The 72,089-nt window shown below is 38.8% G+C and overlaps 3 protein-coding genes across 11 annotated transcripts; 1 reads left to right on the top strand and 2 right to left on the bottom strand.

Annotated features, from left to right (window-relative positions):
* Positions 1-12,112: 12,112 nt before the first annotated feature.
* Positions 12,113-13,744, bottom strand: LOC110889083 (putative mannan endo-1,4-beta-mannosidase 9). Its single transcript, XM_022136613.1, has 5 exons — positions 13,481-13,744; positions 13,212-13,409; positions 13,009-13,131; positions 12,623-12,825; positions 12,113-12,482 (listed from the first exon to the last, which is right to left on the bottom strand). The coding sequence occupies exons 1-5, from the start codon at positions 13,742-13,744 to the stop codon at positions 12,113-12,115; spliced, it is 1,158 nt and encodes a 385-aa protein (XP_021992305.1).
* A 35,896-nt stretch (positions 13,745-49,640) lies between these two features.
* LOC110936290 lies at positions 49,641-51,779 on the top strand. 3 transcript variants are annotated; one of them, XM_022178655.2, is made up of 3 exons: positions 49,641-49,837; positions 51,050-51,198; positions 51,277-51,779. In XM_022178655.2, the coding sequence occupies exons 2-3, from the start codon at positions 51,059-51,061 to the stop codon at positions 51,602-51,604; spliced, it is 468 nt and encodes a 155-aa protein (XP_022034347.1). In that variant the 5' UTR covers positions 49,641-49,837; positions 51,050-51,058; the 3' UTR covers positions 51,605-51,779. The 3 variants fall into 3 exon arrangements, with proteins under 3 accessions (XP_022034347.1, XP_022034340.1, XP_022034330.1); XM_022178648.2 differs by having other exon boundaries at positions 49,641-50,096; XM_022178638.2 differs by having other exon boundaries at positions 49,641-50,329.
* A 2,158-nt stretch (positions 51,780-53,937) lies between these two features.
* Positions 53,938-57,114, bottom strand: LOC110866480. 7 transcript variants are annotated; one of them, XR_002551395.2, is made up of 7 exons: positions 56,922-57,114; positions 56,747-56,837; positions 56,581-56,627; positions 55,708-55,926; positions 54,732-54,811; positions 54,441-54,575; positions 53,938-54,339 (listed from the first exon to the last, which is right to left on the bottom strand). XR_002551395.2 is itself a non-coding variant. In XM_035977952.1 (3 exons), the coding sequence occupies exons 1-3, from the start codon at positions 55,835-55,837 to the stop codon at positions 54,197-54,199; spliced, it is 342 nt and encodes a 113-aa protein (XP_035833845.1). In that variant the 5' UTR covers positions 55,838-56,216; the 3' UTR covers positions 53,938-54,196. The 7 variants fall into 7 exon arrangements, 1 of the variants encoding a protein (XP_035833845.1); XR_002551397.2 differs by having other exon boundaries at positions 53,938-54,328; positions 54,667-54,811; positions 56,922-57,113; XR_002551396.2 differs by having other exon boundaries at positions 54,667-54,811; positions 56,581-56,617; positions 56,922-57,113.
* Between the last annotated feature and the right edge of the window lie 14,975 nt (positions 57,115-72,089).

The raw sequence follows: 72,089 nt of genomic DNA, 5'->3' as shown, positions 1-72,089 counted from the left end.
GTCAGTTCTTAGGAAATCGCCTAGTTACATGGCAGTGCAAGAAGCAGACGTGTGTCGCTACATCAACATGCGAAGCTGAATACATTGCTGCCTCAAGTTGTTGCTCCCAAGTTCTTTGGATTCAACAACAAATGCGGGACTACGGTTTTGAATTCCTAACTACTCCTATTTACGTTGATAATTCTGCTGCTTTAGATATCACTAGAAATCCTGTGCAGCATTCAAAGACCAAACACATCGAAATCAAATATCACTTCATACGTGATTGCTTTGAGAAAAGGCTAATCGATGTTGTTAAGGTCCACACCGATGACCAACGTGCCGACTTATTTACCAAAGCTTTTGACAAATCTAGATTTGATTTCTTATTATTGGTAAACGGCATTAAGGTCAAGCAAGAGTAAAACCAACATCGGAAAATCATTTTTGTAAATATCTTTATGTGTTTTTAAATTTATCTTAGTTTATTGATTTTAGGGGGAGTAAATCCAAAATCTGAAAATCCAAAAACATCGAAAAATTACAAAAACACAAAAACAATAGAAAAGCAAAAATGAGTTTCCTGGCGAGCAAAAGAGAAAATGATAGTACATCAGTGGTCTATCCAAACCTCTTTAAATCTTAAATGCAAAATGATAAGCAGCTCTATATAAGATGTATCGGTAGGCTCACAATCATTTTAAAGTGTGCAGGGTGATATAAATCTTAATCGACTGAAGACCAGGTGGGAACCATTCATTGGCATATGGTCTTAGTACCGAAATTTCTTTTGATAGATTGCCGAGGTTCTGAGATATTCGGTCTTTATGCTGCTTATCATCTGGGTATCATGGTTGTATCTTTTACCGAAAAATAACGGGGACGCAAGTCTAGATCTTCCATGATACTATACATACGTGTACATATTACATACTGCATTCGACCTCAATAAGTGATAAACAATCACATGTCCAAACAAATAAGTGATAAAATATCACATTTATCCGGGTGTCAAGTTCGTCTCTCTGCTGTACGGAAGTACTGACCTGTTCACGGACTTGCACCTGTGCCCTCATGCATACGAAAATCAAGTTCCTCATCAATAAGTGATTATATCACATAGGGCTTGTTTTCAAATCAAAATAAGTGAGTATCTCACAATTTATACGGTCAAACAGATGATAATCGGTATACTCACCGGTAAGATGAACCCTCGTGCATACCTTGATACGGGAATGTGTCGTGATGTGGATGAACACCGGTCGGTAAGTATAAATCATACATTAACGTATCCTCTAAACATGATTACATCTGATAAGTTGAGCTTAAGTGGACAACAATACCGATAATTGTTATATGATGCTTATCTTAATATTAACTAACTGAACAACAAGAGTGTTTTGGCATGACCGTACACTGATATGATTCTCTTACCCTCGAAACTCGCAAAAAGAATGTCTGTATATATTTATGTACTGCTTAACTTTTATTATTTCTTTTAAACAGTTTCGTCGTTTGGTGCATATCAGCACGACATTAGCGGTGATGTCGTTTGATAACACTCAAAGGATTTTAAATTGTTGTCTTTTACTTTCAAAAATACCAAAAAGATTTTAAGTGTGTTTTAATATAAATTTTATAAAAGCCAAAAAGATTTTATTTCTGCTTTATTCTCGATCGTACGATGTTGGAGCTCAAGTCTTCGTTACCTGAAACCTGACTGAAAACCGAACTGGCTAAATCTTCATAAACGGTCAAACATTTGCATGTTTGAAAGTTAAAAACTAAAATTGGCAAATTTATTAAACTTTCAAACTGTCGGACGGTGTTTGATTATGACATGGTCATTCGTGTGTCATTTGTTTATACTATATTCCAAGCAGTTGTTCTCATTACGCGTTTAGATTTCTTGCATGTGCAGATTCTAAAGGCTGGGAGAACATAGTCGATGACAAGCTCTGGAATGAAGACACGACGACAAGGCGCTCAAAAGATGAAGATGATCGAGTTGCCGCTGGCCATCATCAACACCACAAGGATCTCACTTCATAAAGATAAAGTCTTTTCACGAGCATAACTCAAGGGGGAGCTTATGTTAAGGGGGAGTTTGTCAACACACTTCCTACATGATACGGGTAGTTTGTTGATACACTCTCTGCTTTCAAGACGTGAAGACTTTGAAGATCCTCCGACATTGAAGACTTGAAAGGACATCAGAGTTTTGGTAACTCGAAGACCAAAGACCGTCGAAGTTCGAGACGAGTCTACAACTATAGAAGATAAAGACAAAGCTACAGCCAAGGGGGAGTTTGTTGGTGCACTTGTGTCTGTACTTTGTCTGTATTCGGTCTGTATGTAACGATGTCCTGATTTGTGTTGTAAGTTGACCAAGTCAACCATCCTCCGGTTTGACTTGGACAACAGATTGTATGTTGAAAGGTGTTCTGATCGAAGGATAGCTCCTCGAAGGATGCTGTTGATCCTTCGAGGTGCACGAAAGATATGGTTCGATATGGTTCGACTAATTAGACCTCGAAGGATGATCCTTCGAGGTCAATACTGATCATTCGAACAACTTGTGATCGATAGATGATCCTTCGGACCATCTATCGGAACCTTCGGATCCTTCGATCTGGCATCATGGGCTGGGTATATATATACCCATGCAGTGTATGTGTGAGTTAGTTCTGCCATTTGCACATCCGAGAGATAGAAAGATTTGAGAGCATTCTGTCCAGAACTCACACACACACTTTGAAAGTTTATAGAACATTTCTGTAAACATTGAGCTTGTAACCGAACCCTCATTGCATTAATACAAGTTGTGTTAATCGGTGAACTTGTGTGTTTGTTTCTCTACTTGCTACTAACTCGGTTTGCTTGCTAGCTTGGATTCCGCACTCGCTAGTAGGTTTGTATAACAAGGTTTAGGTTCGTAATCCTCCGCGAAAAGGGACCTACAAAAATACAAGGTTTATTAGACGCCATGCCGCTATAAATAAGCACATACATCCAACAACATAACAAAGTCTTTAGACAAACAGTTTTTAGATGCATGGTGAACCTACTTTCAAATATATATTGATGGTAGTAACTTTAGTATTTTACAATCTCCATGAAGGCTTAAACTAATAAAAGATGAAAAGTTTTATAGTTATAGAGCTCGATGGAGTACCTTTAGCGGAAGCCGTTAACATCATCAGCGGATACGTCTTTGTCTTTCTAAGTACATTTATATAGAAAAGAATACACAAAAGGGTTCTTGAAAACGTATAAACAATGCAATAGTTTTTTGAATATATTGATGGAGACAAAGTACACTTCTACATGTGATCGGCCTGTCATAGGCTACGGTGTCCATGTGAATCAGGAAGTTGTGAAACAGATACTGACAACGAGGGACACCTAATGGGCTCTCTCATCTGGGCATGTTGCCATCGATCAGTTGTTGGGTTTGGGTCCAATATAGTATTTCATAGGTAATATAATCTGATGAGAAGAAGACTAAGTCAAAGATACTGATTTTCCCGGCGATGCTCAACATTCCATAACTAGTGTTCCGGCAGAGCATTAAAAAGTCTCGAACTTACTAAGAACGGGTCTTACATTCAAAACTTTACCAGAAAAACACCCAGTCATGGCTAACTTCCCAAAACCTCCATTCCCTCTCAAAGATAGCTCGTCTTCAGATAAGAATCAAGATAAAGGCACCATCCTAATACCACTACCACCCAAGATAAAGACACCATCCCAATACCACCCAGAATACCAAGGAACAAAGTATGCTGGTGGAAGGACCCGATAATAAGTATGAAAACATCACTGGTCCCAGGATCCTTCGATGGAGTACCTTTAGCGGAAGCCGATAACATCATCAGCGGATACGTCTTTGTCTTTCTAAGTACATTTATATAGAAAAGAATACGCAAAAGGGTTCTTGAAAACGTATAAACAATGCAATAGTTTTTTGAATATCTTGATGGAGACAAATGTTACAGATATCCATACTTATACATGTCTTGTATAATATAACCGCCCTTTTATTCTATCTAATAATAAACCTAAATATAATAATAAAACATAAAAAGTTTAGTTTATATATTTAACCAGTACCTCATATAAGAATTAAGAGGATTGTTGGATAACGGTTAAAACATGAAAAAATAAACACTTTTAGCTTGTTTTTGCAATGTCTTCTAACTATGCCTATTCTACCATGCTCATGATCACAATATCACCTACATACACCTTGAGGTTTCAGTCTATTTGGTCGTTGAAGAGATGATCCATGAATCGTTGATATGTGGCTCCGGCGTTCCTGAGGCCAAACAACATTTTGGTGCAACAAAATACCCCTTCATCTGTGATGAATGCGGGTTTTCCTCATCATCCAGGGACATTTGAATTTGGTGGAAGCCTTTATAGGCGTCTAGGAAGTACTTGAGTGGGTATTATGCCATCGAATATATCTTGACATCTCTTTCCGGGAGAGGATAATAGTCCTTAGGACAAGCCTTATTGAGGTCCTTATAATATACTTATATTATCCATCCCCCATCATTTTTCTTTACGATCACTCTTTCACAATCCCTACATTTAACAATTTCTTTGTTTCTTCACACGCAACTCTACTCGTCTCGGGACCCATGTTTTTTTTTGCTTTACAATAGGGATCTATATATGGTTGTTGAGTTTTTATTATGTCAAACTTCTCGGTATGCAACACATGTCGCTGTGTTAGTATGCAAAAACATCTATGATGTGGAGCAACATTTCTTTTAATGCGCTTTTGCATTTGTCACTTAGTTGTGATCCTACCTGGATTGCTTGCTCCTGGAATCTCACACTGAGAACCCATTCCTCCACGCCCTTTCTTTGGCCTTGTCTTTTATGTGTTTCTCCGAAACTGAAGCTACCATTTCATTAGACGATTTGACCCAGGTTAGTCCTCTTAAGGTCAAGAAAACAAGTGCCCTATGAGGAGTGGATGCTTGGGCTTTCAGCATGTGTAACACCTCGTAAAAACGTGTCCAATGATGTGTTGACACGTGTAATGTACCCTAATAAAGTCAAACGTTGACTATGAGGGACTATTTTCGTAAAAATCGAAAACCTTGATTATAGAAGGACTGAAAGTGTCAACATGCTTAATCTAAGCCTCTGAGTGACCTTATACGTTGTCCGTAATGTCAAATGAGCCATTTGTTGGACCAGAGGAGCCGTTTGTGTAATTATGTGAAAGTTTGCGCGTCGAAGGGTTAAAAGTGTCAACATGTTAATTCTTACCTCTGAGTTACCTTTTAACAAACCGAGAGCTTCATTATGTTTTATCATGTTCTCGGGAATGCCTAATATTGGCTATTAAAGGCTTTTATGCCAATAAGTGAAGTTACGCGCAAGTTTGCGAGTTAGAGGGGTTAAAAGCGTCAATATGTTTAATTATACCTCTGAATGACCTTTTAAAGAACCCGAAGCATTTTGATGTGCCATCATACTTTTGTGAATCCTTATTATGGGCTACATAGGGCTTTAATGCCATTAAATGATGGTGCGCACAAGTTTGTGCATTAAAAGGACCAAAAGCGTCAACAAGCGAAACTACGCTTTCGAGCGACCTTTAAGAGAACCAAAGACTCCGTATCGCTCGGTCACATTCTTGGGAATCCCTATATGGGCTATACAAGACTTTAATATCAATAAATGGCATTACGCGCAACTTTATGCGTTCAAGGGACTAAAAGCATCAAAACTGCGAAAGTATGCATAGTTGCGCATACCATGCGATCTGACCATACCCGTGCATCCATAAATGTTTGTAATCATTAAAATATTATATTTTTGTGATGGGAATGCAAAAATGCCATCCGTCGCGAAATCTGGATTGTTTTCGCGTCCGTTCGAACGTTCGTCGTAATTAAGCGATAAACGCGACCGTACGACCGAACGAACTGGCATCCATAATATTTTTGAGCATGGTTGAAGTTTAATATACTTTAGCTCCTTTATAGTGCTTAGAAATGGGGTTAGCGGGTGTTAGAAGTGCCAAAACTCAACTTTACGCGTTCAGGGGCCAAAACTGTCAACTGATGAAACTTATAGTACACTGGGCTGGTCATTACGGACCGTATACATATACCCTTACGGTCCGTATATGTATCTGAACAACAGGTTTTTGGACAGCTGCCCTTCTTCTTCCTTGCAGCTCACAAAAACCACTTAGGCACTTGTTTTTCGAAATCATGAGCTGGTTAATGGTATTAGACACCTGTCTCTACACCTGGAATGATCCTAGGACTTCTCTTAACACTTTTCTTAATCCTAATCATATCCACAAACTATAAATAGGATGAGAACCCAACCATTTCAATGCTCCTTTTCATTCATTCCTCCTCATCTCTCAACCTAGAGCTTTTAATCTAGTTGGAGCTTGTTTTCTTATAGAAAAGATAGCTAGTACCTATTGTAAGTGTCTTGGCTCCCTCCTTAGTTCAGTTTTATATTTTAAAAACCGAAAAGTCAAGATATCGTACATTAACTTTGACTTTCGGTTTAAACTCTAATGGTCTAACCACTGATCAAAATGAATGTGGGTATAAGACCATAGTTAGGTAGGTGATTAACCCTTAAAAGGGAACCTCCTAATTCCTTAGTTTGCTTAGTTAATTGTCGGGTCAAACCATTTAGGTAAAAAGTCAAACTTGGCACATTTGTGAATAATAATTAAAACCAATAATACAAAGGTTATAAATTATATTTAACACTTTAATAACTTGGTAATTATTATTTAAACATATCTAAACATGTTTAACCCGGCAATTCTAAGTTTAGGATCGGTTCGCAACTAAAAGTCGCATAGTTTGACTTCTACGTTGACTTTTGGTTATAAGCCGAATTAGACTAGTACGCTACTGATTTTAGGTTCCATTATGATCGTATTATAATGTAGCATAACCCTCTGGGATTATATTACATGATCATACTAGTAATCTGAGTCTTATGCAAGTTTCCGTTAATATGCCATACTTTGACTATTATGCCATTTTTAGTAAAAATAAGGTTTTAGACACCAATAAGCTTTCAGACAACTTAGGTACTGATATGTTAACATGTTTAACATATTTTTATGTTATGAAAGTGATCATAAACTGAGTTCGCGTATAATGTCGTGAATTGTGCTTTAAAATGACCAAAATGCTCTTTAGGCGCATAGATCGGTTTTAAGCATAATTCCTTGTACCAAACTCATTGCCTACTGATTTAACATCATAATTAGGATAATTTGGGATATCAACTCAGATTATAAACTGAGTTTATGCACAAGTTCTTGAATTATGTCTCCAAATGATGATAATACCCTTTTAGCACCTAAAATGGTTTTAAAGCATGATTATCATACGAAACCTTTTTACTACTGATATATCATATTAAATAACATACTTTGGTCATATAAAACTGACCGTAATATCAGTTTTCATAAAAGATCGCATACATCGTCATTTAACGACTTAAAAGTCGTTTCGGCGCGTAGTATGGTTTTAAACCATAACTACCAACCAAGACTTGCTACTTACTGATTTTATAAATCATTTTAGTTATTTTTACAGTAGGTATATGTTATGAATTCAGATTCCCAAATTAGCCTTCAAGCCTATGTGTGAAATTACCAAAATGCCCCTATGGAGCATAGTTTGGTTTTAAACTATGAAACACACATATGTTTGATATCATACTAATATTATATCATAAATAAAGTATTTTAAAAGAATGTTTATGATCATAACATCAGATTGTACCCAAGATCCTTTTATATGACCTAAAATGACCAAAACGCCCTTTCAGGGCATAGTTTAATTTTAAAACCTATACGGGCATACAAGTTGATATCCCAAGTTTAATTTTAAAACCTGTACGGGCATACAAGTTGATATCCCACTGATATTATAACTTGTTTATAGTGTATTGGTATATCGAAATTGTTCATGACTCATCTGGTTACCCGTTAACGCTTATACACGTACGGTGAGACTTATGTAACTAGTTTATGTAAGTTTGCCAAAACGGGTTTAACATAATCATTTTATCTTAAAAATCCAGAATGTGTTTACTTTACCCATATTATACAAGTATCCAAACTTGTCGGGTCTAAATCACATTCTATTATGGTCATCGCTTAATCTAGCGTATCGTACCGTTCTAGATATTTTAAGCTAGCCGGTCTAAGTCTACGACTTAAATAAGACCATTAGCATTCTATATTGGTTATATATTACCATCACTCCAGACTAGAGCCACCCGGTAAAAGCTACCTGCATTTAGATAGATTGGATACGACTGAGTTATTTTGCTGTGAATCAAGTATTAGCTCAGGTAAATACTTTTAACTTATTTTCCCTTATACGGGCTTGGGATACGGTCTTATAGTAATACCGCTTGGTCGGGTATGAGATCATTTAGTCGGATTGTGATTTGATAAATCTGCATAACCCGTTTTAATCTGTATTGTTTGATAACATAAACATTGGGGGTTAAAGACCGTGTCCTGGATATCCTCGGCTCATTTAAGTTATTAATGGCCACGACCCATGCACGGGGTGTAGGCATGCACCTGACGGATGCAAATGCTAAATATTAAATTACCCACAAGTTGGGGACAACTCCTCTGTGGGTTTTATAAGTGGTGAATCAGTTAATCATGACCGGCTTCTAAACCGACCCCATATGTATGACAAACATGTAAAACTGTATATAAGATTTTATTAAAGATTGTCCCAAGTTATAAATAGTTTGTGCCTTGTGCACTTAAATCAATTTTCATAAATATTTTTAAATCAGTCGTTTAATCGTATTTACAAGTGAAAACTGATGTATTTTCCAAAGACTAAGTGGCAGGTACTACTCGTAATAGGCTGGGGGATTGCTCGATGTCGAAATAGAGGATCTTGCAAATCCTTAAAGATGCCTTAAAGTCTGCTAAACTTCGTTTTATGCATTCTGTAAAGATCCACCTGTGGATTTGATATTACAGGCTCGTCTATAATAAATACTTTGATATTTTCAAACATTGAGTTTGTAATAATATTTTATATTCCAAGACTTCCGCTGTGCTATTCTGTGTATGTTTGACCATGATGATATCAACTACGTCACGATACTCCCACCGGGCCCACCGGTGATAAGTGGAATTAGCGGGGTGTGACAGCATGCCTATCCCAAGCCTTCCTATAATGGCATTGTACTAAGAAGGAGCCCTGATGACCAAGAACATTAATTCTATGGTCCCGTATCTCACCTTCTCCTATAGTGAAGGGGAGTTTTGTTTTTCCCATGGGGAGTGTGACACTGTTATTGAAACTGACCGGGGCATGGAGTCTTCTTCTAGTTTATCTCGTTTGTCCTTGTCAAACCTTACGAAACAATGATCATATATTACTTCTACTCGGCTTCCCCCGTCCATATGTATCCTTGCTACTTTGTGTCCAGTTATCTCTGTTGGATATTCAAGGGTATTTTCTAGACGGCATGGTCCTCCGGGCACGACATTAATATAGGGGCCCTCATGCAGCTCTGGTCTCCCAGTATCATGGCCTTAGCCGTTCGTCGTTGGAAATCTTCATCTCGTCTTCATATCATATCCGCAAAACATCTCTACTTATTATCTTGTTTTACATCTTTTCCTTTTTTTATCCCGCCTCTTTGATTTCTTTTATCAGATGAGACAATTTCCCTGCTTTTACTACTAATTCGATTTCTGTTTTTAAATACATACAGTTATCAGTTTTGTGTCCACACCCCTTGTGAATCTCGAAGTGTTCATCGGGGAAGGACTTGGGTCCCAGTTTTATAGGAGGGGGTTTTGGGAAAGAGTTCTTCACCTGTTCAGTTGCAAGTATTTCACTTGCAAGTATTTCACTTGCAAGTATTTCACTGGTGTCTTCGTGAGAAGGGTGAAGGTATCGTAGTAGGTTGCTGAGCCCCTCCCTATAGGTTTGTAAGGGGAGTAGGTTGGCTTTAGTTTATCAAATTGAAACTTTGGTTTGGAGTAAGGTGTACCTTTATCACGTAATCTTGATAATGCACCTGTTCTCCGGGAGCCAGAGTCCGGCTTGTTTGCTTTGCTACTCGTGTCTTTACCTATGTGTGTTTCTTATCGTTTATGAAGCTACTGCTCTTCATAACTTCTAGGACACCCTTTATATTCATGCTCTCCTTGATGAGTCTCCCATGTACTAATCCACCCTCTCATCTTTCTTTTGTCTTATATGCATTATCTCGTTCGGGTTTTTGATGACCTTTTTCTACTGGTTAAAATTCAGGAGGAATTTATCGCAAAGTTCCTCATAGCTATAGATACTTCCTGCTAGGAGTTTATCAAACCATAGTCTTGCTCCCTCAGTCCGGGTCTGGACAAACATGTGGCACCACATGGGCATGGACCACCTTCCCACCTGTCCTGCTCTCCTAAAAGCATGGAGATGATCTTCTACGTCTTTGGTATTGTCATATCTGTTGATGTTGGTGAGGGGTTTCAAATTAGGTGGTAGTTATGCTTCTGCTATGCATCTAGTTAACTTTGAGACTTCTACAAGATTCTTGGGCAATAAGGTTTGGCTAGGACATTGTTATCTCATCCTTCATCCTCCCTGTACTTTTCCTTGGATTTATCCTTCTTCACCACCCCCAACAACGTCGTTTTCTCGCTCGGAGTCATCTGGTTCAACATATTCATAAACATCATCAAAGGGTCCGGGTTGTCAACCTTCTTTCCTCCCCCTTCGTCTGGGAGGACGAGGCCCCTCCATGAGGGGAGTCGAAGATAAGTCTTGATCGTAGACTTCCGAGTCATTAGGTCTAACGTCTCTAGTTGTGTCGGAGTTCTTCCTGTGTGTGCTGAGACATACACTAGTGTAATGCCTGGCTCTCCTGATCGAAGGATCCTGGGACCAGTGATGTTTTCATACTTATTATCGGGTCCTTCCACCAGCATACTTTGTTCCTTGGTATTCTGGGTGGTATTGGGATGGTGCCTTTATCTTGGGTGGTAGTGGTATTAGGATGGTGCCTTTATCTTGATTCTTATCTGAAGACGAGCTATCTTTGAGAGGGAATGGAGGTTTTGGGAAGTTAGCCATGACTGGGTGTTTTTCTGGTAAAGTTTTGAATGTAAGACCCGTTCTTAGTAAGTTCGAGACTTTTTAATGCTCTGCCGGAACACTAGTTATGGAATGTTGAGCATCGCCGGGAAAATCAGTATCTTTGACTTAGTCTTCTTCTCATCAGATTATATTACCTATGAAATACTATATTGGACCCAAACCCAACAACTGATCGAAGGCAACATGCCCAGATGAGAGAGCCCATTAGGTGTCCCTCGTTGTCAGTATCTGTTTCACAACTTCCTGATTCACATGGACACCGTAGCCTATGACAGGCCGATCACATGTAGAAGTGTACTTTGTCTCCATCAAGATATTCAAAAAACTATTGCATTGTTTATACGTTTTCAAGAACCCTTTTGTGTATTCTTTTCTATATAAATGTACTTAGAAAGACAAAGACGTATCCGCTGATGATGTTATCGGCTTCCGCTAAAGGTACTCCATCGAGCTCTATAACTATAAAACTTTTCATCTTTTATTAGTTTAAGCCTTCATGGAGATTGTAAAATACTAAAGTTACTACCATCAATATATATTTGAAAGTAGGTTCACCATGCATCTAAAAACTGTTTGTCTAAAGACTTTGTTATGTTGTTGGATGTATGTGCTTATTTATAGCGGCATGGCGTCTAATAAACCTTGTATTTTAGTCGGAGCATGTCGAGTTTTCAGCTTGTTTGTTACACCAAAATATTCACTAGTTAGACGCAGATCACAACATTTTAGTTTTAAAATGATATTAATTCATTACTTATCAGGCATGAATCCAACCAACAGATCCATCCATGGTGGTTTAGGAGATGGTAGAGTACATGTACAATGAATAACAGTAATCAACTACTTTATTTTTATCATATAAGGCTCCTAGAGTCAACTTATTTTTTAATTTAAATCTTATTCTAAAGGTACGTAACCTCCAAAGGTGAGAACTAGTGTTGCCACCCAAAGATAACTTTTTATGTGTGGTAAACATAGAGCTAGATTTCCATCACGGAGTTTAGAGAGGAAATCTTTTGTGACTGTTGTGCAATTACAGCAGCAGTTGAGGGATTTTGCTCCAACACGACTTGGTACCCGTCACCCCAATTATCCATTCCCTCCGCCATGACCTGCCAAAAGGTTGTACCAGAACATGACCCGTCACTTCTTGCACTTTCGTAGGCCATGTTGAATATGTTTTGAAAGTAATCGTCCCTTGCTTTGACAGTGTAACCTGTTGACCATGAGGACTTGCCAAATTCCGCAATGAGTAACGGTTTTCTTAGGACGGCTTTACAGTCCTCAATATGGGCTTTAACCCATTTTTCTACAAATTCAGCTTGAGCTTCCGGGCTTCCTCCCGAAACCCTACGAAACAAAATATTGACGCAAAAGGTTAAATCAGGCAGTTTGTTTCTGTAAGGGGGCACTAGGTCTTGGAGTTGGCTAGTAGTGTACATTTCAAATTAATCAAGTATATGACAGATGCATATTTGTGTTATATATACCATTGATCAGGATAGATATGGATGGTAGCGAAATCCACATTGTTGAGGTTGTTGTTTGAAATGAAGTCGGTCCCAACTTCATAGCCTGGATTGTTTTGTTTCTTATCAGGCATGGACTCCCCATAAAATCCTTCAAGCCCAATTTCAAGAAGATGATTCTTGTCAATGGATTTGATGTCAGCTGCCATTTCTACTATCCATTCCTACAGGAAGAAGATCTTGTGTGTTATGAGTGACACACGTGAATTGAACCAAAAAATAACTCTATTGTCCAAGAGTTCATGATTGATGGCAGTGTTCATGCATATATATATATATATATATATATATATATATATATATATATATATATGTTAGTTAACAACGGTAATCAAGCTAGAGAGAACCTGGAGAGTCTTTCCCGAGAGATCAGACTGGCAACGGGGTTCATTCATGAGCTCCCATGCAAAGATGGTGGGATCGTCCTTATAGGCAACACCGGTGATTGAGTTGAGTCTCGTAAGAACGCTCTGTAAGTTGAACAAATTAATACACATATAAAAATATATAATAAAACTTGCAACATACATAGAAGAAATTAACCAACAACCTTCACATGATTCTTGTAATATCCTTTAACGACAGCGTTAGAAAAGAATTCATCATCGCTATTCAAGTACTGGCCTCCATGATCCCTAGCCCATTGAACGTACTGCTTTTTACCTCCAAAATCGTCCCAGTTATTGACTAAGCTTAGAATTAAGTAAAGCCCATGTCTTTTGGCTTCTGATATCACAAAATCCAATCCCTGAAATGATATATATAAGCTGGCCGCTTGTATGTTAATTAGTTTTTTAAAAAAATGTCAGAAAGATTAACCTTAAACATGTCCTCATTGTAAACACCAGGAGAGGTTTGTAGGGGTTTGCTGCCACCATCACTAAAAGCCCAGGTCCTAACGATGTTCATTCCTATTTTAGAAGCTTCTTGGAAGGCATCTGAGACCTTTGTTTTCGTAGATGGATCAGAAGCCATACACATTAACCAGTAGGCGTTAAAGCCGTTAAAGTACATCCGCTTTCCATTAACCTGGAAATGATGTTTCCTTGTCTCTGCAAAGCAGCTGCCATTGATTCCTGACATGGTTGATCGAGGAGGTATTCAGTAAAACTTGATCGATCGATATATGTTAACGAATTGATACTGGATCGAATGTTTATTCCGGTATTTATACTCGATCCCGAGTAGTGCCTCGTGATGGAAAAGCGGAAATGAGACCTCATCGTCTTGCTTGTGTAACTCAGGAACGCCCATGCATGGCTCCATACTTTTTCTTAAACTAACTAACTAACAGCTTTAACTGATCATCACAATTCAATCGTTGCAACTGGGTCGTTTGAAACGCCAAATCTGAGATTCATTTTCTATATATCTGTAACATGAGGTGAGCTACGCATGTTGCACAACAAGCTCCAATTTGCATATAACTGTGATGATGTCATGTATTTTGTTTCATGTAACAAGGACTTAGTTGTATGTATATGTGTTGGCGGATGACTTAAAAGTCAAAAGTATACCTTTGGTTTTGCCTTTTCCAATTGGTGGATTACATATGTAACGGCTCGACGGTTTCACAAACGACAAAGACGACGGTTGTACCCTTTCATTAGTTAGAGACGCATATAATATAAACGTACGCTGACAGATGTAATTATGTATACTTTTACTAATACTCTTCTCGTTTATTTAGAAATCATTAAATAGAAGGAATTAGAAACCGATAGTTCTTGGTTCACTAGAGTTACCTATTGATCGAGTTATTGAACATTATATGTATATATATAACTTATTGTACTGGAACCAATATTATTGAACAAGTTAGCTAGTATGATCAGACAAACACCAACTGTATGCAAGCACACACGGTATCATGAATAAAACTACAACCAAAGAAATCATTAACGGTGTTAAATCCTTAAACAAAGCCTAACTGATCAAGCCCCAACTAAACAATGGCTCAAAAAACACTAGATGTCAGTCGCGGCTAATAAATCCGGATTAGAACAAATAAAAAGAATAAAAATTTACAAGTGTACAAAAGAATCACGAAAATGAATAAATTGAATTAAAAGCAAGAAATATTAACAAATAAATCAACAAATAAACAATCACAAAAATATACACAAATATTAACAAGTATATACACCGATAACACAATGACTCGGGTCGTTCCTAAAACTCGCCATTCCCCGGCAACGGCGCCAAAAACTTGGTACGTGCGTGACTACACATATTTTTACAATGAAATTACACACGAATTGGTTTTAAATTTATAAAAGTGATTATTACTTTTACATGAAAACACACACGAAAGGGCAAGTGTACCCCGTCATATATGTAGTAAAGTATCGGTAAGAACCAAGTATCGATCCATGGAAATGGGCGGAGAAATAATACTAGACCTTTGCCACTAAATTACCGGTAAAAACATAAATGGTATTGGTTTTAATTAAACTAAAGTAAGCATAAATAAAAACTTATAAAACATAGTAGATTATATATAAATAGCCTTGCTTAATACACACCCACAGCATGTTAACTAAGTCAGTTTTGGCACTAGAAGCATTCGGTCAATTTTCCATTTCGAGACAATTAGTATCCCTTTCGGGAATCCTAACATGACAACCATTCGGAAAGTTAAAACGATAAACACACTTTAACCACCTAAAATTGTTCTTTAACGTGCAATTGATAAATGTCTATGAAAATCTCCTAAAAATAAGTTAGTCATCCGTTAGGAGTTTTCTAACCTCACTTAATCAAGGAAAGCAACACCGATAAACACAATGCAACCACCGAGACAAGCATAAACTAGATTAAATCACAACCGAGTTCATTTTACAAATCTTGCACATAAATTCACCAAGATAGCAATTTTGGCCGAAACTACTAACTAAGCTAACAAATCATGGCAAGAATTCATAACAACACCATCTAACCCGTTAGAGTCCTTCCGTGAAGGCAAGCTTTCTTGATTAACAATAATTACATTTTATTAAACCACTAACCCGTTAGAGTATCATGGTGCCCACATTTTAACCAAGTTAAACTAGTTAACCAAATTAAAAGTTTACTAATACATGATTAAATAAGCTTCATTTTGCAACTATCTTACCTAACCAAGCATCGATCATCCAACACAATTACTTATAATCAAGAAATCAATATCAATAACAAGGTTGCAAACTAATCATCAAAGATAATCATAGAAAACACTTCCAAATTTCATTACAAACATAGATTAACATACTAATGGTTATAATCAAGCAAGGGATTGTTGTGTTTTTGCCCAAAGGCTACAATAATACATAAATATTAATCTAAATGCTTGAAACATTAACAAAATTCTGGAAAGGGTAGAAATCCAAACCATAAACAAGCACAAGATTAAGAATCCGGATAGTAAACGAGCAAAACCGGGCAATGTGGCTTGAATCCGAGTGAAAGCAGAAGCCTTCGGAGCCTCAAAATCGCCTGCAGAGCTCTCCAAAATTCCAGAGTTACTAATAGAATGGTTCTGTTCTATTTTTATGCTTTTTCGGTGTCGCACGGTCGTTCTCCGATCGCACGACCGTGCACTTTAAGCAATTATTGGTGGTGGTCCACCATACTGCATGACATCAGCAGAGTTGATTGGTCTTCGGTCTCGCACGGGCGTGCCATGGGGTGCACGGGCGTGCATATCCGGGATCGGGGCTGGTCATCGAATCCGCATGGGGGTGCAACCATTCGCACGGGGGTGCAACCAGTCGCACGGGGGTGCGTTGCCGGGATTTCGTTGCACTCCTGATCGCACTGGGTGTGCAACGCCGAGCTGAGCCTTGTTGTCGCATCCGCACGGGGGTGCCACCAGTTGCACAGGGGTGCAACGCCAAGCTGAGCCTTATTGTCGCATCCGCACGGGGGTGCCACCAGTTGCACGGGGGTGCAACTTGCCCAGGTCAGAATTTTCCACAGAATGTTCGCAGTTCATTCGTTTCGCCCGGAAAATCCTCGTTTTCACTATCATCTTGTCTGGTATGTTGTTTTAGGCCTGTAAACAAAAGTATACATGATTAAGTATCCGCATGACGGTTTTACGGCCGAAAACGCATAAAATGGGGATAAAATGGGGGACTAAAATATGTGTAAATTAGCGAATATCAAATCTCCCCACACTTGAACCTTGCTTGTCCTCAAGCAAGCTAAACTAAAATGCAATAAAAGATAGAATCAAACAAGAGCGATAATTTACACACTATTTATTAAAAGAACTACAAACGGTTAGCCGGTTTTTCGAAAGACAACATCAAATGAATCAAACCCAAACAAGCATATGCAAATATATGGTGATAACCAAAAAGCCGTGACTCACTTTCAATTGACTTAACATGCTAATCTTCACACAACTCACAATGTTCACACACACTCGGTTTTCTTTGTGAAACATACATAAAATGTGTACGTGTAAACACTCAATGCCTTGTCAATGAAATGTGCAATATCATAAGCTTGTCATAAGATCTCGTCTCCACCAACTAACATGTGAAAAAGTGTAAATCAAGAGGTCTTTACGGGGTGTAACGTTAGGCTTGGGCGAAGGGTATGGAAAGGGATATTTAAAGTGGTGAAACGGTTAAAACTCGGTAGTTACATTTAACAAGCGCAATACAACAAAACTATACATACAAATGCCTTAAAAAGGCGACTTATGCGACAACGAGCTCATAAACAAGATTTCATCATTTTATTAATCAAAATTGCTCGAATTTTATCTACTTCACCCTATTTTAGGGCGTTTTATTTTCTGTTTTTTTTTTTTTTTTTTTTTTTTTTTTTTTTTTTTTTTTTTTTTTTTTTTGTTTTTTTTTTTTTGTTTTTTGCAAACTAATGGATTTATACAATGAATAATAAACTATAACAAGCGCTAGTTAAACGATTATTTTGACCGAGTTTCAAAACTAAAAGGTTTAAAACATAAAAAGGCTAAATTTGGCTAAGTGGGCGATTATGTTGGGTAAACAAATGTAAACGGGAAGGCTCGACATGGTTTATCCTAAAGGGTAATGTAAGGTGAACGGGGAGCACAACACAAAGAACAAGGTTTACAACAAAGGGGTAATCTAAGTGCCTCTATCACTTTTACACAAATCCACAAGTTCATGGTTTTAACAAGCATTCTAGTGACAAGTTCTAAATTACACATGACATCCGGCTCACTCCTACTCCGAAATGAACAAATACATGACAATATCAAGGCTCAAATATGCTCACGTAACGGAAGGAATGGGTAAAAGTGTGAAAACTATCATGCAAGTCTTTCTTTGTTTGTCACGCTTTACGGTTTTCTTTTTCAAAATTTATTTTGCTTGTCGAGTTTTTATCAAGTCCGAAGCTTTCTAAAACACAACCAACCGGTTTATTTACTAAAATATATACAGAACACGGATATTTTTGGATGATTTTTCTGGTTTTTTTTTTTTTAGAGGACAAACAAAGTTAACCCCCTCCCCACACTTGAACTTCGCATTGTCCCCAATGCGAAACCGAAATATAGAGAAAAAGGATAATAGTACTCCCTCAAGATGATATCTGATGAAACGAGACTTCCAAAGCTGTGTCTGTCATATGCTCCGGTCCAAGATATGTCGGATCTGCAAGTATGTCACATGTACACCAAAACAGAGCAGTAACAGAATAAACATAAAAACCATAATGTACATAAATAGAAATACTAGAAATCCCAACAAAGACAAGATATAAAGTAAAGTGTTTGAAAATAAAATACAATCCGGTGGTGTTTGAAATACTACGCAAAATGAACACCCGAAATATAAAGTACTGAAATAATAAAAACCATCAACGAACAACACCACCATCTCCTACTCGTCATCACCATCATCATCTCTTGTGAAGGACGCACCCGCATCACCTTAACCAGGTGGGTTCCACGGTGGGAACTGTGGGGGGTGCTGAAAGTAGTCGGGATATGCATGATGCATCTCCCTGAATAAATATGAAAATCCAGCACTCACTCCCTGGTACAAACTCTCCTGGTTATGCCTAAGCTGATCCTGAGTGGCCCTGAGCTGATCCTGACTAGCCCTGATCTGGTCCTGACTAGTCCTAATCTGGTCGATATAAGTCCCATGCTGCTCCTGCGTAACTCGCATCTGTTGGAACTGCTGGTAAAACGCTGGCCACTCCTGATGCTGGTGGTAATCATGGTGCTGTGGTGAATGTGGTGGTGTGTGTGGTTGGTGCTGCTCGTGCTTCATGCTCAGACGAACACACAGTTATGAAGATTCTGTCAAACTGATCTGGGTGTTTCGCACGGGCGTGCGAATGGACGCATGGTAATGCGTCACCGAGATCAGTGGTGGTGCGGTCTTGATTATCGGAACATGACGGGATTGCACGGACGTGCGACTAGTCGCATCACCGTGCATATCCGGCACCACAGTTAAAAAAAACATGAACGACCCGCATACGCACGACCGTTCCATGTACAAAACGATCGTGCCATTTTCTGCTGATTCTTAACCCCGAATCAGAACAGTCAAATCTTTTCGAAATTTTTCAAGTTTCTAGCGACAGGGGGTTAGGAAATCAGCCGGGTGTTCATGATTTGTGAAGTTCTTGCAAGGGCTAGGGTTTCGATTTGTTTATGAAGGGAACCCTAAAAAGCCTTGAAGAAATCGGAGAATCTAACCCTAGAAAGCGATAAAAACAGGAAATTGACAAGAAAAAAAAACAAAAACAAACCGTGCGAAAAATGGTGCGATTTTGGGGAAAAAATTGGCCAGGAACGAGAGTGCAGTACGGTTTCGCAAATGTGAGAAGTGGATGCAGATGAGGGCTTTTATATGGAACAATGACAAAATGCCCCTGACCATGCGCACGGTCATGCGGATTTTCGCACGGGCGTGCGGATCCGATGTAGACCCATTCTTGCACGTTGACCTCGGTAATGCACGGGGGTGCGACTCGAGGTGTTGGCCAGCCCGAAATTGCACGGGCGTGTGACCCATGGCACGGCCATGCCAAATCTGCAGATGTGTCTATTTGCTGCAGAAACCAGTTTCAGCACTCTTTTTAGCCGTTTTTCGCCATTTTTGCAATACGCTAACTGTTTTAACATTTGTCTAACATAGAACCTTCGCTTGGTACATATAAAAACTGTACAAACTAACGGAAACTACAAAACACTCCTAAATTACGCTAAAACTAGAAAAACACATAAAAAGACGATACTACCCCTAAAGCGCTTTTGACGCTCTTGCTACATTTTTGATCCGCGAGTCAGTAGCGTAGACTCATGCTAAGTTTTTGTCGGCGAGTCGATAGCAAGACTCATGCTAAATTTTTGTCGGCGACTCGATAGCAAGACTCATGCTAATTTTTTGTCGGCGAGTCGATAGCAAGACTCATGCTAAATTTTTGTCGGCGAGTCGATAGCAAGACTCATGCTAAATTTTTGTCGGCGAGTCGATAGCAAGACTCATGCTAAATTTTTGTCGGCGAGTCGATAACAAGACTCATGTTAAATTTTTGTCGGCGAGTCGATAGCAAGACTCATGTCCCCACACTTAAGCTGTATGCGGGGTGTGGAGCTCGATAACCTCCACCGCCGACTCGATCGGCCCTCCAACGTAAACCTTCAACCGATGCCCATTTACCTTGAAAATAACGCCGTCCGCGTTCTCTATTGCAACAGTCCCATAAGGAAATACCTCTTTTACTGTGTATGGTCCTGTCCAACGTGAATGAAGCTTTTTCGTAAACACGCTTCTTGCCGTCAGCCACGATGATGTGTCCTTCGTCGGCTGGGCCCTCTGTCTCAGCGGATACCACCTGCTCGTCCACAGCTGTTGCGAGTTGCAGCGCAACCGCACGGGATCTCTAATGAAGACGTCTCCTCAGATCACGCTCGGGTTCGTCTGAAGGCTCAGCAGCGTCGGGAGCGGGGGTTGAGGACACGAAAAATTGATCGACAAGAATATTATATTATTATTATAATAAGGCTGTTTTTTTTTTTTTTTGCTGAAATGAAACAGAATATTTGTAAAAATGGGCTGAAAATTTTATAAAAATCCGAAAATGGGCCGAAATTTTTATAAAAATTAAAGCAATGAAAAATAATCGAATCGCCTAGTTTAAAAACGATTTTTAAGAGCCGAAAATTCAACGAATAAATGAATAAATAAATCCGGATTAGAACAAATAAAAAGAATAAAAATTTACAAGTGTACAAAAGAATCACGAAAATGAATAAATTGAATTAAAAGCAAGAAATATTAACAAATAAATCAACAAATAAACAATCACAAAAATATACACAAATATTAACAAGTATATACACCGATAACACAATGACTCGGGTCGTTCCTAAAACTCGCCATTCCCCGGCAACGGCGCCAAAAACTTGGTACGTGCGTGACTACACATATTTTTACAATGAAATTACACACGAATTGGTTTTAAATTTATAAAAGTGATTATTACTTTTACATGAAAACACACACGAAAGGGCAAGTGTACCCCGTCATATATGTAGTAAAGTATCGGTAAGAACCAAGTATCGATCCATGGAAATGGGCGGAGAAATAATACTAGACCTTTGCCACTAAATTACCGGTAAAAACATAAATGGTATTGGTTTTAATTAAACTAAAGTAAGCATAAATAAAAACTTATAAAACATAGTAGATTATATATAAATAGCCTTGCTTAATACACACCCACAGCATGTTAACTAAGTCAGTTTTGGCACTAGAAGCATTCGGTCAATTTTCCATTTCGAGACAATTAGTATCCCTTTCGGGAATCCTAACATGACAACCATTCGGAAAGTTAAAACGATAAACACACTTTAACCACCTAAAATTGTTCTTTAACGTGCAATTGATAAATGTCTATGAAAATCTCCTAAAAATAAGTTAGTCATCCGTTAGGAGTTTTCTAACCTCACTTAATCAAGGAAAGCAACACCGATAAACACAATGCAACCACCGAGACAAGCATAAACTAGATTAAATCACAACCGAGTTCATTTTACAAATCTTGCACATAAATTCACCAAGATAGCAATTTTGGCCGAAACTACTAACTAAGCTAACAAATCATGGCAAGAATTCATAACAACACCATCTAACCCGTTAGAGTCCTTCCGTGAAGGCAAGCTTTCTTGATTAACAATAATTACATTTTATTAAACCACTAACCCGTTAGAGTATCATGGTGCCCACATTTTAACCAAGTTAAACTAGTTAACCAAATTAAAAGTTTACTAATACATGATTAAATAAGCTTCATTTTGCAACTATCTTACCTAACCAAGCACCAATCATCCAACACAATTACTTATAATCAAGAAATCAATATCAATAACAAGGTTGCAAACTAATCATCAAAGATAATCATAGAAAACACTTCCAAATTTCATTACAAACATAGATTAACATACTAATGGTTATAATCAAGCAAGGGATTGTTGTGTTTTTGCCCAAAGGCTACAATAATACATAAATATTAATCTAAATGCTTGAAACATTAACAAAATTCTGGAAAGGGTAGAAATCCAAACCATAAACAAGCACAAGATTAAGAATCCGGATAGTAAACGAGCAAAACCGGGCAATGTGGCTTGAATCCGAGTGAAAGCAGAAGCCTTCGGAGCCTCAAAATCGCCTGCAGAGCTCTCCAAAATTCCAGAGTTACTAATAGAATGGTTCTGTTCTATTTTTATGCTTTTTCGGTGTCGCACGGTCGTTCTCCGATCGCACGACCGTGCACTTTAAGCAATTATTGGTGGTGGTCCACCATACTGCATGACATCAGCAGAGTTGATTGGTCTTCGGTCTCGCACGGGCGTGCCATGGGGTGCACGGGCGTGCATATCCGGGATCGGGGCTGGTCATCGAATCCGCATGGGGGTGCAACCATTCGCACGGGGGTGCAACCAGTCGCACGGGGGTGCGTTGCCGGGATTTCGTTGCACTCCTGATCGCACTGGGTGTGCAACGCCGAGCTGAGCCTTGTTGTCGCATCCGCACGGGGGTGCCACCAGTTGCACAAGGGTGCAACGCCAAGCTGAGCCTTATTGTCGCATCCGCACGGGGGTGCCACCAGTTGCACGGGGGTGCCACCAGTTGCACGGGGGTGCAACTTGCCCAGGTCAGAATTTTCCACAGAATGTTCGTAGTTCATTCGTTTCGCCCGGAAAATCCTCGTTTTCACTATCATCTTGTCTGGTATGTTGTTTTAGGCCTGTAAACAAAAGTATACATGATTAAGTATCCGCATGACGGTTTTACGGCCGAAAACGCATAAAATGGGGATAAAATGGGGGACTAAAATATGTGTAAATTAGCGAATATCAGTTAATAATCTGGCACCACACTCAAATCTCTCCCGCTCACATATGTGATCGTATCTCTGCCTCTCAAGTCCATCTTTCTCATGATTATGTTTACATGTTATCGTTCCAATATCATTGTTCAAACATCGTCGTTTCAATATCTCTGTCTACTCTCTCTCAACTCTCTCTCTCTCTCTCTCTCTAAAACTGTAGAGATAGAGAAGAGGATGAAGACGACAGAGGCGTTGCATTTAACATCGATTTGAATGGTAGTTTAAAAATGGATATTTTGAGATTTTTTCTTTTTATCACAAACTGAAGTTTTGTATGCTAAATGTTCTTCAGGTAGATCTTGCTGGATTTCTTATTTGGTGTTGAAGTCTTCAGTTCGTTGGCCGAGCTTCCGAATGTGATGAAGGTTATAAAATGGAGCCACGATTTTATTGATGAAGAGGTAATTTCTTTTTGTGTTTAAAATAAATCATCATTCTATGAAATTTGATTGATATGTTTGTAGCTTTGATTTTGTCTTTGAACAAAGATGTGATTACGAGTAGATTGATTTGAATGTGGTATATATTGGATTAAATACTCAACTGGTGGAATGACAGCATATCCAGCTTATGCTTCAAGCTGTCTTGATCTCTTTGGAGGCTGATAGGCTTTGGGAGGTATGAAAAGCAGAATTGATATATTTAGGGAAAATGAGGTTGAAAGAGGATAACCCAACAGTTGAGGATCTCATTCTACATGTCTGATAAATTCAATTGAATTCTCAAATAATGTTTCCTAGATTTTTGAAGATCGACAAATGTCTAAAGAAGCATCACTGTGGACATTTGTTGGTCTTTGTCGGTCTTCAAAAATCTAGGAAGCATTGTTTGAGAATACCATTGAATTTATCGGAGCTGTCGAATGAGATCCTCCACTGTTGGGTTATCATCTTTCAATCCCATTTTCCCTAAACATATTGATTCTGGTTTTCAACAGGGATGTAATGTAAGGATTTCTCTCAATTGTTAGTCCATAGCAGAGGTTCTCTTTGGCAGACCTTTGCTTGAACCGTCTCAGTGTTTATGTACCTGATCAATCAAAGGAAAACCACTGTTCAGTAACAACAGTGGTTCAGTGTTACAGCGGATTCAACATCAGTATTTGGGTATCAGTTTTTCTTATGTAACAGTGTTTAGTGTATCGGTGTTTAGATTTTGTTAAAGCTTCGATGATGGTTGTTAGATTTATGAAAATGTAATTGCTATAGTTTGAATATTATTGTTATTATATTATTATCATCTGTTGATCGTGGTCTGTTCAAGCACTGCTGTTAAAGATGTTGTGTTGAACTGCATCATCTGTTAGGCCATAGCAGAGGTTCTCTTTGGCAGACCTTTGCTTGAACCGTCTCAGTGTTTATCAGTAGATGTTCATCATGAGGCGTGTGTAAACATATATTTGAAATCCTCTGTTGAACTTTATCATTGTTAAGTGTCACAGAAGATGTTAGCAATTTATACTGTGGAATGATCAGAAGATGTTATGGTCAAACTTCTGTTTATGGGCAAACATGTGTTTAAGTTCAAACTTCTGTTTAAGTCCAGACAACTGATATATAAGGCGAGACATCTGTTTAAGGCCCAACTTCCGTTTAAAAGCCTGTTACAACCACTGTGTTGGTTGAAACATTTGATTGTTAAAAGTTATCCACTGCTGATAAAACAACCTATGTTTCTTCAATCTTGGTGTTGACCACTGACTGACCAAACATTTTTGTTTAAAAAACTGATGGGTATCCACTGATAGGAAAGAATAGCCACTACTAATCATTTTTTTATTGTTGACATCCATTCATATTGACCATCAGCGGTTTTCCTAAAAAACAACCACTGCTCACATTTTTATTACTGATGGTGTTAATTAGTGATAGATTGAAATTATCAAATGAAAACTAGAATTACAATGACATTACCATTTTACCTAATCGTTACATTAAAAAATAAAAAAATTATTGATGACTATTTGTTGCAAATGAAATCAGTAATTGATGTCAATTTCTTGAGCTTTGGACATTTAAATTATTGAAAATGTGAATTTCAAACTGACGGTTATTATCTCTTAACTAAAGTTAAAATAAAAATTAGAAAACTCATCATGACAATTGCTTTCAAATCAGATCAGTAATTACTGATAATATCAGTAATTTTGAAATTCAAAATATGCAAAATGGTAATTTAAAATTGATGTTCTCTCTCTTTTGTTTCCTACTTTGCATTTCATTTCTAATATTTTTTTAGCTTAATAAAGCTGAAAATAAGGATATACACTACTTACCTTTCAGTTCCCAATAAACATCAGTTCCCAATAAACATCATGACAATTGCTTTCAAATCAGATCAGTAATTACTGATAATATCAGTAATTTTGAAATTCAAAATTCAAACCATGTATTCTATTCTATTCTAATCCTATAAATAAGATATAATTATTTGGTGTCACATTCAAATCTCGCTCGCTCATATATGTGAGCGTGTCTCTCTCTCTCAAATGCATCTTTCTCGTGATTCAGCCGCTAATCTCCGATTACCCTTCTTTGTTCGAATGTTTGTTGTTTATGTTTACATGTTATCGTTCCAGTATCATTGTTCCAACATCGTCGTTTCAATGAAAATTCGCATCCCACATCAACGTTTCAATAGTATCATTGTTCCAACATCGTCGTTTCAATGAAAATTCGCATCCCACATCAACGTTTCAATATCGATGCTGCAGTATCATTGTTGCAACATCGTGAGAAGTTGCATGTGCTACCTTCTTTGATGTGAGAGTTGCAGCTTTAACGGACGATATGTATCTGCTATCGTGAAAAGTTGCAGCTTCAACGGAGGATATGTATTTTTGTTAAATCGAAAGTTAGGTTTTCTTGCGTCAGGAAGATTTTCTTCTTTTATAGAAAGTATAGATTCGTCCAATATTGTGGAAACTCAGATGTGCTACAACAGTTGAGAAGAGACATTTTCATTTTAGGTTTGTTTCTTATTTGTGTTGTCAGTAATATAGAGTGCGGTGATAGAGACGTGCAGTTCATGGCGATCCTGAAGGACATACATCGAGAGGTTCAGCAATCGATGGAGTTGAAACTAAACTTTCTTAATTCTTACTGTTATTCTTAGATTTGAACTTTAATATTGTTCAGTGTGTGATGTAATTATTGGACTTTTAGTTTTAAGATCATGAATAAATGAATAAATTTAATTTTATGAATCTAAGTTATGTTTTATTTTTAATTATTTAGTGTTTGAGTAAGATTTAGATTATGTTGATGTTGAATTTTGTCTGAACATCTGGTTGGTAAGTTAATAGACGTTTAATATTGTGAAGGATTGGTTTGATGTTCAACCTCTGTTTTTTCATTCTTCATGTTGACCACTGACTGACCAAACATCTGTGTTTCAATCACTGTTAGCTATCCACTGATAGTTAAAAAATATTCACGGCTCACATTTTTATTGTTGACATCCACTGATATTGACAATCATTGGTTTTCCTAAAAAACATCCACTGCTCACATTTTTATTGCTGATGTGGTTAATTAATGATAGAATGAAATTATCAAATGAAAACTAGAATTAAAATGAAATTACAATTTTACCTAATCGTTACATTCCAATGAGATAATGCTTCGCAGATTCACATATGTTTGAAGACCGACAAATGTTCAAAGAAGCAGGACTGTGTACATTTGTCTGTCTTTGTCGTTCTTTATACATCTAGGAACTATTATTTGAGAATACCCCTGAATTGATCGGAGCTGTAGAATGAGATCCTGCACTGTTGGGTTATCATCTTTTAAATCCATTTTCCCTAAATTTTTGGATTCTGTTTTTCAATAGGGATGTAATGCAATGAGTCCTCTCAAATGAATAGACGGACACTTGCTTCCTCTCAAAGGGTTATTTGTTTAAGCGCAAACATCTGTTTACGTCCAAACAGATTTTTAAGGTCAAATATCTGTTTAACGTCAAATATCCTCATAATAGTTACAACCTCTGTTTTGGTCCAAACTTCTGATTGTTAAATGTTATCTACTGTTGAAAGACAACCTCTATTTCTTCATTTTTCATGTTGACCACTGAGTGACCAAACATTCGTGTTTCAATCAATGTATGCTATCAACTGGTAGTTAAAAATTTGAATTACAATGAAATTACAATTTTACTTAATCGTTACAGTTTTACCTACGAAATCCTAACAAGTTTTAACTCTAGTGTGTAATACTTTATTTTAATAATCTTAACATGCATCTTAAAAATAGTTAAAATGACAATTTTTCATGAATTATAAGCTCAAAATGTTTTCAGGAAATCAAAAATCCATTTAATAATCTCAACATTACACCATCAAGACTGATAGGCTATCCACTGATGGCTTAAAGTCTCCCACTGTTTTCATTGTAACCATTACAACCACTGATATTATTTCATCACTGGCTTCATAAAACAACTGTCTTTCATTACTCATCAGGGGTTGGCTCGTGGACAGTACATACCGGTCAGATCTTTTGTAACTGCTGCCACGTCAGCATTCGCTTTTTCCCCTATAAAACCCTGATCAAAACCCCCAAACAGGGTTTTTACTGTCGAATCGATTTCAAAATTCCTTTCTCAAAGCAGTTATCCTCCATTTCTCTCAAAATTTCTCATCGTCCTTCTTCCTCAAATGGCAAAATCACCGTCTTCATCATCTGAGAAATCCACTCAAAAGGCCATAGAAATTCCATACAAAGAACCCCATAACTACTTAGGTCTGTTGACAAAACCAAGTAACACTGAAACCTTCAATTCCGTCATAGATGCTCTTTCGTCTTCAAAGTACAAAACTTTGTTGACTTCTAATGCTCCTATTTACTTGGCAACCCAGAGGGAATTTGGGAAAATGCAAAACTTGAATCTCAATATGAAATACCCATAGCCATCAATTCCTCGATAAAGGGTGTTAAAGTTAAAATCACACCACAAACAATCTCTGAAGTGTTTGAACTCAATGATCTTCTAGGTAAAACTTCTTTCCCAAAAGTAGAGTATCAAACAGATTTTTTAGAAAGAGGGTATGCAGAGGAAATGAAAAAAGACACTTTGCAAAAAGGCAGTTTTCCCCCTGCCACAAGGTTTTTGTTTCATACCCTCTTAATGTGTGTTTCTAATAAGACCACTGCTTTCAATGAAATTCCATTAAAGATCCAATACATGGGTTATGCTATCTTGCATGGGGAAAACTTTAACTATTCCCAGGAGATCTTTGATGACTTGGTGAAAAATGTTACTAGCAAATCATTTTTACTATTTCCAAGGTTCCTAAGCTTTTATTTTCAAAAGAAAATTGGAAAGGATGATGCTCATATACTCATGCAGGGTGAACCTTTTCAAATAAATGCCTTACACCTGTAACATTTACAAGGCTATCAAAAGTGTCCAAAACACAAGCAGAGGCTCCTGAGCAGACTTTAGCAGCTACCACTACTCCTCAGGCACCTGCTGTTGAGCCCACTGCTCAAGGTGATCACAGCAGAAAAACAACTGCTGTGAAACGCACACCTAAATGTACCAAAAGACCAAGACAAAAGAAAATACAAAAGCCCCCTAAACCTAAAACAAAGGCAACTCTGGAAGATGAGATCCCAGTGCAACTGCCAGTGACAACACAAAAGTCACCAGAAACCACTGCTGCTACTTCCTCCCAGCAGATGGTAGAAACATCTCAACCCGACCTCAAACTCCTCCTGTTTCTTCTCAAAAAGAACAGGTTGTAAGAACCGGGACACCAAATTATGATGCTCTAGAATCACTTGATACTATTATTCACAACCCACTTCCCGGGGCAAATTCTCTTTCCACACTCATACTCACCTCTCAAATTGCTGCACAAACAAAACTTTTGTTGGATGCAGTTGATATAGCTCAGACAGAAATCAGTTCCTCTCAACCACCTATCACTGAGTGCATGCCACCACAAGTGACTGAGTCTGAACTCCCTATCATTGTTAACCCACCAACAACAGCAAAGGAGGTTACACTGCAGGATGTACAAGTACTTCCAGTCAGTAGTTCAAGTGAAGCAGCAACTACAGGTGTTGGATCGTCTGGTGTGTTTATTCCAACCACTGGTACATTTAAAAGGTTATCAGTTGCTGAGGAAAGAATTGCTCAGTACCGAGAAAAAGGGGCATCATTGGATACCTTTTGGGAAAATTTTCCTAAGGCAACCACTGATACAACCACTGTTAGTGGGAAATCAGATGATTCCATTAAGTTGGGTGATGGTTTAATGTACTGAGAATTGATGAATAGAGTTGACAAGCTTGATACATCTGTTGCAGAAATCAAAGACATGCTGCAACAGTTGTTGAAAGCACAAAAGGTACCACCCACTACTGCACCAACTTCAGCAGCTGCTCCTTCATCTGCTCCCACTCCAAATGAGCTGTGGAGTTTGTTTCAACCTCTGCTACACCAGCAAAGAGAATTAGCTGGTCGGCAACATGGGATACAAGTTCAAAAGGTCAGAAATCTCATGGAAGCAAGGTTTAAAGACACCCAGTCAGATATCAAGGCAATCAAGGCCCATTTACTAAACACCACTGGCACTGCTCCTCCCTCTATCATCTTTGTGGACAACCCACCACCAGCTGATGCCAAAAAGGGGGAGAAAATGAAGCAGTTGACAAAGAAGGGATATGAAGATGGATTGTACATTGCTCAGGCAATTCAAGTATGCTTGCAGACATCCCTTTGCCAGATGGTTCCAAAAAGATTGATGTAACCACAAATGCCATTGCTGATGCAAAAGCAAGTGTAAAAAGGGATATGGAGGCAAAGGACAAAGCAAGGTTTGAACAGGAGAAGAGAGTTTTTATGGAAATGAATAAGCATGGTATTTCAGAACCAAAGGATGAAAAAAATTCTAAGGTCAAAAGAAAGCAGCCTACTAGACATCAATCTCCCAAACCAACAGATGTTAAAACTCCTGTTGTATCAACAACTGTTGGTACTTCAGTGGTTTCAACAGCTGTTAGTCAAACAACTGCCACCACTTCAACATACACCACAACTACTGCTTGCAGTTCAACTACTGCGTCACCAAAAACATCATCACCACCAAAAATCACCTCACTACAAAAAACAACTTCATCACCACCATCATCTCCTGCTAAAAGCAGAAGACTTTAGATGACACATCATCTGTTGTAATGACAACAGTGGTTGAAACACCAGTTGTTCCAACAACTACTGCTCCCACTTTAATCACTGCCTCACCAAAAACATCATCACCACCAAAAATCACCTCACCCCCAAAAACAACTTCATCACCATCATCATCTCCTGCTAAAAAGCAGAAGACTTCAGATGACACATCATCTGTTGTAATGACAACAGTGGTTGAAACACCAGTTGTTCCAACAACTGTTAGTCAGCAACCTTCCACTCAAATCACTACCACTCAATCCATCAAAACACCACCAACCTCTCCTGAACCCAAAAGGAGAACGGTAACCAATGTTGTCATAAATGATGACACTTCACCACCACAAACATCCACACAATTACTGCCAGTTGTACCTATTCCAAACCCTGTTCCTCTTTCTTCAGCTCAAGTTAAAAAACAAAACACTGCCATCACTCCTGCAAGTGCTCAGTACCCTTTAGAGCTTATAGCAGTTAGAGAGGAGATTAAATCCTTCTATACTGAAGATAACCCTGCTAAAAGGAGTTTTCCATCTCTTGATGGATATCCTAAGCCAAACAACATTGAAGAATATATGAGGTTAAAAGCTCAACAAGCAGAGGATATCTCTAAAGGAATTCACATGGTAAATCTGATAAGGAAATACAAAGATACTATCAATACCTACTAACTCAAGTCAGAACACTGGAGCAGTTTGCAAAAAAAAACTTTGTCAGCAACTATCAGAAAGAGCAGATGAAAGCTTGAGAAAAGATTATCTTGATAACATCATCGCTTACAAAACGTATAAAGGAGAAAGGTACATGTACAAAGAATGGACCATTAGTGAGCTTGAAAGTGAAGCAGCTAGAATTCAAGATATGATAAAAACAAGGTGAAGCAAACTCCTCCTATCTGGGCAAAGTTTAAGAAAAATGTACCAGAAAGGACTCTGCAGCTTCAGAGGATGAAAGAAGAGCTGATTACAGCTGCTTTTGGGTCAAAGAATCAAGTGTCAAGATGGAAATAGGATAAAGTATTTGCATCTTACAAAAGGCTGGAAGAACTAAGGAAGAAAAATCCTAATATTCCACAAAAGCCTGATTATCCTGAAGCGGTGGTTTCAGCTGAGCCACAAAAGCAACAATTCAGGAGATCCACTGTTCCACCTGCTGCCATCCTTTACCAAAGAAGGAATCAAAACGAGATGGATAAAATAACAGCAGCAGATAAAGAAGCAGAGGATTACGTTGTGAAAGTAGGGGTTAAACGGATTATTGAAGAAATACTTAAATCTTGAAATAAATTCAATCATTCGGTTCTATTTTAAAATGTGTGTTGAAAGCATTTTCCCTGTTTGATTTTGTGCAAAGTTTATTTCCATTTTAATTCCGCTGCATTACTTGATTTAACAGTTAATGGATAACATTTTTTAGGAAAGTCTGTTGGAAAGCAACAGAGGTTTTTAACAGTTAATAGACAACAGTAGTTTGCTATTAACATAATGGAATTGCTGTTGAATAAAGCTATTGATCATTAATTTATATCAATTTTGTAAGTCTGCAGTAATTATAACATATGGGATATTAATATGCATATAACATATGGGATATTAATCTAGCATATATCTATATCAGATATTTCGACTTAAACAGATGTTTGGCCATAAACAGATCTGTGGCGTTAAACCAAACATCTGTTTAAGGTCAACATCTGTTTGACTATTGGTCAACATCTGATTGACTTTTGGTCAACGTCTGTTTTAATTTTGGTCAACATCTCGTTTAGTATTCAACAGAACTTTAAATAACTCAATATTTGTTTAATTTGTTGTTTCGTTTTCTTGAATTCTATGTAATTTTGTAAAGTAGTACAAAAACAAACATTTTTAAAAAATCCCAAGTCACCCTATCATTAAAGTAATTTTGTAAAGTAGTTTACTCTCAACATAATGGAATTGTTGTTGAATAAAGCTATTAATCATTAATTTATATCAATTTTGTAAGTCTGCAGTAATTATTTTTTTACTCTCTGTCAATATATGTTATGCATGGTTTTCTAAGAAATGACCTGTGTTTGCACACGGGTCTTACTGCTAGTATTCATTAGTAGGGGAAAGTTGGAGGCAGCAGTTACGCACCTTGTGGGCCCCATGAAATCTTCAAAGAATGGGACTAAGTCCAAGCCCACTCATAAATGTGTGGACCCGGACTATGGATGACTTGACGACGAGGGTCACCTAATAGGCTCCCTCGTCTGGGCATGTTGCCTCCGATCAAATGTTAGGTTTGGGCCCAACATAGTATTTTCATCAGATATTCTCATGGGAAAATGATTAAGTCAAAGATACCGATTTTCCCGTCGATGCTCAACATTCCAGAACTAATGTTCCGGCAGAGCATGGATGATGTGACAACTCCTCTACATTAAGACTAGTGGGTGTGGGGCGGGGGATGCTAGGAAACGCTGACTAAACCACACCGGGCCAGCGTTGGGAATGGCGTTGCCCCGCTGGCGTGGCTTTGAAGCCTGGCATTGGGCGGGGGGGAGAGGTGAGGTGGCTAGCTTGGATTGGCTGGTGATAGATGACCGTTTGGGCTATAGCTGTTTGGTCTAGCCGTTGGGGATAGCGGTTTTGTAGTAAAAATCAAATTTAAAAAAATACATTTTTACCTATAAATACCCATCGCAAACTTCATTTTTTCCACACCAAATAACAAATTTTCTTCAACCAAACGCAAACCAAATAACAAATCTTCAACCGAACCAACACCAAAAAACCGAACATGGTGCATTGGACAGAAGAGGAGGAAATTGCACTTGTAACATCGATTGTCGATGCACAACGTACTCTACCACGCAGTCAAACCGCGTATTGGGGACGGGCGTTTCAGCAATACCAACAACACATTGGGAACACTCGTCACAATTTAAACGCGTGCCAACACAAGTGGCGTGAACTTAAACCAAAGTTGGATCGGTTTAAAGTTTGTTTCGAACACGTCCCTGCGGGCGACTTGACCCACGACGATTGAGTGTAGATCGCGAAGATCGAGTGGAGGCACGATGGGAATTCGGAATTTGAGTGTGTTCCCCACTTTAACATTTATCGAACTTTGTAATTTTTTTCTTTTATTTTAGGATTTAGTAAAAAAAAACTTTTTTAGGATTTAGTAACTACATTTTTTTATGTTTTAGGATTTAATAATAGGTTTTTTTAATTTTTTTGGATGTTATGTAACTTCTTTTTTTGAAATTAATATAAGTTTGTATTTTATTATATAAATGTCAACTACATGAAAAATTAAAAAAAAAAATCCACATGTCCCCCAACGCCGGGTGGCCACGTCGCTTCCACACCCCACTTTTTTTGGGGTGGTCTGGTGAAGCCCACACTCATCACGTGTCGAGACCACTTCCTGCCCAATACCAGGACATTTTTTGGGACGGCTTACTTGCTTAAGAGAAAAGCGTACTTTAATTAAAAGGATCCAAGAAGATCCTTCAGAGAGAACCACTTCCTGCCCAATACCCGGACATTCTTGTTGTCCAGATAAATGCCCTATGATTCTTAGGGGCTGTTTGGTAGTCTGTGAATGGTCATTAAGATGCTACCTCTTAATGGAACCATTAAGAATTTTACCAATGAGAAGATAGAAGAATGTGACATGTGATGATTTACCATTCAGATGTTACCTCTTAACCATTCAGACTTGAGGTTACCTCTTATTCATTCAAAGATTTTAAACCATTAAGAGGTAGCATCTAAATGGTCATTAAGAGGCTACCAAACAACCCCTAATTCTGAATGGTTAAGACCTCTAATCTGAATTGGTCAGAAATTTGCTTCTGAACGGTTAAGCATTATACTAGCTCTTAATGGTTTAGACCTCTTGCTATTCAACACTTGGTTCAAACCTTTTACTCGTTCAGTACTTAACTATGCAAAAGTTGCCAAACAGCCCCTAACTATACGTGTTTTTCAGGGAAGGATTTAAAAAAAAAAAAAAGATAGTCTACGATACCATAAAATCATAATCTTGACTCATATTCGCACATTATTATTAAAATTTTTCTAAAGATATGTTTGAAATGATACATACATACATTTACATACATACATATATATAGGAGAAAGATCCGTTAGGAACCACCCTTTATTGCAAGAACCACGAGAATCAATGTGAACACAACCAAAAATACCTAAAAAACTAAAAAACATACATTTTTTTAATATGTTTTTATAAAAAAATCACTGGTTTTGTCACCAATTTTTTTAATTTTTTTGCTAACAAAACCAGCGATTTTTTTTTATAAAAATATAAAAAAAACTGTGTTTTTTAGATTTTTTAGGTTTTTTTTTTTGGGGGGGGGGGGGGGTTGTATGTTCTTTAGATTCTTGTATGTATATTTGTTGTGTTCACATTGATTCTCGCGGTTCTCGCAATAAATGGTGGTTCCTAATGGATCTTTCTCCTATATATATATGGGAGAGTTATTTTGAGAACGCTAAATATTGCAAGAACCGTGAAAACGAAAAAGAAAACCAATCAGAACCAATTTTTTAACACAAACTTCAATGTAATTAAACTAAAACATCAAAAAAAAGAATTTTTTTAACAAACCAATCCATTTCTTCTTTTAAATCACCCTTATTAATTTATTTTACACAATGCAACAAATTTAGATGTCTAGATTTTCTTAATTTACGAATACATGTAAATTGAAACGTGTAAATTAATAATAATGATAAGTTTAAAAGAAAAATTTGGATTTGAATTGTTTTTGACTTAGTTCTTATGGATTTTTTCATTTGTTCTCACGGTTCTCGCAATATTTAGCGTTCTCATTTAATCCTCCCAAATATATATATATATATATATATATATATATATATATATATATATATATATATATATATATATATATGCGTGTGTGTATACATATATATTATAAAAATCAAATTTCTATTTATGATCACTTTCCAATTATAAAAAAAACAAATTTCTATTTTGTTTAGAAAGCCAACAAACGGAACAAACATTTGAAAATGGAACAACATGTTGTTTAGAAAGCCAACCCATTATAACCGGTTCAATTTATCATCGTACCATTTTACAATATCAAATAAATACTCAACTTTGAATAAATCTTCGTTTTTAACAAAAGTTATACCATAATGTCGAGGGAAATTAGCGAACAAAAAGTTATTAAAGAGATATCAAATTAATTGATAAAGAAAAATATAATTTAACTAAAAGTAAAAAAGAACTATTAAAAACAAAAAAAATGATAAAGGAAATGTGGTTTAAAAAAAAGAAAAAAATGTTAGTTAAAATAAATATAAAAATAAACTATTATAATATTAAATAATAACATATTAAAAAGCTATATATCACTATAAAAAAAATCATTATTGTTTTCAATTATATATATAAAATAGCCAGTTCAAAATATTAAAAGTAAAATCAATTATTTTAAGAAGAGTAAACTGTCATTTTGGTCCCTGTGGTTTGGCCAGTTTTGCCACTTTAGTCCAAATCTCAAACTTATTACATCTGGGTCCCTGTGGTTTGCATTTTATTGTAATTTTAGTCCAAAATTCAAAAACCCCATTTTTTTTACTGTTGCAACCTCCTATTTTGTCTTTTAGTTCAGGGGCATTTTGGTCATTTTACTCAATTAAAAATAATAAAACTAAATAAAAATAATAAAACTAAATAAAAAAGTTTGACCTGCAACCATCATCTAAAACACCCAGATCTTCATCTTCCCCAGATCTTCATCCAAACCCCATTCTCTGTAACCATCATCTAAACACCCCACAGCCGCCACCACTACCTCCTCACCACAGCAGCCGCCACCACCACTGCAATTATCCATTACTCTCTCTCTCTCTCTCTCTCTCTAAACACCCCTCTGTGTCTCTCTCTTCCCTCTCTCTAACACTGCAACTGATCTGGGGTTTGCTCAAAATTAACCGCCACTGAAGTCGAACTAGGGTTTGTTGCTGTGGGTTTCCACGCCGGTAGCTCAGCGACATATGAAACCCAAAATCAATTAACACAAAACATAAAACCCAACCCATATGAAACCCAAAAGTCAAACACAAACATAACCTCTGCAACCCCATACGAGTGTTCTTCGTTCTTCAAGATCTCATGCCATTACACTTCAAATCAAAAGTCAAAATTCAAGATGAAGGCCCAGATTCCGACTCGGAATCTCCCAAATTCAAGATGAAGGCCCATATGAAATCCAAAAGTCAAACACAAACACAACCTCTACAGCGATTGCTTGTGCAAATATTACCCCGTTGTGAAACGTACGGCGACGATTGCTGCAGATGAGGTGGATGAGGATGAATATGATGATGAGATGTAGGAGTAGACGGAGATCGGTGAGGCGGCGATGACGATGACATGTCTCCGGCTACTTTACCACGGCCACTGCAGTGGTTATAAAATCATATGAATGATGAAGATGGAGATGAAATCAGCTGATAATCAATGCTATGATATACAAATTGAATCAACTGAAAGTGGTGGTCGGGTGGTGGTGATGGCTGTGGTGGTAGAGATGGTGGTAGTTGGAGAGGCAGGTGGTTGTGTGCGGTGGATTAGGGTTAATCTGGGGGAGGAAGATGATCTGAGTTTATAGGGTCATTTATGAATTTTGTTTTATTATTTTAATTAGAAATTTGTTATAATAAAACTTGTAATGACCAAAATGCCCCTGCACTACAGGACAAAATAGGAGGTTGCAACAGTCAAAAAATAGGGTTTTTGGATTTTGGACTAAAATGGCAACAAAATACAAACCACAGGGACCCAGATGTAATAAGTTTGAGATTTGGATTAAAGTGGCAAAACTGGCCAAACCACAGGGACCAAAATGGCAGTTTACTCTTTTAAGAAACTATAAGAACGTTATTTTGTTTAGAAAGCCAACAAACAGAACAAACATTTGAAAATGGAACAAATGATCATGTTGTTTAAAAGCCAAACCATCCAAACATAATATAAAAAATAGTGATGTATATAGTGCCATTTTTTGTAAAATTCAGTTTATAATATTATATATTATAATTTTGCAACATGTTATGGCATATTGGTGTGGTACCGTTTGCATTATGGGTGTTATTTGCATATGTTTGTTGTACTTTAGGTTATATAGTTTGTAAGTTGGTTCTAGATTGCCGCGTGTAACATATACGTGTTATTTTCTGTGCCATACCACTTTATTCGTATACTATACTACTATACAAGCAGCAACGTCTCTCCCCCCTCTCTCTCTCTCTCCGTCTTGGCGGTGTTGGTGGTGCGCGGTGGTGAACGGCAAGATTTGTGGAGCTGCTATCTGGAACTTCCTTCTTCGCTGACGTCTGTGCCTGGAACTTCTTCGCCGGCGTTTGTGTAACAGGAACCCTAAATCGACTGTTCCCCATAAAACTTCTTATGCGAGTGTCGCATCTATTATCGCCGCATATAGAGCGGCTTTCTCGTCCTACCATTACAATTCCTCCTTGCAAGTACATTAACTTTGCCCAATCGATTCTTATTAAGGGTTCTTATGCTCGATGCTTAGTTTGGTAAAAATGAATGTAGCTATTGATGTTGTTTTGTAGGAATTGAAAGGGAGAAAGTTTGGGGAAACCTGTTGACAAAACAGGAGATATTTGCTTTTTGCTCCCTTGCTGCCACATTTGTTTTCACTTTACACTGAGAATATATATAGTGAGAAACTGAGAGAGAGAAATAGAGAAGACTAGAGAGATGGGGCATCGGCTGCTTTCCGGCGAGGCCTCCACGTCTGCAACATCGTCTTATCATCATAGGTCTCACACGGTTAACAGCAAAGCAACGGAGCAACAAAGGTATTGGTGGTTCCCGGTGGTCAACAGTCGCACCTTTGGGTGACGGCTAGGGTTCCGGACAGGGGTTCGTTTCTGTAGGAACCGTTCGCATAAATTAAATAAAATAAACCAATTTTATTACTGATTACAATACAAAGAAAGCAGAAAATTAAACAATACTATTACAACTGAAAAATCCAAAATACAAGAAAGGTGTAGAAGCAGAGTTTGACTGAGGCACGTGTTCAACACGCTTCCCTTAAAACAAATTCCGAGTCTCCCAAGAGTACTCGTTTTGTTTCCCAGGGTACAACAGCCGGAGCAGCGTACTGCCGGAGAAAGCCTACAACCCGAAGGCTACCTTGAACAATGCTGGAGAAGATCTTAATTATTGTAGAGAGAAAGTTGTTTGCTGTTGTTGTTACTGGTATCCTTCTGAAGTGGGTATGGAGCTGTATTTATACAGCTCCTAGGTTGAAACAGTCAAAATGAATTAAATGAGAGGTTTAAATTGCATTAAACGTCTTCAATGCAATTTAATACGTCATTTAATTCTCAGTCAAAGCCTATTAACTCGTCAGTTACGAAGCTGGACTGAAACTGCCCTGTCATTCAATGCTGGAAGCTTCTGCGCGCGCGCGCGCCCATGCGCGGTGCGCCATGCGGCGTGCGGCCTCTTGGCTCACTGCCGTGCGGCGTGCGGCCTCTTGGCTCACTGCCGTGCGCGGCGTGCGGCGGTGCGGCTCAAGTCCGTCTATGCGCCGTGCGGCGGTGCACCTCAAGTCCTTCCATGCGGCGTGCGGCGGTGCACCTCAAGTCCTTCCATGCGGCGTGCGGCGGTGCGGCGGTACAGCTCAAGTCCGTCCATGCGGCGTGCGCCACGTCACCTGTGAGTCTATACGTGCGCGCCACACAGTCGCGCCGTATTGGCTCACTCTGGTGCGCCGCACACGGCACAGTAGGACCCATGCACCACGCGCCCAACCGCGCGCCTCGTGTACCCGCGTGCGCATGACTGCCACGTCATGCGCCGCATCACCTACCACTTGGTCCTTGCAACCCTTGTGCTTCACCACGCGCGCGCGGTCAAAAATACAAAGGCGGCTCTCAAGCGGCTCGCGGCGATGCGAGCGTGCGAAGTGCAAAGTGCGCCATCAAAGCGCCACATTGCGCCTCATCGCCCACGCCACGCGCGCGCGCGCGCGCGCGAGCGTGTGCGAGTGCGAGTGCGAGTTAGGGTGCTCCGCACCCTTCGCGAGGACACTAGTGTGTGCTTCCATGAAACAATAAGGATGGAGAGTTCCACCTTAAATACCCATTTAAGTTCCATCTCTCCTCCTATGTGGGACAAGGTGCTACTTTCCCTTTAGTTTCAACATTGAATGTTCCAAACACCCAACTTTGAGCATCGATATCTCATTCATCTTAGCTCGGTTTTGGACGTGGTTTAGTTCGTTGCGAAGCTCTTCCAACATAGAACACAAACCCACAAATAAATACATAAAACCCGCTCATTTTATTATATTTATTTCTAGTCCAAAATAGGAAAAAATCATTTTCCTATATTTGTGAAAAATGCTATTTTCACCTATTTTTCCAACAATCCCCCACATGAAAAATGCTATTTTCATCAAATTTCCAACAATCCCCCACATGTATGGAAATGGATCTTTTCCTTACACTTTTCAAAGATAAACTTCGACAGTTGAGTATTGCAAGATAGGTAGGTTGAAGCCTTTGAACCTTCTTTTGTGAAGCGCACTTAGCTTACTAGCGGTGTGTAGACGCGATGTCCTTGAACAAACCCCAATTTGTGTAAACGACAATACACTTCACACAATACTCTCCCTGGTTTGGCCAACTCCTCATTGTCGTGTCCTATTATGGTCCTGGAACACTGGCCTGGTTCTGCGAGAGCTCTAGGATTTGCGCACCCCACAAATCCATTTGAAGCGACCCCACTTCTCTCTAACATAGGTGATTCCCTTGAATCATTAAAAGCATCATGGTTATTTGATTTCCCGAAATCATTAACCTTAATATGCTTAACCTCACTTCATGTCACTGATTGGAATGGACTAGGAAGTATATGTAACTCCCTTTTATTTAGTTTGGGGTACTCCCCCACAGTGACTCCGTTTTGGTAATATGATTAAGTTGTCCTATTGAACTTAGATCTTGGGATCTCCAGTCAACTAAGTTAGGTTTCCCTCATATTCCCATTAACCACGGGCTTTAGTCCCATCCCTCTTGACGACGTTTCTACTAACTCTCTGCTTAAGCCTTTTGTAAACGGGTCCGCAATGTTATCCGCTGATCTCACATAATCAATAGTGATAACACCCGTTGAGAGTAGTTGTCGTATCGTGTTATGTCTACGTCGCATATGCCTTGATCTGCCATTGTACATCAAGCTTTGAGCTCTACCAATCGCTGATTGGCTATCACAATGTACACATATGGCTGGCAAAGGCTTTGGCCATCTTGGAATATCTTCCACGAATTGACGTAGCCATTCCGCCTCCTCGCCTGACTTATCCAAGGCGATAAATTCAGATTCCATTGTGGATCTCGCTATGACCGTTTGCTTAGAAGACTTCCAAGCAATAGCAGCTCCTCCAAGTGTAAACACGTAACCACTTGTTGATTTGGAATCTTTATTATCCGATATCCAGTTTGCGTCAGTGTATCCTTCGATCACTGCTGGTTGTCGGGTATAATGCAGTCCATAGTCTCTTGTGTATCGTATGTATCTAAGCACCCTCGTGATAGCCTTCCAATGATCCGCGCACGGATTACTGGTGTATCTACTTAGCCTACTCACCGCGTAAGCCAAGTCGGGTCTAGTACATGTCATTAGATACATTAGACTGCCTATAATTCTTGAATACTCTAACTGAGCAACTCCAACTCCTTTATTCTTCTTGAGATGTTGGGAGGTATCAACTGGAGTTCGAGCGACACTCGTATCTCCCGAGTTGAATTTTTCAAGAATTTTATCCACATAGTGAGATTGACTTAACACAAGACCTTCTTGGGTTCTTATGATCTTTACTCCAAGAATCACATCCGCTAAACCCATGTCTTTCATGTCAAATCTCGCTTTTAACATGCTTTTAGTAGCTTTGATAATTTTATCATTACTCCCAATGATAAGCATATCGTCTACATAAAGGCATAAGATGACATAACCTTCATTTGTGTCTTTGAAATAAACACATTTGTCGCACTCATTTATTTTGAAACCATTGTCAATCATGACATGATCAAACTTTTGGTGCCATTGTTTTGGTGCTTGCTTCAAGCCATACAAAGACTTGACGAGTTTACATACTTTACCCTCTTGACCTGGGGCGGAGAAACCTTCAGGTTGCTCCATGTAAATTTCTTCTTCTAAATCGCCATTTAGAAATGCGGTTTTAACGTCCATTTGGTGAACTTCCAAATTTCTTAAAGCCGCTATAGCAAGAACCAATCTAATCGAGGTTATGCGCGTCACAGGCGAGTAGGTATCAAGTAATCTAGACCTTCCTTTTGTCTAAATCCTTTAATCACCAACCTAGCCTTGTACTTATCAATACTTCCATCAGTTTTCATCTTCCTTTTGAATATCCAACGATATCCAAGTGGTTTGCAACCAGGTGGAAGATCTACTAACTCCCAAGTATGATTTTGCAATATAGAATCTATTTCATTTCTTATTGCTTCTTTCCATTGAGGTCCTTCTGAAGAGGAAACCGCTTCGCGATATGTATTGGGCTCGCCCTCAACCATATAGCTAACGAAGTCTGGACCGAAGGATTTTTCAACCCTTGGCCTTTTACTTCGCCTACGATCGGTTTCTTCAACCTCAGGTTGTTCATGTGTCTTATCATGAACCACCTCATCAACTGGTGTAGATGAACTTTCACCTACTTCAAAATTGGTTGTTGATGACGTTGCATGTGTTTGTCTTCTCAAAGGAAACACATTTTCAAAGTAAGACACAACGTTAGAATTCACCTCCATAATAGTGTTTACGTGTACATCAGGATTCTTGGACTCATGTACAAGAAAGCGATGTGCACTACTTTGATGTGCATACCCAATAAATATGCAATCAACAGTTTTGGGTCCTATCCTAAGAGCCTTAGGAGGTGGTACAGTCACCTTTGCTAGGCACCCCCACACTTTCAAGTATTTGTATGAAGGTTTCTTCCTTTTCCATAACTCATATGGAGTTTCGTCTCTCTTTTTGAGTGGTATCCTGTTCAAAAGATAATTAGCCGAGAGAATGGCTTCCCCCCACAGTTCGTGGCTCACCCCAGAACTTATCAACATGGCGTTCATCATTTCTTTCAATGTGCGGTTCTTTCGTTCCGCCACGCCATTTGATTGTGGAGAGTAAGGAGGTGTACACTCATGTACAATGCCACTTTTTGCGCATAACTCGGCAAAAGGTGCAACATATTCGCCTCCTCGATCGCTTCGCAAAGCTTTTATCTTCTTTTGAAGTTGATTCTCAACTTCATTTTTATACAAGATAAATTTACTTATTGCTTCATCTTTACTTTTTAGTAAATATACATAGCAATATTTAGTACTATCGTCAATAAACGTGATGAAGTACTTATTTCCACCTGTTGTGGGTACCGCTTTTAAATCACAAATATCAGTGTGAATTAAATCAAGGGGTTCGGTTATTCGTTCAACCGATTTTGATGATGTTCTTGTAAGTTTGGATTCAACGCATGTTTCACATTTATAGTGTGAATCAATATGGAATGTTGGTATACAATTTAAATTGATTAAACGGCGTATTGAATTAAAATTTACGTGACCTAATCTACCATGCCATTTATTCGATTCAGAAAACTCAAGCATATAAGTAGAAGTAGTAGCAATTTTATTCATGTTCTTGACAGCCATTACATTCAATTTGAACATTCCATTTTGGGCATAACCCTTGCCTACATACGTTCCTCGTTTAGTTAGTACAAATTGATCGCTCTCAAAAACTAAACGAAATCCAAACTTGTTAAGCAACCATCCCGAGACTAGATTCTTTCGCAAGTCTGGGACATACAACACGTTGCTTAGAGTGAGCTCCTTCCCTGAAGTCCACTTCAAGATCACCGTTCCTTCACCCATGATGTCAGCGGTGGCTGCATTTCCCATATACAGCTTCTCTTCTCCAGAAAGCGCCTTGAAGGTGGTAAAGAGACTTTTGTCTGCACAAACGTGACGGGTCGCGCCCGTATCAACCCACCAACCTTTTGGAGTGTTGGTCACAGTATTGACCTCATCCATCATTGCGCTTTTGTCGGAAATCATTGCCACCAAAGGCATTCCGTCTTCATCCACCATGTGCGCACGCTCACGCTTTGGTTTCTTGCATTGGTTAGCCCGATGCCCCGGCTCGTCACAGTTGTAACAAGTCCCTTGGAACGTTTGAGGTTTCTTTTTCACAACCCCTTTATTCGGTCCAAGGTTGCTAGCCTTTGCTTTCCCTTTTCCTTTGTCCTTTTTCCCCTTGCTCTTCGCGCCCTTTGAGGATTGCCCATGCTCAACCAGATTTGCGCTAGCACTAGGCTGCACAAGGCTGTTTTTTAGGGCGATCCTATTCTCCTCTTCTATACGAAGACGAAGAACAAGGTCCTCCACCGACATTTCCTTCCGCTTGTGTTTAAGATAATTCTTAAAATCCAACCAAGCAGGAGGTAATTTCTCAATCATGGCTGCCACTTGAAATGTCTCGCTAAGTATCATTCCCTCGGCATGGATGTCATTTAGTATAATTTGCAACTCTTGGACTTGATTCATAACCGGCTTGTTATCAACCATTTTGAAGTCCAAGAAACGGGCGACAACAAATTTCTTTGTTCCCGCATCCTCCGTTTTGTACTTTTTCTCCAAGGACTCCCATAATTCTTTGGAAGTCTTGATATTATAGTACACATTATACAAAGCATCCGAGAGACCGTTGAGTACATAGCCTCGACATATGAAATCCGAATGCTTCCACGCATCTACCGCGCTCAGAGCCTGAGCGTCGGTCTCCCCTTCCGCAGGTTGGGGAGCGGTTTCCGTCAAGAACCTCGCAAGGTTCATGGTGGTCAAGTAGAAGAACATCTTCTGTTGCCACCGCTTGAAGTGTAGACCCGAGAACTTCTCAGGTCTTTCAGCATGATTTGCCACTGTGGACGCTCCCACAGTGTTGGCAGGGGTTCCAACTACAACATTCGTATTGTTGTTGTTTGAGGTCGACATTCTGAAAAAATTAAAATTTTAAAAGTTTAGACAAAATATTCTGATTTACGCAAAAACCAGAAGTAAACAATTAAATTTTAATTTTTACCACAAATTTACTGTTTAGGCTTCTAAGTCCAACTTTGAAGACCAAAAAACAGAAAATTTTTATTAGTTATAACTTACTGATTGGCTTCTAAGTCCAACTTTGAAGACCAAATCAGAAAGTTTATTACCAATTTTTTTTTTTTTTAGGACAATCTATAAGTAACCAAACTGGTTTTCAACCAAAGTCGCACCTTTGAAGATGAAAACCAAAAAAAAATCTGTTTTTAAAACACAAACTGAGTGAAAACAAAACTGGTTTGAATCACAATCAGAATGGTTTTGATTACACGAACGGTTTTAAAAATTTGTTTTAAGATTGTAGGAACCGTTCGCATAAATTAAATAAAATAAACCAATTTTATTACTGATTACAATACAAAGAAAGCAGAAAATTAAACAATACTATTACAACTGAAAAATCCAAAATACAAGAAAGGTGTAGAAGCAGAGTTTGACTGAGGCACGTGTTCAACACGCTTCCCTTAAAACAAATTCCGAGTCTCCCAAGAGTACTCGTTTTGTTTCCCAGGGTACAACAGCCGGAGCAGCGTACTGCCGGAGAAAGCCTACAACCCGAAGGCTACCTTGAACAATGCTGGAGAAGATCTTAATTATTGTAGAGAGAAAGTTGTTTGCTGTTGTTGTTACTGGTATCCTTCTGAAGTGGGTATGGAGCTGTATTTATACAGCTCCTAGGTTGAAACAGTCAAAATGAATTAAATGAGAGGTTTAAATTGCATTAAACGTCTTCAATGCAATTTAATACGTCATTTAATTCTCAGTCAAAGCCTATTAACTCGTCAGTTACGAAGCTGGACTGAAACTGCCCTGTCATTCAATGCTGGAAGCTTCTGCGCGCGCGCGCGCCCATGCGCGGTGCGCCATGCGGCGTGCGGCCTCTTGGCTCACTGCCGTGCGGCGTGCGGCCTCTTGGCTCACTGCCGTGCGCGGCGTGCGGCGGTGCGGCTCAAGTCCGTCTATGCGCCGTGCGCCATCAAAGCGCCACATTGCGCCTCATCGCCCACGCCACGCGCGCGCGCGCGCGCGCGAGCGTGTGCGAGTGCGAGTGCGAGTTAGGGTGCTCCGCACCCTTCGCGAGGACACTAGTGTGTGCTTCCATGAAACAATAAGGATGGAGAGTTCCACCTTAAATACCCATTTAAGTTCCATCTCTCCTCCTATGTGGGACAAGGTGCTACTTTCCCTTTAGTTTCAACATTGAATGTTCCAAACACCCAACTTTGAGCATCGATATCTCATTCATCTTAGCTCGGTTTTGGACGTGGTTTAGTTCGTTGCGAAGCTCTTCCAACATAGAACACAAACCCACAAATAAATACATAAAACCCGCTCATTTTATTATATTTATTTCTAGTCCAAAATAGGAAAAAATCATTTTCCTATATTTGTGAAAAATGCTATTTTCACCTATTTTTCCAACAGTTTCTTCGGCCATCGTGGTCAGTTTATAGACATACGACACATATGGTTAGTTTAACTCACACATATTGGTGATTGGTGGTGGCGGCTCTTCTCTGGTTTTGCCCCGGTGCCATCTTTTCTACCTGTAGTCTGGTATGTATTCTTGACTCTGCTATACTTTCGTTTTTTATTTCGTGCATTCTTGCTTATCTGTTCTATTTAGATTTACAGTGCTCTGATTTTGGACATCCTATTTAGGAGGCCATTATTGATTGATCATTCGATTAAATTTTATAAACTTCTAATTTTTTCAAGTTTTTGACTTTTAAGAAATCTCACGCTCAAAAGATCTTAATTTCAGCAAGATATTAATTCAAGAAAGAAGGGTGAACGAACTTGGTTGGCAGATCAAGCGAGTAATTATGTTTGTTTGTGTGTGTGTTTTTTTTTTCTCAGTTTAGTGTTTTGGGGTTGTTAGAAGCCACCCTTCTTGATTACTTAATGGTTCCTCACTACCCAGCCACACAAACACAAAGAAAAGGACAACAATTTTTCAGTAAAAACATATAGAAAATTTGAAAATTTTCAAGGTTCATGTAGAGATATGTTGATTTTCGTTTCAAAAATCATATAATTTAATAACGAAATATCAAAACCAAACGGTAAAATTAAGATCTATACAAAACTGATTATACTTCTTTTTGTACATTTTTTATTAAAATCATCAACTTTGTACACATTTTTTCAACCATTTAACTTTATATACTTTTTTTTATAACTCATCATTTGACATTTTTATTACAATTAGTTAGTTACATGTGTAATCTTTTACCTAAAAGTAGTTATATTTCATTTCATGCTTCTGTTTGTTTCATCATGGCTGGTAGATATGCAATTCAGGCCTAGCATTCTTTCAAGAGTAGACCCCAGACCTAGATCACACATTCACACAAATTCTAGGAAAGGGGCTTCTAACAAACAATGACAAGACAAGAAGCGGCTCTAAGCCTTGGTGTTAGAATATGATGGTGTATCTGTGATGTTTTAGGAGGGTTCATATGGTGGTTGACATGAAGGAGATGGAAGCGATATTTTATGTTTTCATTTTTTGGTGATTTGTGAATTTGAAGTCTGACTGGAATCTTATAACATTGTTCTTTTTAAAATTTAAGGAAGCAATGTATGTTAAGAGTTCATGGACAACTGAAATGCTTTCAGAGGAAGAAGTAGTTAGTGGGCATTACAAGTATCTTAGAATGTTTTTGATATGCGCGCCAAGTTCATGGGTGCTTTTTTATTTGATAAAAAGAAAAATATAAGATTGTGTGTTAAAGATTCTAATGCAGGATATAGAGAGAGAAAAAGAAAGAGAAGTGAGAATCCTGACTCCATGGATGAAGATGAAGACGAAGACAAGGTGGCTCGAGGAATCCATGAAGTAAAGAAACAGAACAAGTAGCTTTAAACTTAGTGAGGCGGCTCATGAATCTTGTTGCTGAAGCCGTGTATGCAGATATGGATGTTTTAAAAGGTCTGAAGCAATATCTTAAGGCATCGCCGGATGAAACGTTGCTGCCAGAACAAGCTAATCTTTTATTAGGTAACACTTTCAGTTAAATGATTTCTGGGTTGTCATGTTTAGCATTATGTGGCAGTATCTTATGTGATCTATGTGATAATAGAGAAGCTGGATGTACAAATGGACATTAATGATGATGAGAGTCTCCGACATCAGCCATTGCAGCAATCTGGAGGATTTGGGGCTGAGTTTCGCGTCGTTGAAGCAACATCCGGGGCAGCAGCCGGTGCTGGTGGTTTTGACCTGTTTGCTGCTTCTACAGGTGATTTTTCGACTAAAATCCAGCCAAAAATGAGTAAACAAATACCCTAATTATATGTTCATTTTGGTTGATCCTTCCCAGAGGAAACCATGTTATTATTTTGGGAAAGTTGGAGAAGTGGCTAGGTAGTTGTAAAGTGGGAAAATGGCTACAAGTTTTACTGAGGTTAGCAGATCGTTAGAAGGAATGTCAAATGAACAACAGTCTGGTTCTATTCCCATGGTCAAGCTGGTGTATGAGGTCGACCAGAGGCGGTGACAAAAACAGGAACTAGGGTTCCGGCCGGTTACCATATCCCACAGCCGATCTGGCTTGAAGACGATGTCCCTGGCAAAATGCAACGGCCGCGCAGCTAGGATTCCGCCGCAAACACAACCGCGGCTCTGCGACATTGGAAGCAGATCCAGCCAAACCAGGTATGTATTTTGACGAACGAGGTTAGACTTGACATCCATTGCTCTGTTTCTTTGGATGAGTGTGGGTCGATTTAATGTATGTCGGTGTTTGATGTGGTGTTCTCCGGCGACGCTCTTTAGTGACTTGAAGATGGTGTGGCAATCCAAGTATGCAGTCATAGAAGCTGTTGTTTCGTTAGTTTATTTTTATTTTTTTAACCAAAGAGCAGAAAATCGATCAATTATGGAAGTAACGATGTAAGATATATGCATAAACTTGACACACCCTGTTTAAATCCGAATTGCAAATCCATATGCTATATCCAATGTTCTTATTCGCATAATATTAAGTTATAATATGCTTATTGATTATTTTGTGCCTTTGCAACTGAAATGAAGCAACAAATGTTAGTTATATTTGGATCTAATAACTATAAGTTATTTGCAGAAGCAAAAATGGAATGAAGAAGTTGTTTGGTAGACTATGATTCGGATGCAGGCTTCAGCTATTCATATTTATACAATGATTAGACTCGATGTTTATATTTAAGTTTTTCTATTTCTGTTGCTCCAGCAAGTGCCGATGCCGTAACAAATCAAAAGAATACCGAACACCGAACAAGCTTTTTGGCTTCTATGATATGTGTGTGAACCTGGCCGCAACGCGGTGGGTGTTACATCTAGTTTATGTGTGAAGTTGTACCAATCCGGCTACATTCTTGATAAAACTAGCAACTATCGTAGTAATGTTGACGCTGCTCTATTTTGATAATTAGATTGTAAAATAGGTTAAAACCAATGTAACTAAAACGAACAAAAATGTATAAATATTTTTTATATGTTAGTTCCTTCTCTTGTTTCCATCATCATTCATTATCACTTTCGAGCCCTAAGTAATTTGTATTGTCTTTGTAATCGGTTAAGGAACCGAATTCTATTCACCTTCTTTGTCTAGTTGTAACCAGTTTCTTAGATTGATTTGGAATAAAATGTTTGATTTGTATTACATCATATCAGAATTCAATTCTTTGACACTAAACATGTTAATATGTTAAAATTATCCTATTTCGCTTATACAAAACATGTTAATATGGGTTGCACAGTGCGATTCGATTCGGTTTTGAGTCATAAACATAACGAAATTCAAGTTAGTTATAAAACATAGGATTCTAACCTAGTGAGTCATTTATAGTCTTAGGAAGCCGATGTTAGTCATTGATGCCGGTTTCCCGAAACGATCATCGCTTGCTAAATAAATATAGACGGAACATCAATTAATAATTGAAAGAATATTAATTGAGCCTATTAAAATTTGTAGAACTTGAATGATGGGGTATGGTACTAGACCCGACCCGAGCGGTCGGATATTCCCCTTACTTATTGCTTTTATTATAATATTTATTATTATTATTATTGCGTACTAACCCGCGAAACCTAGCGCTTTGTAGTTTACACTACACTAGGTTGTGGGCTTTAGAGATAACCCCTAACTGGGCCTGGCCCATTGAGGTTAGGGGAGGCCCATATCCCCTATATAAAGTGGTGTTCACCTCATTATTAGGGTGGAGGATATGGAGCCGCCACACTTTTGTTCTTGGAAACAGGGGATTCTTTGCTCCACTTTCTTGTCTTCTCCATTGCAGATCTAGGTTCAAGAGGAAGAACAAGGTGTGATTCTTCACCCTTAAAGAGAAAGCGGTCCAATTATCCCGGCGGTGATTCCGTGTTTCTTCATTGGCGCCCACCGAATCAAAATCTATATCCAAAAAAAAGGTCACACTTCATTTTTTCTCTCTCTCTTTCTAGATCTGTGTTCTTCGTGTATGCTTAGCTGGTTCAGACTTTGAGATCTGTTCCAATGGAGCTCTAAAAGAGGGTTATTGACAACATTTCATAGATCTGTTCTATCGAAGTTCAATAGACCAGATTTACCTTTTTGGGTTAAATGCAAATACATCCAGATCTGTGTTCTTGAGAAATCCACACAAGAGATTGTTTCAGATCTGGAACTCACACTTTCTTTGCAAGAAAGGTAAGAGCTGATGACGTGTCATTAATGGCTCCAAATCTCATTTTTGTTTCCCCCAATCTATCTCGGTTTCTTATTTCTTTTCTGGAATATACATGATTTACCGGATGAAAAGACGACCAAATCTGAGTTTGTTTTTAAGTATACATCACGTATTCCGTCAACAACATTCAGATTTGCGCTCATATAGGCTCCAAATGCAAAATCAAAGGTCTAAAACATCTAGATCTGTGCTTGTAAGTGTTTTATTTGCCTGTGCGACGTCTATAAGTGGTTCAAGCTCCTAAATCTGTCATATGGGGGCTCACATAGAGATTTATGGAAAACGGATTTCTCCAACAACCAAATGAGCATAGGCCATCTATATATATATATATATATATATATATATATATATATATATATATATATATATATATATATATATATATATATAGGGTTGAGTTCATTTCAGAACTCTAAATATCTACAGAACTTTTAGAACTCCTAATCAACAATCATTTTATATATAAGTTTTTGTATTTAGGATCTTTTTATCATCTATTATATGTATTTCTTTGATTACATAGATGTTAAAAGTAACTTACATACGTTTAATTGCCAAAATTATATATATGTGTCATAACTAATTACATATATGTAGAAATACTAGTTTACATATGTGTAATTATAAAATTACATATAAAAAATGATAAAATTACTCTTAACATGTATGTAATCGTAAAAATACACATAATAAATGATAAAATTATCCTAAACATAAAATATATAAATAAAAAGATTGTTTATTAGGAGTTCTGCGAGTTCTGTAAATATTTATGGTTCTGAAATGATCCTGGCCCTATATATATATATGTGTGTATATATATATATATATATATATATATATATATATATATATATATATATATTGTTGTTTCATAAGGTGTCATACTTAAAAAAAACCCAAATTATAGGACTGGTCTATGGTTAGCAATGATGATCCATGGATAACAACTAAGAATATTGTGAAGAACATTATGGGGAAAGAATATCAGTTTTATTATTATGGGACTGGATATGAATGTGAAGATAGAGGTGAAGGATATGTTCCTCACGTGACCGAGTAAGTATTTACTTTGTAAGCCCATTTTGTATTTACATATTTGAATATTTAAAGTTATATAAATATATTGCATTGCAGTTGGAGATTTCACGGTTTCTTTTACTGCACACAAAGAAACATGGTTATTGGTGTCAGATTTGCGGAAACTAATAAGAAGTTGTTACTGGAGCAAGTGGAGGATGAGGATGCTGATAAAGAAGATGTTGGAAAGAAGAGAAAAGTGGATAAGGAGGAGGAGGATAAAAAGAAGAGAAAAGTGGAGGAAGTGGATAAGGAGGATGATGAGGAAGTGGAGAAGAAGTTGTTACTGGAGCAAGTGGATGAGGAGGATGCTGAGGAAGTGGAGAAGAAGTTGTCTTCATTGAAACTATTAGTGCTAGATGTATATATCAATTATAATGTCTAAATCTCATTCGTTTCTTCTTCAAACCGATCCGATTATTGTAGTGTTGTGTTTGAGTTTTCGTGTGTTTTTGAGATGTATTGGAACTTGATTTGAGTGTGAATTGTTTGTTTTCGTATTGTGAGAGATTGTTTCCTGTTATTCAATTGTCTATTCAAACTGATTTGTTATTGTGTAATCCTTCAACTGTGTTTCCTTCAAAACTGTTAATATGCGCTAGATAGAGCTAGCTGTAATAATTGTTCACCTATAAATCTAATAAAATTGTTCACCTATAAATCTAATAATTATTGTTAGTAATTAGTATTAGTTTGTGTTCGTGTTTGAGTGTGTAATCATATGCCCTAGATGCTAGATATAGAAGATGTTACTTATATTATTATTATTATGTGTGACATTATTGTTGGAACGATGATATATGCCATCTGCTATGCTATGCTATATTACATATGCGCTAATATACATGATACGTTTCATTTCATTTCTTGCAGACCTACTACTGTCAACAACATGAATCTGCAACCCAATCTTACAAAACAATTTCACAAGTAACATGCATCTACTTTTGTTTTATTTATTTATTTTTTATTTTTATTATTTTTTTTATTGATTACATTGTTTTTTTTATAGGATTAACCAGTTTTTCAGCCAAGTTAAAATAGTGACACATGGAATCTTTGGTATTCGTAAAATTGGGATTGTTCAAGTCTTTGAATGGAACTCCAGTTCCGTTGAGGATCCTAGGTCTTTGCATTGGCAAAATGTGGCTCGTCTTAACAAGAAGACTCATACTACTGATGATGAGTTGACCGATGACGACATGTATGTATTAGTATCAGTTAGATCCTTAAAGTGATTAATGATTGCACATAGATATGACTTAATTTTAATTTTAGGAAACAAGTGTATATGATAATGGTGATGGAGTTGATGAATCCCGACATGGGTGAAGAGCAAGTGAATGAGGCATTTGGTTCAATCAAGGAGAAGTCAATGGATATAGGTATCACTACTATTGGTTGCATCTTGCCTAAACGGTTAGAGAAGGTATATACACTATATATATATATATATACTAGTTGTTTACCCGCGCGATGCGGCGGGAAACATATCTCTTAAGTTGGTGAGTTTAGGGCTATGTACGGGGATGTAGTTTTCGATGTGGCATGCAACGATGATGGTGGCAGTGTAGCAGAACATGAGGGTCGGTTGCCGCCTTCTTTATTGGTGAAGAATCAACGGTCTGTGGCTATTGGTGGTTTCGCGATGGCGTTTGGTGGTTATTGTGCGACGGCCGGTTACCGGCTTCATGAGAAAACAAAGAAAATTGTGTGATTGTAGTTATGTTATAAAGGGTTTTAAAGATGTAGGTACATAAACGGTTTTGAATGATGAATCGTATCATTAGTTACAATGAGCCCTTCGGCAGTGGGGAAGCTTGACGTTTTCTAAAATTGTTCAGGGCCTTTGAAATTTAAAATACCGCCGAAGAATTGATGGTATTGTTTGAAAGCCAGAAATCTCACCCAAGAGATTAAGGGTATAAAGGGTATTGTTGGAAAGGTATAAAGGGTATTGTGCTTTAGAGAGTTGTACATCATGCTTTAAAGGTGTTTTAAGTAAAGTGGCAAATTACCTTAAGTTGTCCTTGCAATATGCTTTATAATATAGTATAGATATAGATATAGATTAATGAGATCAAGTAATAAATGAATTTTAACTTTATTAGCACAACTTTTATCACATGTTAAATTTGCAAGATAAGTAATATAGGTAAAATAATCCTCGTAGCTAGAGCTTGAGAAAATCAGGTTCTCAAACAAGAGCAACAAGTATAAGGAAAACAATAGAATAAATAAATACCTATGAAACCGTATACGATATAAAAACTTTGTTGCGAAGACTTTGATAAGACCACCCGTAGTGGGGTTTTTTTGGGCGTTTTTCCGAAAAAAAACACCCCACAATGCCCTTTTTCCACAACCGGGCCGTTTTTTTCAAACAAATTGTTTTTGGTAACAAATCAAGCTCTACTCTCCATTAATTTGGAGCCTAAAAAATATAACAATGCAAAGCACACCAAAAGCCAACATGACACTATTAAACTATTACCAAATCACCATTTTTTTTAATTCTCTCAATTTAAAGAGCTTGAGACAGGGGAAGCCTATTAATTCTCGAAAAGGTAAAATAAATATGAATTGTTAAAAATAACAAATTAAATAAATTGAAAAACACCATGTATACCATTTTACCATGAGTTGTTCCACCATGCCATTTACATGTTTCCATACTTTCATAGAAAGAAAAACATAAAGAGAAGAGTTACAATAACCTTAAATCTCCCAAAAAAACCAATCATACCATGCACATATTACATACCAAAACAACCTTAATAGTTAGATACTTCAACATTAAAAAGTAAAAAAGAAACTTAAAACTAACCCCCCAATTCATACAACTTTCAGGTCAAACACTCTTGTTTTCATATGCTTAGAAGATCATGTGTCCGCTTTTGTTCTTGGTCATCTCTACCACCTCTCGTTTGCGATAAAACACAACCGTTTGCGATAAAACACAACCAAATGGACCCGATCATAACTTATACTCACCAAATGCAAGGCTTACGATTCCATTTTCGCCTATTGATAAATCTGCTATGAGTGCAGGCCAAGCATCTGGATTGATATTGTCAATGTCTATGAAACCAGAACGTTGCTGAAGGATCTGCACATACCCTGTTCCATTAGTGAACGTTAAATGTATGTATGTAGATTGTATTACTGATTTAAAAAAAAAAACAAAAGTGTTTCTTTTCTTTCAAACCTATACAACTTACAGCCAAGTCTACAAAAAGATAGCAACAATCGTTGTTCTGTATCTGTGATGTCCACATTCTTATAATCCTTTCTTCAATTGGATCATTTGAATCTCCTGGCGTAACGACAGAAAGGCTTCAAGACGGCATGGTTGTCTTCCGGTTGTCAAATATTAAAAAAAACGATAACATATTCAGTTGTTAAGTTGTTAATCAGGTAACTTTTACATGTGGGTAAAGTGCCTACTTCTTCAATCATGGATCAACTGAACCATTTTGTTTATAAGAATGCCTATAGGAAAAGGACTTTACTCTTTCAAGTGCTTCTTCAAGTGAAGATGGTTCTGCGGCAAAAGTTATCCTCACCCAATTCTTTAGTCCCACTGTACGTCCTGCAAAAACCAAAATAATCGTGATTATTTACCAGTTTCAACTCATTTACTTACACATGACTCGTTTTGTGTCATATTTCATATCAAACGTGATAGGCTATTTGTTTGTTTGTTTTTTCCTTTTGTCTTTAACAGCTTTTCGAATAACTTTATATAGAGTTACATTCGAATGAATATCGAAATGTGCCCGGCCTGGATGGTTAGAGTGTGCCCTCTTTACTTAGTCAGCCCGAGTTCAGGTCTAGCGAATGTTTCTACGTGATTTGCCTTCGAAACCAAGCATTATAAATTATACAACCCCCACCGCAACACGCAGGTTCACTTCCTAGTTAAACAATAAAAAGAGTTAATTACATGTAGTATGGTCAGATTTCGGATTTGCCAATATGGTGCCTAAGTTCCGTTTATTACACTTTTAGTCTCGTCTTTAATTTACGGGTAACATATTCAATTTACAGTAGAAGAGGAGGAGACAATTCAAACTCATGTATAATAACATTTTTACCCTTAATACTTTATAAACTAAAAGCTGAATCAAATTATAAATAAACTAAAACTGTGGGACCCACTCTTAAAAAATAAAAACAAAAAAACAAACCAAACCAACCCCTCCCCGCCCTGACTACCATTCATCTTCTACCAGATCTGCTCCAATGGACCATAGATCTCTTGCCTCACTTCGGAAGGTCAAAGTGCATAATTATATTCGTGTATAAATTTTATATATATAACACATAGGTTTATTCAAATCAACCCGAATCGAGTTAATCAGTTAAAAAATTTATAATTTTCTCTACGTCCGGTTCGAATTGGTTTTTGTAACTCTAAATGGTATTATGTTCTAACAAATATTGCAAGATCATATAAAAGTAGAGGATATATAGTTAAGAAAGTACCATATATATCAGAAATCAAAATGACAGCAAGCTTAGAAGCAGGAGAACCAGCAGTGTACGATGTTAAGCCTCCGATAACTTCTATGTTGACATGGTTAGTCTCAGGAGTGGCACTTTCTTCTTTACACATTTGATCATTTTGCCTGACTTCACATGTAAATATCAAGCCTGTTATGTCGTAAAATAATCCGTAGGTTCAAGCGTCGCTATCCAGTGACCCTGAAATAACAAATGCATCATTCAATACTCTTCCAAAACAACTCGAAAGTTACCACTGCAGTTTTCCCGCTGCCTCGAAAATACATGTAAACTTGTGCATCCACATCAATCATCATGTGAAAAACAATAAAAAAACATATATAAATATAAGTTAAATAAAGTAATATAGATGAAAACATTTAAATATTTAGATCTTGAATGATCCAAATGCCCATCACTGATTCATAAAATAGAAGACATGCATGTTACACAAAGATGATTAGTCAAATACCCAAAATACCCGAGAATCATCAACCACTTTGAGATTAATTCTTATTTGTATGAAAGTCTTTATTTGCATTTAAATGTATCAAATATATGTTTCACCTTAAATTAAAGTAAAGATAAAAACATACGCTCTCAGAATGCTCCAAAAGAACATTGAAATTTCTTGACAGAAAAACCATCCTACAAATCTCTAATCAAAATATGAGAAATAAATTCATAAATCTAAGAGGTGATGGTGGATGAAGATTTTAACCAACACAATGTAAATCGAACTGTAATTAAAGCACATAATGAAAATCTAAATCTGAAGCACGAAGTCTCCTAAACCCATAAAAATCCGAGGAATATCGCTCATATGTCTGACTACTCCAAAATTAAATAACTTACCGAGGAATATCGCTCATATGTCTGACTACTGCAGCAGCTTGAGGAGGCTGTGGAACACAATGATAAACCAACAAAAGAGAAATTGAAGCATAAGATCACAGATAGTTGAAATCACCTAATAAATCAAAATAAAAACACCTTAAAGAATACCCATAAAGATTAATACCAATAAAAAGTCCATATCGGCATGATCAATGAGCTCCGATTGTGACATTGTTAGGGCTTGGGACTCCATCTTCAACCATCTTAGGGAAAACCTGTACAAAAAACCCAAAGAAGATCTGTGGTGAAAACCTGTTCAAATCAACAAATCTTTAAAATAGATAAAAAAAAATAACCACCATCGTCTTCACCAGATGCGACGGCTAGGGATCCATCTTCAACATCTTAGGGAAGGTGTCCAGATCCTCAGGAACAATAGCTTATGGTGAATAGATCAAGATCCAGATCTAAAATCTAAACCTTTGAGAGAAAGAGAACGAAAAGGAAAGGTGCAGTGAGTACAGATCCTTCTTTGATTTGTGTTTTCTCTCTCCCTCTGATTATCTTTCACAATGCACAAGGTTTTCAAAATGATGAATGGTCCAGATCATAATCCATGTATCAAAATGAACGGTAGAGATTGTGATCCGTGTGAAGTGTTTTATTGTACTTAAAAGGCTTGAGTGAAGTAAGGGTATAAGTGGAAAGTGATGTTTTATGATGCTTAAAAGACTTGTACATCATGTTTTAAAGGTGTTTTAAGTGAATTTATATGACCTTAAGAAGTCCTTTGGATATGCTTATTAATATAGTATAGATAGGTAGAGGATCCTGTAAAAAGTGCTCAAAGTGTGAGAAGTGTATTATAACACTATATATAATACTATATAACACCATATAAACACCGTATAACAATATGTAACACCATATAATACCATATAACACTATGTAACAGTATATATCATTATATAACAAATATAACACTATAGGTTGTCTGATAGCATGTGTATGATAGATGTACAGTGTTATATTTGTTATATAATGATATATAGTGTTACATAGTGTTATATGGTATTATATGGTGTTACATATTTTTATACGGTGTTTATATGGTGTTATATAGTATTATATATATAATGTTATAATACACTTCTCACACTTTGAGCACTTTTTACACTATCCTTACCCTATATATATATATATATACATATATATATATATATATATATATATATTATTGTTGTTTCATAAGGTGTCATACTTAAAAAAAACAAATTGTAGGACTGGTCTATCGTTAGCAATGATGATCCATGGATAACAATTAAGAATATTGTGAAGAACATTATGGGGAAAGAATATCAGTTTTATTATTATGGGACTGGATATGAATGTGAATGATGGGGTATGGTACTAGACCCGACCCTAGCGGTCGGATACTCCCGTTACTTATTGCTTTTATTATAATATTTATTATTATTATTGCGTACTAACCCGCGAAGCCTAGCGCTTTGTAGTTTACACTACACTAGGTTGTGGGCTTGTAGAGATAACCCCTAACTGGGCCTGGCCCATTGAGGTTAGGGGAGGCCCATATCCCCTATATAAAGTGGTGTTCACCTCATTATTAGGGTGGAGGATATGGAGCCGCCACACTTTTGTTCTTGGAAACAGGGGATTCTTTGCTCCACTTTCTTGTCTTCTCCATTGCAGATCTAGGTTCAAGAGGAAGAACAAGGTGTGATTCTTCACCCTCAAAGAGAAAGCGATCCAATCATCCCGGCGGTGATTCCGTGTTTCTTCATTGGCGCCCACTGTCACACCCCCAAAATCCACCTGCGGATAACACCCGCTTCGGGGGCGTGACTGACCAGGATCCAGCCACCAATTATACTGAATACTTAAGTTGATAACAAAAGTAATACTTACTAATCATAAGCTTAGCAAATATTAAGTTCAGAGTTTAAAGTTTTAAGTTCAAAACAGTAATAAATAGCGGAAGCATAAGTAAGGTAGTTTAAAACAAAGTTCATGTTTCAAAATAAGGTAACACCCAACACAAGGGTAGACAGACACTACACGTTCCCAAGCTGCAAGCTCCTTCGTCACTGGTTACCTGCAAAGCATGCAGTAAGGGGTCAACAATAATGCTGAGTGAGTTCACTAGTTGTCCAGTTTTAATTACCAAAAACTTTGTTTCACCGGTTAATTTATCCGTTTATACATGCCCTGGGGAGCTACCCCAAAAGTTAGCGACTAAACTGTTTTTCCAATACCGAACACTAGGTAACCGTTGCGTATCCGCAGGATGCCCCGATGTCAATGTTCTATCATCATTGACGGATTTCTGAGTACATTAGTTCACGACCGTCCCAAACCAGGGCACGGTGTGAGGCTGGTAAACACCTAAATAGCGCTATCAACTAATAACCCGCTCGCCTAACCCGGCGACTAATCGGTATTTGTAGTAGGGACTTAAGTGATAGAGTTTCGTTTAGTGCCGTTAGTTGCAATCCGTATAAACAGTAATTAACCAAAAGGTTTCCCCAATACCCGGGAAGGAAAAGTAAGTTTTGTTCCCAATAACTAGGGAAGGTATGTAAATGGTATCCCCTTTTACCAGGGGATAGGGTTGTTAGTCTCGTGTCCCATACCACCGGGACGCATGCTTTTAAGTTGTGAACTCACCTTGGGTTGCTCGGTAGGTTTAGGTTACTTGTCAATCACGTTGGTCACCACGTCCTAACATGGTTACCGGTATAGGTCAGGTTCGGTGTACAGGTATTCACGTAAAACACATATAGGCACGTACTTGCATACAGTAAATAGTCATGGGGTTATTGGGCCGGCCCTAACAGTAACACAGTCAAACAGAACACAGCAACACATAGTTCATTTAACAGATAGCCCAAGTTAACACAGAATGGCCCAATAACCAAAATGGACAGCCCACTCGCAACCAGCTGGTCTCGAGTCGCAACCAGGTGGTTTCGGCTTGTCATGCTTTGGTTGCGAGTCGTAACCGTGGTCTCGAGTCATCATGCTGTGGTTGCGAGTCGCAACCGACGTAGTTTCGAGTCGCAATCACGTGGTTTCGACTTGTCATGCTTTGGTTGCGAGTCGCAACGGTGCGGTTTCGAGTCGGAATGCTGTCGTTGCGAGTCGTAATCTGTCACTTTCATATACACGTGATGATGCAGATATGACAGTCCAAATAGTACCAAGAATTCAGGCCCATTTTAGGAAACAACCAATAATATTTCACTAACACTTTGCCTAATCTGAATGCTAGTAAAGATAGATCAAACTTTGCCATTTTTAAAACCTTCAAACCATATTCAACAAGTTCATCCTATATTCATATTTTTCTAGGGTTTTCATCATAACAAATCATACCCTTTTATGAACCAAAAATCACATTTTTATGACAAGATTAACATGGCAAGAACAAAGAACATATAATATATAGCCGAAATCTTATGTTTAGCATCATCATTTTTGCAAGAAATAAAGAAGCATAGTATGGTTAGCCATAACCATTCTTAATCTACCATTTCTAGTTATTTTAAGCATGTTTAGCAATTTTTCATACACAAGGTTTAACACACATAATCCAACTTCACAAATCATCAAAAATCATGTGCAACAATTTTAACTAACCATCTTCTAGTTCATACAATATACATAAATCTTATGCACATGGTAACAACACTAACCGGTTGTGAAGAAGGAGGATGAGCCGAAAGAAAGGAAGAAAATGAGAGAAGATGAAGTGTCCGAGCGATCCGAGCTTGACCGAGTCCTTGTCCGAGGTCCTTGCTTGAACCGAGAATTTGGAAGAGTTTGGATGTTGTTTTGGGGTTTTCTTGTTGAGAGAAAATAGGAGGAGTGTGTGTTGGTGTGTTGTGCCAAATGAAAGAAATGAGGGAAAGGTTGGATATATATACTAGGGGGTCCAACATAAGCCAAGGGTTTCGGCCCAAACCGGTTTCGGCTCAACGGCCCACTCGAGACCGAGTGGCCCACTCGCAACCGCCCGGTTGCGAGTCATGGTCTCGGGTCGTGGTTTCGGCTCTCATATATACATATAATACATACATACATACATCACACATTAAGCAAATAAAGATCACGTTTCCATTTAATAATATTTATATACACAAAATATTACAAGGTGTTCGTATGGAAAAACCTCGAGTGTCACATTATCCCCAAGTTTTAAGAACTTTCGTCCCGAAAGTTGAAGCAGCCACTGCCAAGCTAGCGTGTTTCAACGGGGTGTCACATCATCCCCCCGTTAGTTTGGAATTTCGTCCCGAAATTCGGTTGTAGCTTCAGTGCTGGGGTTTTCGTTTGGGAATAACTGGGGATACTTAGACTTCATCTGGTCCTCCCGCTCCCAGGTAAACTCTGGGCCGCGTCGTGAGTTCCAACGAACTCGCACAAGGGGTATCTGGCTACGTTTGAGGGTTTTGATTTCTCGATCCGTGATCTCAATCGGTTCCTCAGTAAAGTGTAGCTGTTCATCAATCGTCAGTTCCTTAAAAGGAATCACAAGTGTTTCATCCGACAAACACTTCTTCAGGTTAGATATGTGAAAAACGTTGTGCACTGCACTCAGCTCTGCAGGCAGGTTTAATCTATAAGCAACCTTACCGATCTTCTCGGTAATTTCGAATGGTCCAACATACCGTGGATTCAGCTTGCCCCGTTTACCAAAACGAACCACACCCTTCCAGGGTGAGACTTTAAGTAGAACCCGGTCCCCGACCTGGAATTCTAATGGTCTCTTACGCTTGTCAGCGTAGCCTTTCTGACGGTCACGAGCTGCCGCCATGCGTTGCCTGATCTGGGAAATCTTTTCCGTTGTATCTACTACCAGTTCTGGGCCTGTGAGTTGACTATCACCGACTTCCGCCCAGCAGAGAGGTGATCGGCATTTACGACCGTACAATGCCTCAAAAGGTGCTGCCTGAATACTAGTGTGGTAGCTGTTGTTGTAGGAGAATTCCACCAACGGTAGATGCTTCTCCCAGTTCTTGCCAAAATCGATCACACATGCTCTAAGCATGTCTTCCAGGGTTTGGATGGTGCGTTCGGACTGCCCATCCGTTTGCGGGTGATAAGCGGTGCTCATGTCCAAACGTGAGCCAAAGGATTTGTGCATAGCTTGCCACAACTCGGAAGTAAAACGAGCGTCTCGGTCGGAAATAATAGAGGTTGGCACCCCGTGCCTGGAGACTACTTCCTTTAAATAGATTTCTGCCAAGGTAGAAAACTTGTCCGTTTCCTTAATGGCCAGAAAGTGTGCAGACTTAGTCAATCGATCTACTATCACCCAAATGGTATCATTCCCGCGTTGAGATCTAGGTAACCCTGTAACAAAATCCATGGAAATTTGCTCCCATTTCCATTTCGGGATTTCCGGTTGTTGTAGTAGGCCTGCTGGTTTCTGATACTCGATTTTGACTCTTGCGCAGGTCAAACATTTGCCAACATAGGCTGCTATGTGGGCTTTCATGCCAGGCCACCAGTAAGTGGTCCTTAAGTCGTGGTACATCTTATCTGCACCAGGATGTACCGAATAACGGGACTTATGGGCTTCGTCCATCACAAGTTCTCGTAGATCTCCGTAAAGTGGGACCCAAATGCGCCCTGCCACATAGTAGGCGCCGTCCTCTTTCTGTTCTAGTTGCTGTCTCGATCCTCGCAGGGACTCAGCCCTGATGTTTTCCGGTTTCAGAGCTTCAATCTGAGCATTTCGGATCTGGGTAGGGAGACTAGACTGGATAGTAAGTTGTAATGCTCGCACGCGCCGTGGTATAGTGTCTTTCCGGCTGAGGGCGTCTGCCACAACATTGGCCTTGCCCGGATGGTACTTGATGGCGCACTCGTAGTCATTCAGAAGTTCAACCCATCGACGTTGTCGCATGTTTAATTCCTTCTGCTTGAAGATATGCTCGAGACTCCTGTGATCGGTGTAAATGGTGCACTTGGTACCGTACAGGTAATGTCTCCATATCTTAAGCGCAAATATCACTGCTCCCAGTTCTAAGTCGTGTGTAGTGTAATTCCTTTCGTGCGTCTTAAGTTGTCGAGAGGCGTAAGCAATAACTTTCTCGCGTTGCATCAACACGCAACCGAGCCCATGAATAGACGCATCGCAGTAGACTACAAAGTCGTCAGTGCCTTCAGGTAACGAGAGAATAGGAGCACTGCAGAGGTTATCCTTAAGCCTCTGAAAAGCAGATTCCTGTGCTTCATTCCACTTGTAGGTGACGCCTTTCTGAGTGAGTGTAGTGAGGGGTTGTGCAATCTTTGAGAATCCCTGAATGAATCTGCGGTAGTAACCTGCCAATCCCAAGAATTGGCGAACTTCAGTCGGAGTCTTAGGGGTAGGCCAATTCTTTATAGAGTCGATCTTAGCTGGGTCGACGTGGATTCCATCCTTGTTAACCACGTGCCCAAGGAAATGGACTTCTCGAAGCCAGAAGTCGCATTTCGAGAACTTGGCGTACAGTTGCTCATTGCGAAGGAGTTCGAGGATAAGGCGTAGGTGCTGTTCATGCTCTTCCTGACTTTTCGAGTAGATCAAGATGTCGTCTATAAACACGATCACGAACTTGTCGAGGTAGGGTTTGCATACTCGGTTCATAAGATCCATGAACACTGCAGGGGCGTTGGTCATTCCAAAGGGCATAACGAGGAATTCATAATGACCATAACGAGTTCTGAATGCAGTCTTGGAAATATCTTCATTACGGACCCTTAACTGATGGTAGCCTGATCGCAGATCAATCTTAGAATAGTAGCTCGATCCTTGCAGTTGATCAAACAAATCGTCGATTCGCGGGAGAGGGTAACGATTCTTGATGGTAACCTTGTTCAACTCACGATAGTCTATACACATTCGGAACGTGCCATCCTTCTTCTTAACAAAGAGTACCGGTGCTCCCCAGGGTGATGAACTAGGACGGATAAATCCTTTATCCAAAAGTTCTTGTAGTTGTGTCGAGAGTTCCTTCAATTCTGCGGGGGCTAGTCGATAAGGTGCACGAGCTATAGGCGCTGCTCCGGGAGCTAGCTCGATCTGGAATTCGACCTGACGATGGGGAGGGAGTCCAGGTAGTTCCTCAGGAAATACCTCGGGGTAGTCACGCACTACTGGAAAGTCTTCAATCCTCTTTTCCTTTTCCTGCGTGTTGGTAACAAGTGCTAAGATAGCGGTGTGCCCTTTTCGTAAACACTTCTGGGCTTTCAAGAAAGAAATAACGCCGGAGATTTCTCCACTTTTGCCACCTTGTATAATGAGGGGTCTGCCAAAACGGCGAGGAATACGAACTGCTTTCTCTTGACAGAGGATCTCAGCGCGTTGCTTGGATAACCAATCCATACCAATAACGACGTCGAAGCTTCCGAGAGTAACAGGGAAAAGGTCGATGCTGAATGTCTGACCAGACAACTCTAGTTTGCAACCCTTGACAACGTGTGAGGCCTCGATGTTTCTACCATTGGCTAACTCGACGATATGAGGAGAACTTAGTAACGAAAGCGGACGCTTAAGCTTCTTACTAATACGTAGGGATACATAACTAGCATCGGCACCGGAATCAAATAACACAGAAACATAACGATCATCGAGTAGGAACTTACCCGTCACGACATTGGGGTCATTCCTTGCTTCACCAGCTCCAATCACGAAAGCTCTTCCTCTAGCACCATTCCCAGCATTGTTGTTCTGATTGTTGTTCCCAGCTCCCTGATTATTGTTGCGGTTCTGATTCAGTTCAGGACAATCCTTCTTAAAGTGCCCCTCAGCTCCACACTTAAAACATGCCCGGTTGTTTCCCTGCTGCTGTTGCTGTTGGGGTTGTTGCTGATTCTGTCTAGCTGGGAACTGACTTCGACAATCCTTGGCGTCGTGCCCCATCTTGTGGCATCGCTGACACTGGCCCTTGTTACATACCCCATTGTGGTGTCTGTTACACTTGTTGCACTTAGGGTAGCTTCCCCGGTAGCCACCCTGTTGCTGAGTGCCCTTGTTGTTATCCGTTTTCCTTTGCTGTGCTGGGGCCTGAGTGGGGTTAGCATCCTTGCTTTGACTTCCTTCCCACTTACGCTTGCTGTCACTCGAAGTTCCGACAGTAGCACTGATCCTTTTGGGCAATCTGCCCTCTTCCACGGCCTGATCAGTAAGTTTGTGAGCAAGTCGAACGATCGGCTGAATGGTAGTGTGGTTGGCTGAAGTGACATGGCTTCGAATTTCTGGAGCTAAACCTTTGATGTACAGTTCGATCCTTCGGTACATTGGTCGTGACATGTTTGGGCAAAGAGCAGCATAGTCGTTAGACAGCTTGGTGTAGGTTTCAATTTCCGACCCAACCATCTTGAGCTCATAGTACTCGTTCTCAAGCTTGTGGATGTCATCCCGGTGACAGTATTCATCCTTAATCATATCCTTGAAATCCTCCCATGCGGTAGCATTTGCAGTTTCCAACCCAAACATCTGAATCTGCGCCTTCCACCATGAAAGCGCGCTTCCTTCGAGCGTAGCAGTAGCAAACTTCACCCAGTTCGCAGGGGGACACTCGCAAACAGCAAAAACAGCTTCAATTTTCTCAATCCAATGCAGAAGACCTATGGCACCCTCCGTGCCGTTGAAAGGGAGAGGCTTGCAATCCATGAAAGTTTTGAAAGTACACACGGGTGGTTGCGCAGGTGCATGCTGACCTATAGGGTGAGCTGCAAAAGCCGCAGCCACTGTGTTGAGCAGGTTAGTGAACTGAGCCTGCGTCATGTTAATGTTTCCTCTTCCGCGTCCACTCATTGTCTTCATAACCAGAAAACACAGTATGAGTGTGATGCCGTAGTGTAGCGAGAATGAGATAGAAGAGAGAGATGTATCTATCTAATTTAGGCACACTAGTACGTATATCATAACCGGAAACATAAAGCAAACAAGTAAACACTGGTCCGAGCTATGAGGTCAAATGTGTCGAGCCTTGCACTTGGAGTGTAGTGTCGTTGCGAGTCACGGGTTATAGTCTGGTTTTCTCCAAAAAGATTTTTCCCTTTTTAAAACCAAGTTCACTATAACCAATGGCTCTGATACCAATCTGTCACACCCCCAAAATCCACCTGCGGATAACACCCGCTTCGGGGGCGTGACTGACCAGGATCCAGCCACCAATTATACTGAATACTTAAGTTGATAACAAAAGTAATACTTACTAATCATAAGCTTAGCAAATATTAAGTTCAGAGTTTAAAGTTTTAAGTTCAAAACAGTAATAAATAGCGGAAGCATAAGTAAGGTAGTTTAAAACAAAGTTCATGTTTCAAAATAAGGTAACACCCAACACAAGGGTAGACAGACACTACACGTTCCCAAGCTGCAAGCTCCTTCGTCACTGGTTACCTGCAAAGCATGCAGTAAGGGGTCAACAATAATGCTGAGTGAGTTCACTAGTTGTCCAGTTTTAATTACCAAAAACTTTGTTTCACCGGTTAATTTATCCGTTTATACATGCCCTGGGGAGCTACCCCAAAAGTTAGCGACTAAACTGTTTTTCCAATACCGAACACTAGGTAACCGTTGCGTATCCGCAGGATGCCCCGATGTCAATGTTCTATCATCATTGACGGATTTCTGAGTACATTAGTTCACGACCGTCCCAAACCAGGGCACGGTGTGAGGCTGGTAAACACCTAAATAGCGCTATCAACTAATAACCCGCTCGCCTAACCCGGCGACTAATCGGTATTTGTAGTAGGGACTTAAGTGATAGAGTTTCGTTTAGTGCCGTTAGTTGCAATCCGTATAAACAGTAATTAACCAAAAGGTTTCCCCAATACCCGGGAAGGAAAAGTAAGTTTTGTTCCCAATAACTAGGGAAGGTATGTAAATGGTATCCCCTTTTACCAGGGGATAGGGTTGTTAGTCTCGTGTCCCATACCACCGGGACGCATGCTTTTAAGTTGTGAACTCACCTTGGGTTGCTCGGTAGGTTTAGGTTACTTGTCAATCACGTTGGTCACCACGTCCTAACATGGTTACCGGTATAGGTCAGGTTCGGTGTACAGGTATTCACGTAAAACACATATAGGCACGTACTTGCATACAGTAAATAGTCATGGGGTTATTGGGCCGGCCCTAACAGTAACACAGTCAAACAGAACACAGCAACACATAGTTCATTTAACAGATAGCCCAAGTTAACACAGAATGGCCCAATAACCAAAATGGACAGCCCACTCGCAACCAGCTGGTCTCGAGTCGCAACCAGGTGGTTTCGGCTTGTCATGCTTTGGTTGCGAGTCGTAACCGTGGTCTCGAGTCATCATGCTGTGGTTGCGAGTCGCAACCGACGTAGTTTCGAGTCGCAATCACGTGGTTTCGACTTGTCATGCTTTGGTTGCGAGTCGCAACGGTGCGGTTTCGAGTCGGAATGCTGTCGTTGCGAGTCGTAATCTGTCACTTTCATATACACGTGATGATGCAGATATGACAGTCCAAATAGTACCAAGAATTCAGGCCCATTTTAGGAAACAACCAATAATATTTCACTAACACTTTGCCTAATCTGAATGCTAGTAAAGATAGATCAAACTTTGCCATTTTTAAAACCTTCAAACCATATTCAACAAGTTCATCCTATATTCATATTTTTCTAGGGTTTTCATCATAACAAATCATACCCTTTTATGAACCAAAAATCACATTTTTATGACAAGATTAACATGGCAAGAACAAAGAACATATAATATATAGCCGAAATCTTATGTTTAGCATCATCATTTTTGCAAGAAATAAAGAAGCATAGTATGGTTAGCCATAACCATTCTTAATCTACCATTTCTAGTTATTTTAAGCATGTTTAGCAATTTTTCATACACAAGGTTTAACACACATAATCCAACTTCACAAATCATCAAAAATCATGTGCAACAATTTTAACTAACCATCTTCTAGTTCATACAATATACATAAATCTTATGCACATGGTAACAACACTAACCGGTTGTGAAGAAGGAGGATGAGCCGAAAGAAAGGAAGAAAATGAGAGAAGATGAAGTGTCCGAGCGATCCGAGCTTGACCGAGTCCTTGTCCGAGGTCCTTGCTTGAACCGAGAATTTGGAAGAGTTTGGATGTTGTTTTGGGGTTTTCTTGTTGAGAGAAAATAGGAGGAGTGTGTGTTGGTGTGTTGTGCCAAATGAAAGAAATGAGGGAAAGGTTGGATATATATACTAGGGGGTCCAACATAAGCCAAGGGTTTCGGCCCAAACCGGTTTCGGCTCAACGGCCCACTCGAGACCGAGTGGCCCACTCGCAACCGCCCGGTTGCGAGTCATGGTCTCGGGTCGTGGTTTCGGCTCTCATATATACATATAATACATACATACATACATCACACATTAAGCAAATAAAGATCACGTTTCCATTTAATAATATTTATATACACAAAATATTACAAGGTGTTCGTATGGAAAAACCTCGAGTGTCACACCCACCGAATCAAAATCTATATCCAAAAAAAAGGTCACACTTCATTTTTTCTCTCTCTCTTTCTAGATCTGTGTTCTTCGTGTATGCTTGGCTGGTTCAGACTTTGAGATCTGTTCCAATGGAGCTCTAAAAGAGGGTTATTGACAACATTTCATAGATCTGTTCTATCGAAGTTCAATAGACCAGATTTACCTTTTTGGGTTAAATGCAAATACATCCAGATCTGTGTTCTTGAGAAATCCACACAAGAGATTGTTTCAGATCTGGAACTCACACTTTCTTTGCAAGAAAGGTAAGAGCTGATGACTGATGCGTGTTAGTGTGTATATATTTTAGATGTATATTTAACCCCTTTTTACACTTTTAGCCAAGTTTTAAATTTATAAAACACGATATTTACTAACACTAAACACACATATGGGCAAGTGCACCCATCGTGGACGTAGTATAGTGTTGGTAAGATACCGAGGTCATCCAAGGACACAAGAGCTTTTAGTACCGGTTTATCCTCAACGTCTAACCAAATCAAAATGTTAGAAAAGATTTTTAAACTAAGAAAATAAAAACTAACTAAATGCTGAAAATAAAATAAAAATAAAAACAGATAGACAAGATGAATCACTTGGATCCGACTCGTGTATTAGTATAACCTTTGATTATTTTCGCACTTTTGCACTTGTTTAAGAGATTATCTTAGTTATTGTAGTAGGCCCCTCTTTTGAAGGCGACGTTACCCTCAACCCAGTAGTTTGAGTCAGCAAGGATACAATCCTAAAGGGTCAGATTATTGAAAGATAATGAATTAAGTTATTAATGCAAATTATGGTAGGCCCCTCTTTTGGAGGTGACGTTACCCTCGACTAAGTAGTCTGAGTCAGCAGGGATACAGTCCTAAATAGTCTGGTTAAAGTATTAATAGTAGTTAACTTATGAGGGGGTCAAAGAGTTTGGATCCCCGCCATCCAATACCTATGGGCATTGAAGGAGATCCTACTAAATTTGACCCAGGTCCCTTGCAGGACCTCTAAACGCTGAACAAGGGCAAGACCCTTACCAAACCGTTCCCTTAACCCCCGACCAGGTAGCCAACATACCTCCATATAGACCGTGGAGATATGAATGGTGAAAATCTTTTATTTTATATAGACAGTAAAATAATGCCAAGACACCACGGACAAACGATAAGGAAGAATCACCTTCAACATAAGCAACTAGTTATTAAAGTCATTAATACAAAACCAAATAAAAAGTGCAAAAGATTGAAAATAAAAAGTATTATACTAAATACTTGTCTTCACCAAGTGATGTAAGAGACTTAGGCAAACATGGCCTTGATTGTCAAGAACTCTTACGATCAATCTTGGATCCCGAGACGACTCACACACTCTATGATGGACAATGGATGATGGTGGTGGATGATGGTGTTATGGTGGTGGTGGGTGGTGGATGAAGTGTGAGAGAGGTGGTGTGCCAAGGGATGAGTTGCAATGAAACCAAGCACTCCTATTTATAGGCTGAACAGAAGGCTGGGCACGGCCCCGTGCCTGTCTGACACACTCTTTCTCTCTCTTCATTAATTGTAATTCGCAATTACAATTAATGCGCCTGCTGTACTTTCGCCACGCCCCCGTGTTCACTGGGCACGGCCCCGTGGTGGGCAATAGAAGCTTCTATAGGTTTGTCTTTTCTGCTGCTTCTTGGGCACGGCCCCGTGCTGGCTGAGCACGGGGCGTGTTCAGTCTTCTGCCTTCTCTATTTTGCTTGGGAGGATGCTGTTGAGGGGTCGGGCAATCCACTTATGTTCCTTTTCTTGTATTTATGTTAGATTTAGCTGTCTTTTTGCTTCTTTTGTGAATTTGAGCTCATTTAATCCTGAAAATACAAAAAGAAGACAAAAACACTCTTTTTCCAACATTAGTACTTAAAAAGGGTTAGTTTTATGCCTCATTTGATGTAATTTATATGTTGCATTTTACACACATCAAATACCCCCACACTTGAATTTTTGCTTGTCCTCAAGCAAAACTCTTTAATATGTGGCTTACACTCCCAAATGGAGTGGGTAGAAGAGAAGGTTTTGGCTTGTCATAGAGTGTCGGGAATCCAAGATCTTTTTGGGTTTTATTTTTATTTATTTACAATCCTATTCGTTATGATTTATTTAGAACGTTTCATAGGAGAAATTACTTATCTGGGCATAGCATGCCTTTTTAAAATTCCATTTATATACAAGTTCACATATCTCGCGGGAGAAATCACTCACACTCGGCCGAAGGTGTATTTTTAGTGAATCACTCGAGAGCGGCATGGAACTTATTCCTACCATAGGCTTGCCAAGCAATCAATCCTCCTCCTTTTTAACTTGTTACCTTTGTAAATATCAAGAGGACTTTTTGGGTAAAGGCTTGGGCTAAAGGTAGGTAGTTGGGTTAGTGGTTAGTAGAAAAGGGCGAAAAAGCGTAAAAAGCGTCGGTTTTCGTAAAACATTTTGTTTTAGTGACTTTTTATTCTTAATGAAGTATTTCTTCAAACAAGCTTTTGTTTTAAGAGCTTTGTTTGTTTATTTCTAACTTCATCATCATTTTTTTTTCAGTCACACGAAAATCGAGCTTGTTACTAAAAAGAAGGGTAAAAATAAAAAGGGTTTTTGGTGGGTAAAAAGGTTTTAGGGTAAAGAAATGAAAGGTTTAGGCTCAAAGGGGTTAACTAGGGGGAGTTTTTGGGTAGGTGAAAAGAAAAATAAAAATAATGGTTTTGAAAAAAAAAGGGTTAGTCCTAATGCCTCCATCATTTACTTACTTGGGTTTAAGTTGGTAAGGACCCGGAATGAATCGTCGTGGCAAGTTCTAGAGTTGTAAGAACCAAGCGGCTATTCACACAAGAAACGAAAAATGAGCATTTAGCTTAAAGATGTGTATTTATATGCTCAATAAAGGCTCAAAACTCACTTTTTGTGGGAATGGGTTTTTCTATGTGATCAAGTATATATAATCGAATTTTAACTAAGCTTTTCATGCCGTTTCATAATTTTCTTATGTTAGTTCTTTTTATCACGACGCTATCGGTTGTAAATTTGTAAAAATATAACCTTATTAATCTTAGAATTTCCAACTTAAACTTTAGACAAGTAAAAAAAATGAAAATTTTTGAAAAAATTTGGGGTGAGTAGCGGTTCCAATAGAGTTTTGTGTAAGGCTTGTTATTAGGACTTGCAAAATTTCAAGGTTTTAGCATCCCCCCTACACTTAAATTACACATTGTACTCAATGTGTCCCAAAAATAAATTTTTAGGTTGATTAAATGTGTAACATGGTGTTAAAAGCAAAAATTTATGTTACTGGCAGTCTGGACACGGCCCCGTGGGGACCGGGCACAGCCCCGTGTTCAGGTGCCAGTAACGATAATTAAGAAAAAGAAACAGAAGCCTGGACACGGGGGCGTGTCTGGTGAACACGGCCCGTGTCCAGTTGCCTGAACTGGGCATTTTTCTGCAGGGGGTTCAGCACGGGGTCGTGTTGGCTGGGCACGGCCCGTGCCGAACCTTCTGTAATGGAGAAATTGTTGTCTGATGGCCTTGTTCTTGTGCATGGGGCCATGTTTCTCGTTTCCCTTATCATCCTTTACCACCATGAGTGTGTTTTATTCCTGCAAATTAAAACTAAAAGATTAAACTAAACTAAGGATAGTTCCGCAGAATGCCTCCGTGGTGCGCCACGTTTATAAGGGTCCTTGGCTAGACCCAAAGTGAGGTTATATATTTTCTGAGTGGGATGTTTTGCATCCCATGTTGCACCGTCGGAGAGCAGCATCCAAACTCGAATCAATAACCTTCATGTAGTTGACCGGGTCATCGTCCTCTATTCTCTTCCCAACCCCGAACTTTACTTCATCATCTCCGTACCTTAAGGTGAGCGTTCCGTTATTCATGTCTACCACTGCTTGTGCGGTGGCTAGAAATGGTCTCCCTAGTATGAGGGGGACTTAGGTGTCTTCTTCCATATCGAGTATAACAAAGTCGGCCGG

This window comes from Helianthus annuus, chromosome 1, assembly GCF_002127325.2.
Source record: "Helianthus annuus cultivar XRQ/B chromosome 1, HanXRQr2.0-SUNRISE, whole genome shotgun sequence".
Taxonomy (NCBI): Eukaryota; Viridiplantae; Streptophyta; class Magnoliopsida; order Asterales; family Asteraceae; genus Helianthus; species Helianthus annuus.
Note: the sequence above shows the minus strand (reverse complement) of the source record. Positions and strands in the feature narration are given on the sequence as shown.

Coding starts and splice junctions, on each gene's coding strand:
- LOC110866480 (XM_035977952.1), bottom strand. CDS start 55,837: ATGTGTAAAGAAGAAAGTGCCACTCCTGAGACTAACCATGTCAACATA. Junction 54,812..55,707: donor TTTGATTTCTGATATATATG/GTACTTTCTTAA, acceptor TGGTTTTTGCAG/GACGTACAGTGGGACTAAAG. Junction 54,329..54,731: donor TTGAAGAAGCACTTGAAAGA/GTAAAGTCCTTT, acceptor GGGTATGTGCAG/ATCCTTCAGCAACGTTCTGG.
- LOC110889083 (XM_022136613.1), bottom strand. CDS start 13,744: ATGTCAGGAATCAATGGCAGCTGCTTTGCAGAGACAAGGAAACATCAT. Junction 12,826..13,008: donor TCTCGGGAAAGACTCTCCAG/GTTCTCTCTAGC, acceptor TTCTTCCTGTAG/GAATGGATAGTAGAAATGGC. Junction 12,483..12,622: donor CATATCTATCCTGATCAATG/GTATATATAACA, acceptor TTTGTTTCGTAG/GGTTTCGGGAGGAAGCCCGG.
- LOC110936290 (XM_022178638.2), top strand. CDS start 50,189: ATGATTTACCGGATGAAAAGACGACCAAATCTGAGTTTGTTTTTAAGT. Junction 50,330..51,049: donor AAACATCTAGATCTGTGCTT/GTAAGTGTTTTA, acceptor CCCAAATTATAG/GACTGGTCTATGGTTAGCAA. Junction 51,199..51,276: donor TATGTTCCTCACGTGACCGA/GTAAGTATTTAC, acceptor ATTGCATTGCAG/TTGGAGATTTCACGGTTTCT.